Here is a 72089-nt window from a genome sequence, read left to right on the forward strand (position 1 = left end):
GGACAGTGGGGAGAGGGGTTTACAGGAACTACTATAAAGGACACATGGACAAAATCAAGGGGGAGGGTGAAGGTGGGGAAGGGAGGTGGGTTTGACTGGGGTGGGGTGGAGGGATGGGGAGAAAAGGCTTACAACTGTAATTGAATAACAATAAAAAATTTTTAAAAATTGTCATTTCAGATGGTGTTAATAATATGTTGTCATTTGGGGTTTTTTAATTTTTTTTTAATTTTAAAGTATTTTTATTGATTATGCTATTACAGTTTTTCCAATTTTTTCTCCCTTTATTCCCCCCTCCACCCAGCCCTGCAACCCACCAGCATTACCCCCCACTTAGTTCATGTCCATGGGTTGTACGTATAAGTTCTTTGAGTCCTGTCTTCTATTTCATTTTTTCTGTCTTCCCATCTATTTTATGCCTACTAATTATGCTTCTTCCCTGTACCTTTTCCTCCTTATTCCTCCCTTCCCCCTCCCCACTGAAATCCCTCCATGTGATGTTCATTTCTCTGATTCTGTTCCTGTTCTAGTTGTTTGCATAGTTTTTGTTTACATTGTTTTTCTTTTCTTTGAGGTTCATTTGTTGATAGATGTGAGTTTGATGTCATTTTACTGTTCATATTTTTGATCTTTTTGTTAGATAAGTCCCTTTAACATTTCATATAATAAGGACTTGGTGATGATGAACTCCTTTAACTTGACCTTATCTGGGAAGCACTTTATCTGCCCTTCCATTCTAAACGAAAGCTTTGCTGGATAGAGTCATCTTGGATTATCTTGGAGTCCTTGCCTTTCATGACGTCAAATACTTTTTTACAGCTCCTTCTTGCCTGTAAGGTTTCTTTTGAGAAATCAGCTGATAGTTTTATGGGCACTCCTTTGTAGGTAATTCTCTCCTTTCCTCTTGCTTCTTTTAGGGTATTTTCTTTATATTTACTGTTGGGTAACTTGATGATGTGCCTTGGTGTGTTCCTCTTTCGGTCCAACTTATTTGGGACTGTCTTGGGCTTCCTGGACTTCCTGGAAGTCTATTTCCTTCACCAGTTTGGGGAAGTTTTCCTTCATTGTTTGTTCAAATAAGTTTTTAATTTCTTGCTGTTGTTCTTCTCCTTCTGGCACCCCTATAATTTGGATATTGGAGCATTTCAGGTTGTCCCACAGGTTTGTAAGATTCTCTTCACTTTTTTAAATTCTTGTTTCTTCATTCTGTTCCCATTGGATGTTTATTTTTTCCTTTTGTTCCAAATCTTTGCTTTGAGTCCTGGTTTCCTTCCTGTCACTGTTAGTTCCCTGAATATTTTGCTTTATTACATTTTGGGTATCTTTCATTTGGTTTTTTTTCATTTTTCAACCAAGCTTCATCAGATCTGTGAGCATTTTGATTACCAGGGCTTTAAATTCTCCATCTGATAGGTTGGTTATGTCCTCATCATCTAGTTCTCTTTCTGAGGTTTTGCTCTTTCATTTGGGCATATTTCTTTGTTTTGGCACACCTGAAAGGTTGAAAGAGGGCGGGGTCTTGGGTATTTACCCAGGCAGGGCAACCCTTCTTGCTGCACTGAGGCCTAGTACACTTTCCATTTGACTCTTGTGTGAGACTAGGAGTTTCTCCCAATGTAGCAACCACTGTATCAACTCTGAGTCTGTTTCCCCTTAAGTCAGCCCCGCCTGTGCAGCCCAGCCAGCCTGCCACCTTGCCGCAGCCAGCCCCACCTCCAAGGTCTGCTGACTCAATGCAGTTTGGCAGGCCCACACAGTCCGCTGCCTTACTGGTCTGTTTGTTCTGATTGATTTTTTCTTTAATTCCTTGGTTGTCGGAGTTCCATGCAGTTTGATTTTCTGGCACTTCTGGTTGTTTATTGAATTTAAATTGGTTGTTATCCTCCTTTTGGTTGTGTGAGGAAGCAAAGGGTTTCTTACCTACACCTCCATCTTGGCTGGAACTCCCTGTCTTTTGGTGTTTTGTGTTACAGAAGAGAATTCTGAATCCTTTGTGCTTTTCATGATTTGGATATAGCATTCCCTTCTCCTCAGATGTTCACAGAATGAATTATTATTTTCAATAAAAGTTTTATTGTATCTTTTCCATTAACATTTATCCCCCTTCTACCTTCTACCTTCTTCCACCTCCACCCACCCACTCACCCCCCACAATTACCACACTGTGGTCCATGTCCATGAGTCCTTTTGTTTTGGGCTCATTTCCTTTACTCTCTAACACCCCCACTGTCAGCCTGCTCTCTAACTATGAGTCTGTCTCTGTTTTGCCTGTTAGTTCAGTTTTTTCATTAGATTCCACATATGAGTGAAATCATATGGTATTATCTTTCTCTGACTTGCTTATTTCACTTAGCATAATGTTTTCAGGTTCATGGTTGCTGTCGCAAAGGGTAAAAATTTTTTATAGCCAACCAGTATTCCACTGAGTAAACGTACCACAATTGTTTTATGCACTCATCATCTAATGGACAGTTGGGCTGCTTCCAAATCTTAGCTATTGTAAATAATGCTGCAATGAATATATGGGTGCTTATATACTTTCAAATTAGAGTTTCCAGCTTCTTCAGATAAAATCCCAGAAGTGGAGTTGCTGGGTCATAAGGTGGTTCCATTTTTAACTTTTTGAGGAAACTCCATACTGCTTTCCACAGTGGCTGCACCAGTCTGCATTCCCACCAACAGTGCAGAAGAGTTCCCCTTTCTCTACATCCTTGGCAGCACTAATTATTTTTTGACTGATTGATGATGGCCATTCTGACCAATGTGAGGTAATATCTCACTGTGGTTTTAATTTGCATCTCTCTGATGATTAGTGATGTTAAGCATCATTTCATATGTCTATTGGCCATCTGTATGTCCTCTTTGGAGAAGTGTCTATTCAGGTCCTTTGCCCATTTTTTAATTGGTTGTTTGACTTTTTGGTATTGAGTTATGAGTTGTTTATAAATTTTGGATATTAACCCCTTATCAGATGTATTGGTGAATATGTTCTCCCATTCAGTGGGCTTTGTTTGTTTGTTTTTTGTTTTTTTGTTTATTTCTTGTAGTTACTGGTGAATCTCTTCAATATGTATTTTCCAGATTGTTTTACCAATATAATTCTATTTTTTCTTTAGTGTTCCAATACCAATGCTATTATACACACACACACACACACAAACACACATACCCCTATTCTTCATCTTTCTTTCATATGTTTCATCTTTTCTTAATTTCATCACCTTTTCCTTCTGTGTCTTGTCTCAGGTTGTCTTTGTACTGTGTGAATTAATTTTTGTTCTCTCATGCAAGCTATTTATCAATCACTTTTTAAATTTTCCATCAAATTTTATACCTATGGAATCTTTTCTGATCACAGGTGATTTCTTCCTTAAAATCTATTCTTTTAAATGTATGTGTCATTTTCTTGACACTTTTAAGAAAATGAATCAAAATTAAAGTTTTATTTAATTTTCCTTTTGCTGAATTTATTTGGGTGACACTAGTTACCAAAAATTATACAGGTTTTAGTACACAATTCCACAACACTTCATCTGTACATTTACTGTGTATTCACCACCCCAGTTCAAGTCTCATTCCACCACCATTTATAACCCCTTCCCCCCTCCACCTCCCCATGTCCTGCCTGTCCCCAGCAATCATCAAAAAGGTTTTTCTTTTAATATCTATGTCTGTGTGTTTTAAAGGAACAGATTTTCCCCATGCGTGCTTATTTGGTAGGAAGTTCCTCCTCACAGGCTCTCTTATTGCTATTCCTGCCCCTTGCCTTTTCCACTCTGAGAGGAATCCCTACTATTCCAACTGTCTACTACATAAGTTATTTTTCCCCCAAAGGAAGATTTGCTTCCAGTTTCCTTCATTTACCCAATATACAATCTCAACCCCAGGGAGGTCACTTACCCTAGCTCAGGAGGCATACCATTTTTGAGAGGGGTTGATACTGGCATCACTTCTACATGACAGCTCCAACCCCACTTTGTCTCTCAGCACAAATTTCCAAGTTTCTGGCATGTGGTTGGCGCCTGTATTAGTTTGCTATTGCTGCTATAACAAGTTACAGTGGTTCTGTTTCCCTGGAGAACACAGATTAATACTCGCACTTTCTTTTGATGAATATATTGATGCTATTTCTGACAGACTAGGTTTCAAAACAAGAAAAGTTATCATAGGTGAAAAAATAAGGATATTGTTACATAATGATAAAATGGTCACTATTCCAAGCACAAAAAATTTATTTTTCTTTTTTTTAGACTATTTATTTATTTATTTTAGAGAGAGGGGAAGGGAGGGAGAAAGAGAGAGAGAGAAACATCAGTATGTGGCTGCCTCTCACGCACCCCTCACTGGGGACCTGACCTGGCCAGCAACCCAGGCATGTGCCCTGACTGGGAATCTAACCGGTGATTCTTTGGTTCACAGGCCAGTGCTCAGTTCACTGAGCCACACCAGCCAGGGCCAAAATTTCTTAATATAACATACCCTTGATAACAAAGGAATGTAACATGTAAGGAAAAAACTGGAAGAACTGCAAGAAGACATAAGTAAGTCATTATAGTTGGATATTTTAACACCCCTCTATCAGAAATGGACAGATCCAGCAGGCAGAATATCAATAAGGACAAAGTTGAACTCAAAGCACCAATCAACTGGATATAATTGACATCTATAGACCAGTTCAGGCAACAACAGCAGAATGTGTGTCCTTCTCAAGCTCATATGGGACATTCATCAAGAGAGATCACCTACTGGGCCATAAAACACACCTTAACAAATTCCAAAGAACAGAAGTCATAAATGTCTGCTCTCAGGCCAAAGTGTAATTGAATTAGAAATCAATAACTGAGAGATAGTTGGAAAATCACAAATGCTTGTGGAGTAGACAACACATTTTAAAATAATACATGGGTCAGTGAATAAATCAAGAAAAACTTTAAAATATTTTGAACTAAATGGAAATAACAAAACTTGTTGGATGCAATGAAAGTAGTACTGAAGAGGGACATTTACAGCATTAAAATGTGTATTAGAAAAGAAGTGTCTGAAATGAATCATCTAAGCTTCCCATCTTAGGAAACTAGGAAAATAAAAGTAAATTAAATCCAACATAAGCAAAAGAAAAGAAATAAAAATTAGGGGAGAAATCATGAAACTGAAAACTGGTTGTTTGAAAAGATCAGTAAAATAAATACGCCTATACCTGGGCTAGCTGTGAAAAGGAGAGTTGACAAAAATTATAATACTAAAACTCAAAACTAAAAAAGAGGACATCAGATCCCATTGATATCAAATGGATAATAAAGACAACAGTAGAGGGGGAGGGAGGATTGAATGTGGGAGGTGGGGGTAGGGTAGGTGAGAGTAATGGGGGAAAATGGGGACAACTATAATTGAACAATTAAAAAAAATTTAAAGTGAATAAATACAAGATTTTAAAAAGAAAAGTCTAATGCAATATCTATTAAATCAGTTGTATGAACCTAGACTATAACCAGTCTCACTTATTGCTAATAAAAATGTGATGTGAATCTAAATCTAAATCTAAATCTAAATAGTTCTGTGTATGTTATCTTTTGTTTGTAAGAGTTTGAAATCACCCTGTGGCAGCTTAAAGATAGACTGTCTGTTTTGTTATTTTTTATTACAACAAATGTTGTTGTTTTCAAATGTCTGAAGAGTAATGTTTAGATTTGAAAAAAAATTTAAAATAATACTATAGACTACTCAACACATTCAAATTTGATAACCTGGATGAAGTCAACCAATTTGTGGATTGCAATAATTTGTCAAAACCGATACAAGAAGAAACTATCTGAATAGGTCCATATCTATTACAGAAAATGAATCAATAATCAGTAACATTCCAAAATAGAAAGCAGCAGGCCCAGGTGGGTTTATAGGTGAATTCTACCAAACATTTAAAGAAGAAATATTACCAATTCTCTACAATATCTTTTAGAGAATAGAAGCAGAAGGATTACTTCCTAACTTATTAAAACCAGATTAAAAAATGACAAGACAATAAAACTACAGACCAATGTTAAACTACAGACCTCTGTTAAAATACTAGTAAATTGAGTCCAACGATGTGTAAAAGAATTAGTGTCACACCTCAGTATCTGTGGAGGATTGGATCAAGGACATCCCCCCCCAACAGATGTCAAAATCCACAAATGTTCAAGTTCCTTAGTTGGTTTTCTGTATCTGTGAGTTCTGCATCTGCAGATTTAAACAACTTTGGACTGAAAGTATGTATTTTCGATCTGTGGTTGGTTGAATCATGGATTCAGGGTGTTGGGAACCGCCCTGCCTGGTTTCAGAAACTGTAACCCCCCATGGCTAGGGCTAAGTAGAGAGACCTTGTGTCCATAAGTCATTAAGGAGACAAGGCTTATCTTCCTGGTAGGGATGCTGCCTCTGCCCCCTTTTACTTCACCCTGCTTGGCCCTGGGCAGATGACTGGTTAGCCAAAGACAGGTAAGATTCCTCATGGGAGGGACGGCCTAAGACAGGCACAGTCATGATGGGGCCATCAGGGAAGGACTTCGGGGGTGATGGACCCTCATCCCCTGCCTGACTTAAGCCTGAAACAATGCCAGAGGTGGGTGCGGCCCTGTGCTAGAAAGGGCAGATTCCCTGGGGCGATCAGGCCTAAGAAAGAATGCACAAAATCCTGTGAAACCTGCTTTGCTAATACCCTCAATTTAAATGATAAGGTTCTAAGCATAGAATGAGTTTGTTTACCCAAAGTTTTATGGCCCTTCAGCCATCTGACCCTGACTCAGAATAAGCTCTCAGAGTTCTTTGTATGTTATCTATTGTTTGATCCTTACTGCCTGACAATGATTGATGAGCTTTACCTGTATTCCTGTGCAAATTGAACCCAATGAAAGCCCACTGAGGAAAAGGATCTTGGCTCTTCTCCTTTGAGAGATTGGCCACCTTTCCTCTCCAAGCTGATCATGTTTGGGTAGACTTATTCTCATCAGTGGTGGCTGGTGGTCCTTGCGGGTGGAGTCCTCTCCCCCACACATGGGTACAGAGGGTTGACCTGATATACTGCAACCAAGAGATATTTATCCCAGGTATGCAAGAGTGGTTTTATGTTTTAAAAAATCAATTAGTGTAATCTCACCACATCAACAGGCTAAAGAAAAAAAAAATCACATGATCATATCAATAGATGTTGAAAAGGCATTTGACAAAATTCAATATCCATCAAAATAGAAACTCTCTGCAAATTAGGTTTAGTGGGGAACTTCCCCAACTGGATAAAAAAACACAAAAAACCTACAGTTAACATTACACTTAATGGTGAGAAACTCAAACTTTTCCTACTAACTCAGGAATAAAACAAAGATGTTCCCCCTTTCCACTGCTTTTAAACATTGTACTGAAAACCTTAGCTAATGTAATAAGACAAGAAAAGAAAAATAAAAGGTTTACAGACTGAGGTAAAGAAATAAAATAGTATTTGTTAGCAGATGGCATCATCTAGGTAACTGAAAGAATAAAAAAAAAAAAGACTCCTGAGACTATTAAAATGATTATAGCAAGGCTGTAGGATACACGGTTAATATGCAGAAGTTGATTACTTCCTATATAATGGCAATGAACAACTGGAATTTGAAGTTAAAAACATATTACCATTTACCTAGCACCCACCCCCTGCACCAAATAAAGTAGTTACACATAAATCTAAGAAAATATATATAAGATATAGATGGAAAAGCTCAAGCTTGACATTAGTTCAGAGACTGGATTTAAAGTTATGGGACAGGATGAGGCCATCTAGAGAGTGAGTGCAGTCAGAAAAATAGATGTTGTGCAAGGATTAAGCCATTGCCACTCTGATGTTTAGACCTGTGAGGAAGGGGAAGGAAAAACAAAGGAGATTGTGATAAAGTATGTCCTGGTACAGCTCCCACTGCTCATCCTCTGGGGGTTGCCTCCCTAGCCCAGACCTCCCCGGGTCTCCATGGATGATTCTGCCTAATTCTGGTGTTCATTATTCACCATGCTACTTGGCTACTAACCTTGGATGGAACTGTGTCTTTCAACCTGATCCCAAGTATAACACATTTTTTCCTAAAACTGTTCAGAACTGTGTGGGAAAGAATGGTGGGAAAGAATATTTAGGTCTTCTTTAGGGCCACCTAAAAGAAAAACTGAACAAGTGCATTTGGTTTGGAGAACCTAACAAACCTTTTTGTGTTTTTTAAAGTCATGAACTAAATTGAGCAAATATTTAGGGTACAATACTATCTTTTTCTACAAAATAATAATATAATTTAAATGTATCATAGTATTTTTGCCCAGTATTTAGTTTTACCTTCCTTTTTACTCTTTAAAAAGCAACAAATTCTTCTTAGTGTTCTTTGAAATCCTATAATTCAGCATTTGGTTAGAGTCATGTGCCTTAGGGCTTGGTTAGAAGGAGACCTTATTTGAATGTTGACATTTTCCTTTTATAGGCATATCTAAGTATCTTTGTAGCATATTTACAAAGTCAGTTTATAGCCAGAGCTGAAGTCACTTTGGATCAGTAATCAACATTGTTTGACAGAATCAAGTAGCATGTGTGGGTTTGTAATACACTTAGGTGTGAAAAGAAGATGGGAAGTGTCCATGCCAAAGCGATTACATCTAGAGGCACCCTTGACTTAACTGAATCTCAAATCTTTGCTATTCTTTCCCTAACATTTCATGTTTTCCTAGAAGAAGTGTTCTTCCTACCTTTCTGAGTCTCCTTTGTTTTTCCTTCCTCTTGCTCACAATTCTAGATATCAGAGTGGCAGTGGCTTAACCATTGGAATACATCTATTTTTCTAACTACACACACTCTCTAGATGGTTGCATCCTGTCCCATGACTTGAAATCCAGTCTATGAACTGATGTCAAACTTGGGCTTTTCCTCTGAGCCCCAGAATCATGTATCTAATCCCCTCCTCAGTATCTCCACCTGAATGCTCAACAGGCATCTTAAACTCCATGTATCTAATAACTGAACTCCTGGTCTTCACTCCCTAAGCCCACCCCAAATAGCTTCTTTCTCAATCTTTCCCACCTCAGTTAATTGCATATACATTCATTCTCCAGTTTCTCACTTAAAATTCTCTAATGTATATCTTTTCCTTCCACAGCAAATTTTGTCAGTCATACTTCAGATATACCCCAAATCCAACTCTTCACCACAACCTTCACTACTAGCACCATCATCTCTCCTTTGGATTACTGCAGTAATGTTGTTACTTCTTGTTTCAAACTCTGTCCCCCCACCCCACCCTCCACAAATAAGTCTTTCCACCAGGAGTCAAGTGATTTTGTTAAAACATGAACCAAGTTAGGTTACCTCCCTGCTCTAGCCACTCCAGCTCCTTGCTCTTCTTCAAATGCTGCAGGCATTCTCTGCCCCATGATTTCAGAAGAATCTGCTTGGAAGGCTCTTCACCCAGATATCTACATGTTTCTCTCCTCCACCTCCTTCCATATAAGTTACAGTCACCTTCTCAGGGAGGCCTTCCCTGTACTCCCTACCTAAAATTTTAGCCCCTGGTCCCCACAAGTTGATGTGTCTTCTCTCTGCTTTACTTTCCTTCCTTTAACACTTGTCTCTTTAAAAACAGTTATTATTGTTATGTTGTTTTCTGCATCTCCTATTAGACTGTACGGGGCTTTTGTCTGTTTTATCCACTGTTGCAATTCCAGTGTCTAGAAGAGTGTCTGAGATACATAACTTTGTTAAATGAATGAATAGTCAGCACATATCTAAGAGGAAGAAGGGTTGAACAAAGCCAAGTATGCATAATTATTTTTCCTAAATTTGGCATCTTATCAGAACTGCCCTTCCATAAGGCAGAGTGAGAGAAGGAGCAGAGGGGGGCCTTGGGTGTTGTAGTGTGTGGAGCTCCAAGAACACAGAAGGAAATGGTAGGAGTGGGAATCAGGGACCCTGTAACATTCTCTTTGTTTCCATATTCTGAATTTAAAACTAAGGTAACGTTACAGTTATAGTCCCAGAAAATCTAAAACAGAGGTCTTCTGTCTACAGTCTGAGGGCCGAATCTGGCCTGCAATCTGTTTTCTATATGACCCTTGACTTCAGAATTGTGTTTACATTTCTAAAGGAGGAAGAGGAGGAAAGCACCCTCCTACTCCAATCCCTAACCTTCCCCCATGAAAGAGAACTTAACTTCTGAGTTTAGTTTTGTTGAATGTCCATCTAAGAGATGTCATTTGTGCAATCCGTGCCATGTCAAGAAATAAACATTGTCTACACACAAAGTAGTGTCATCAGGAAGCATTGGAGGACTCTGAAATTGAAAGACATTCTCATCCACCCCCATCTCAGTGGGGAAAAACAGTACGTCCTCCTGACATATGTCTGGGCCCCAAGTGAGAGAAGCAGGCATGAGTCTGTCCTTCGCATTTCCTTCCAGCTGGAGACATCAGGTGCTCTCTGCAAGGGCACTTTGAAGAACAGGCTGCAGCGCATTCGGGAAATGGTATTTGAGAGACAATAAAAGAAGCCCTGGCTTAAAGTATATTAAGGGATCATAGGAGTACATCTTGACTGCATTTTCAGATCTTTTGATTCAAAGACACACATCTTCTTATCTCCCAAGGGGTGAGGCCAACCTAGCACAGGATGTAGACAGAGCCTCACAAATAAGGTTGCTGACTGTACGTCAGAGATAATTAGTGAGAACACAGTGAGAGGCTCCTTCACTTCCCTCGGTACAGAGGAAAGATGAAGCAGGGAGGAAACTCAGGGTGCGTGAGCTGAGCCACCAGCCTAGATGTGCTGGGCCACTGCACCAAAGTGGCACTGAAGTGTTTAAGTGTCCACCGGAGCTACGTTGGGAAGGGGATACGTTGTCCTTGTGCTACCTTGCAGTTTTCTGTGCCCACTGCATTAGGGTATTTTGCTTATACTCTTTCCCACAGAGGGATAGGAGGCCAGAGGGTGTGAGCGGGTGTGAGCAAAGGTGATGACAAATGGAATCATCAAAAATAACAGATGTTAGCCACGTGTTAAGATTCAAACCAACCCAGTTCCATTTTATACACATTACATTTGCAATGAGCCACTTTCCAAACAGGATTTGAGATGATTTAGTATAAAGGGCACACATACAATCAAATTAATATGAATACTCAAAGCTGTGAAAAGGCAAGAAAAATGGCAAATATGAGACTTAGGAACAATCACTGTGATCAGCTTTCACAGTTCCTTCAGTTTGCTGCTAGCCAGCTCACTTTCCTGGATAGAGCTGCATGGGTCTGACATCTAGTCAGCCCTGTAAGCAACGCGTGAACTGCCATACGACACAGCCTTTCCACTCCTGCTGTAGCCAACTGTCCAGGAGACTCATGGAATGGATTCCCTCCAGGAATGCCCTAGCTTCCTAATTACAAATGTTTCTCTGAATTTATCCATGTTTATTTAGCCAATAAATTTTTTATTAGGAAACAGTGTGAATAAAACTCCACTTTATCACAGATCGTCAACTCATAAAGAGAGAAATAGGCACAGAAGTAAATACTAACCTAACTGTGGACTATCTTCTTACTGCATTTTCCCAATAGTTTTTGAGGTTACTTGCTTAACAGAGATACTGTGAGTATTTTTTTTTATTCACTTCCATCACTCCCCTGCAATTTAATTGGACTGCTTTCTCACCCTACACATCCTGTTCACTCACTCTGTGTACTCCTGCCTTCTCTCTTGCAGAAACGAAGGAAGATCGGTAAAGACTTCTCTGAAGTTGTCTCAGCTCCCATGAGAGTGCACACGCTATCTTGTTATAAATCTTATACACACACACATACATCTATAAAAAATCACTGTAATACAATTGCAGGCACAGCCAAGCATGTGAACCACAACTCCAAGGGCTTTTGGCCTTATGTATGTTCTTTAAAATCATGCGTGATTTATTTAATATTATGACACCAGCAGGGTAGATGCCCATAATTCTGATATTTAACATTAATTACACTCTTAAATGGCTAAAGTTGTTACCTAAGATTTATTTGTATGGTCCTTTTTTCTTTACAGTTTGCAGTGGTGTGGAACTGTGCTGTCTCGCCTGGCATCAGACCTCCAGATTCCATATACCAGAACTTACACAAGTCCATCGGTATCAAACATGCCTCTCAAATCTCAACATATTTGAGAATGAGTCACAATGTCCTTACCACACTGTGTCCTCATTCAGCGGCCCTTATACCCAGCAAATCACATTTCCCTCCATTCAGCTGCACAAGCCCCAAACCCAGAAATTACGTTTGAGAACACCTTAACCCTCACTCTGAGTCAAATCCATCACAAATTTGTGTAGTATACCCCCTAAGGTAGATCTCAAATGTATTGTTTTTTTCTTTAATTCCACATCATCCTTGTTTGGGATACTGTATTTTCTAATGTTTGTTCTGGTGCACTGATAATCTGTTTGCTACAAAGTAGCCAGGATTATCACTATAAACGCAACTCTGATCAGGGTATTGAGCATCCGCACTCCCCTCACACCCCCAATACAGTCATACCCACCAAACTCTGTACTTGTCACACTTTGATGAGAAAAAAATTTTCAGCACTTTGGAGCTTACCCAGGCCTCATCGCACTTGCTAGAACTCATAGGGGTCACAATGCAGCCCCACAAGAGAAAATGCTTCAGCGTTCGGTACTCCTCGGTTTCAGCACTCATCACGAGTTCCAGAATGAATTAATGAGCACTGAGGTACTACTGTGATAGCTATTTCCAACACCTTAACTGAGAACGATTACCTTATTTCAGAGGATGTTTGGGGAGTGTTTTAGAAAATATTTCCTTTAATTCTTTCCAGGAGGAGCTTCCATAAATTATCACACCATGAAAATGGCAGAACAGTGTGATATGGAAAGAAACCGAATTTGCAGTCAGGAAGCCTAACTTTCAATCTGAATTCTTCCACTCTGTATAGGTGTGTGACACTGAAGAGTTCATTTAACATTTCTGAGCACTGGTTTTCTCGTGTGAAATTGTTCTTACTTTAAAGTATCAGTGAACAAATGAAGGACTAAATGTAGAAGTGCTGTGAGAACAAAATGACATACGGACGGAAGACATTAATATTATTAAGGAAAAAAATGCCAAGATATAAACTTCAAGAATGCAAAAGAAACTTCTGATTTCCCATAAGAAAATGGTGGTAACTTACGCTCACAACTTTCCACCGCCTATGAAAACAACATTCCGACCAACAACACGCAAAGCTGTTCAGGACTCACACTTAGAGCCTAAGTAGGGACCAGGGACTACCACAGACTTCCGACTATGTTTACATAGGGAAATCAACACCTGAAAGCAGCAAAGCCAGCTGCAGAGCTCACCCCGGAGAGGACAGGTGGCAAAAACAGTACAATAGAGCAGGGATGGGGACAGAAGAGATCGGAGGCCTAATATGACAGAAAACATAAAAATCAGACCCTAGCTAATGAGACTCACCCTAAATACCACCTTAGAACAGTTCTGAGACCCAGTGGTTCAGAGCACTGGCTGCTAAAGAATCCATAGAGAGAGCTGAGAATGTGCCAGAGCAAAGATTAAAACCTTGAAAAGCACCATTCAGGGGTATGGTGCTAGGTAAAAGGGAAGGGGCTTCATCTAAAATTGGAGGTGAAAGGAAAGAAGATAGCTAGTCTTGGAAATTAAGGGATCTACAGAAAAAAAATTACAAAGGACAAAGACTGTATGATCTCATTAATATGTGGAATCTAAAAAAAAAAAATCCACACTCTCGGATACAGAGAACAGACTGATGATTGCTGGGGTAGGGAGGGGCAGAACGGGGGAAGGGGCAAAAAGGTACAGACTTCCAGTTATAAAATAGGTAAGTCATGAAGATGTAATGAGCAGCAGGTTGACTCTAATTAGTAATGCTATATTGTACTTTGGAAGTTGCTAAAAGTAAATCTAAGAAGTCCTCATCACAAGAAAAAAATTTTGTAACAAAGGATGATGTTGTAACTTGAAATAATGTTATGTTACTTACACCTCAATTTTTTTAAAATCAAAAGACATAAAATACCCTCTCCCCACCAATGCCAAGCACTGCTGATTTTTAAAGACTGCACTGCACTATACAGAGAGAAGAGAGCTTCTGCAAAATAAGAAAGCCTGTCCGCCAAAGATACTGCTCTCCCCTGACTAGGGACTCCATTACTGATGAGACAGAAAATGATGTAATTTCAAAATTAGCATAAATTGGCATACGACATTCATACAAAGGTTTCATAAATAGAAAAACATAATCAAAGGTGGTAGCTGACAAAAATTTTCCAAGAAAAATAAAGCAGGTAAAAACTATGACTTCATACTATAACTTGAGCTAAATACTCTTAAACTAGCTTTGTTGATATGAATAAAATATGTTAAATCAGAAACTCAATGATGAAGAACAAAAATGGGCACACACACACACACAGATTTAAAACATGAGTGATTGAACTAAAAAGTAATAGAAAAAATACAAAGTCAATTTGGAAAAAAGTTAAGTTAAAAAATATCTAAGGGAGGCTAGATTCAACTGAAAATATAACACAGGGCACTGAAGAAAAGTAATACAGCTAAGAGATGGAAAATTAAATAAAGAGATAAAAAGAATCTCAAAGGATGCTAGAGGATCCAACATATAGATAACAAGAGTTCAAAGAAAAGTGGGGCCAAATATATGGTGACAGAAGACGGTTTGATCTTGGGCGGTGGGTACACAGTGCAATATACAGATCTTGTGTCATAGAATATACACCTGAAACGTGTACAACCCCACGAACCAATGCCACCCCAGTATTTAATTTAAAAAGAAAGAAATGTTATAAAGCGAATGGAATAGAACTATTATTTAAATTTAAATTTATAACAGAAGAAAACTTACTAGAAATAAAAGGATGACTTTGAAAGACTACCATATTTCTAGAAAAAATTAACTAGGCTAGTCAGTTCTAAGCGATATTCTAGTAAAACAATTACACATTAAGGATAAAAAAAATCCCCTGGCCCTCCAGAAAAAATTACTATTACTTTTTTAAAAAGTCAAATTGGCATAAGACTTCTTAACAGTAACATATAAAGCAAAACAGCTGGTGAGCAACAATTTAAAGGAGCTCCAAAGAGAAACTGTGAGCCAACAATTTTACACTGAGCCACAATGTTGTTCAAAGAGCAAAGCCACAGACAACGTTCACAGGCAAACATCCGAGAATGCCGTCCTCCTGAACAATTCCTGAGAACCAGCAGGAGGTCAAGCTTTATCTAACCAAGGGATGACAGGGCAAGCTTCAGTGGTAAGTGTAATCATGAACATTAAAGACACTTAATTGCAGAGCCAAGGTTAAACGAATGTGGAAGGACAGTGTATAATGTTGCGTGCTCTGAGCTAGTAAAAACAACTCACAAAAAGATAGAGGACAAAGAGAAAGAGGAATGAGATAAGCGCATTGGCTGTCACACAATAGGTGGGTGCGGAGGATGGAGGACATTACTTGAAGTTGTCAAAACAAACAGAGGTATCTAAGTAAAGGAAAAGAGGATAAATGGAGTTATATACATGATTAACATAAACATAACCACTAGCAAAAATAATTACAAATCTTCCTCACAAACAAAAGCATGCTAAAAAATGGACAAATAAAATAGAGCACAAAGGGAAAGAAATACAATGAACATTATATGAACACACGTAATATAAACCTGAAATAATGGTGAAGCTGAGACCAAACATGTCTGTGATATAAATACACAATGGGCTTACCTCAACTATTTAAAAATATTCAGATTGATTTACCAAGCAAAACCCTATTATATGGTAAATGCAAAAACCAATCAAAAATACATGATTCCAAAAAGCTAAAAATGCACCATGTGGCAAGTTTGCACCATGAGAATACAAAACAAGAACAGAGTGGGGGCGACAGTCCTGGGAGCAAACGAGGTACAACTCAGACCGAGAGCAGTGAATGTGGCCGAGACCTCTCTAACACTAGGAACCCGAATACACAGTGAGTATGTAACAATGACAAATATATACGAACCGAATGAAGACACATCACTAATAAAGGGGGAAGGGTTTACAGGAACAACTATAAAGGACATATGGACAAAAACAGGGGGAATGGAAACAGAGGAAGTAAGTGGGGATGGCTGGGGTGGGGGGAGAAGGCAGAAAACTGCACTTGAACAACAATAAAATTCAGAAGTATTTAATAAAAAAATAATAGGGACTTTAAATAAAACACTTCTTTCCATTCATATCAAACCAGTCACGCAGGGGTTGTCCAACTTTTTGGCATCTTTGGGCCACACTGGAAGAAGAGTTGTCTTGGGCCACACATTAAGTACACAAACACTAATGAAAACTGATGAGCAAAAAAAGTTCTAAGTAAGTTTGTGATTTTGTGTTGGGCCGCATTCATAGCCATCGTGGGCCGCTCAGCCCATGGGCTGTGGGTTGGACACCCCTGCAAGGAGCCTCCTTCCTCCCAAGTCAGTTAGTGGTTCTCAATTTCTCTTGTATGTTGAAATCACATGAGGACCTTTACAAGCACTGATGCTGTGGCCTCACACCCAGAGATGCTGATTTGTTCGGTTTGGGATATACTGGTAGCTGGGGCCTAAGAATGTTATGTTCTCCAGATGTTTCTAACGTGTTTAGAAGACTGAAAACCACTGAAATTGATGCACAAGGATTGGAAAGTAGTAAAACTATCTACAGTGAGAAAATAATACAGTGGAAAGCAAGCAGATAATATTCTTAATAAACTTAACAAATGTACAAAAATGTGTCAGAAAATTAAGTTGAACAAATAAAAACCACACTTCATCCAGAATAGGATGTACAGTCATCGTACATGTTTCAATTGTCCCTAAATACTATATAAATTTAATGTAGTCCCAGTAAACATACTAAAAAGTTTTCTTGGAGCTAGACTAGACAATTCTAACATTCATATAAAAACAGGCAAACATGTATATATGATAGGAAACTCCAAAAAAAAAAAAAGCAGTAAGGGTTAACTAGAACTAATATATAAATCATATTATCAAAACTAAAATTGTGTGGTATTGGTGAATGAATAGACAGATCAGCCAGTAGAACAGAATAGGAAGTCCAAATACAGACCCCAAAACATGTAGAAATTTAGTGAGTGATAAATAAGACATATCAAATGGCTGGGGAAAAAGATGGAATTTATAACCAATGTTCTTGGGACAAGTGAAAAATGATTAATTCTGGACTCTTACCATACCCCCAAAAGATAAGAGATCTAAATGTAAAAACTGACATATTAGTACTAGCATGAAACATGAGTGAATTTATATATAACCTGGATGTGGACAAAGCTTTTCTGACTATAAATCAAAATCCAGTTGCAACTTTTAAAGAGATGAATAAGTCCTACTACATTAAAGAAAAGGTTTGCAATTTAAAATGATGTCAAAAAATCTTAAAGTTTGGAAGAAAACAACTGCAATATATTTAACAAATGGCTATTTTTCCTATTATACAAAGAACTCAACATGAGAAAAAAAGAACAAGCTAATAGAAGGAAAATGGGCAAATTACATGGACAGTTCACAGAAAAAGTTAGAACAAATGTTTCTTAAACTATAAAAAAATGCTCAACTGCCTGCTAAAACTGGAACTAAACTGAGGTACCAGTGTATGAATAAAAATTAGTCCTCCTAGCACTGAGGTTTCTAAATACGATTGTCCATTAAGCCAGCGATCCTTATTCAAATGGTGGATTACAGGGTTAGGACAAAAAATAGGGATAAGGTCAACTCTAAACATTGTACTCTAGAAAGAAGCAGGCTCTGCCAGATGGGCATAGGAGTCAGCTTGAAGCAGCTACCATTAGTCAAATTTGGGACAATTAGAACATCAAAAAATAATGAGAATAATGGATTATATAACACTGAGGTGTTTTTGTTTTTGTTTTTTTAAAATTTTATTTATTTTTAGACAGAGGGGAAGGAAGGGAGAAAGAAAGAGAAACATCAATGTGTGGTTGCCTCTCACATGCCCCTTGCTGGGCGTGTGGCCTGCAACCCAGGCAGGTGCCCTGACTGGGAATCCAATCTGCTATCCTTAGGTTGACAGGCTGGCACTTAATCCACAGAGTCACATCAACCAGAGCTTAAACACTGAATTTTTAAAAAGTTATCTATGAATCTATAGTGATACTCAAGAGAGAAAGAAAAAGAGAAGGGGAAGCTCTTTTATTTCAGATTACCAGCTAATGAAGGAAGACTGATAGAGTTAGTATATGCTGCCATTTACAATTCTCAGGGTAAGAACTTTCAGGCAAGGATCATCAATGCACGCTAAAATGACTGCATGTAATTTTAGGGGGTGTATTAGATTTCTATTGCTGTCTCAACAAATTACCAACAACTTAGGGGCTTAAAACAACACATATTTGTTAACTTACAATTCTGTTGGTTAGAAGTCAGACAGGGGACTTGCTGAGCACAAATGAAGGTATCAGTAGATCTACATTCCTTTCCGGAAGCCCTAAGGGTAAATGTTTCCTTACCTTTCCCAGTTCCCTGAAGATGCCGACACTCTTCAGCTTCAGGCTCTCTTTCTCTATCTTCACTTGCGTTGCATTTCTCTGACCGTCCTTCCTAAGTCACATCATCCTCTGGTTCTTCTTACTTCCACTTTCTACTTTTAAAGACACTTGTGGTTGCATTGGGCCCACCTGGATAAAGCAGGGTAATTTCCCGATATTCAGGCCAGCTGGTTAGCAAACTTAATTCTATCTGCTCCCTTCACTCCCCTTATCCATCCCTAAACCTAACCTATTCACAGCTCCCAGGGATTAGGACAAGGGCTCTGTGGGTATGGGGGCGAGGGGTGTATAGAGGTCTGTCTGCCACAGCAGGAAAGGTAATTTGCATGCTCTCAAAGTCCTATACCTCTGATTACTCATTGATTATGTATAAAGAAACAAGGCACATTTACAAGAGAGAGATTCAGCTTAATGAACAGCCCAAATGTAGCCTCACCAACATCGAACAAATGGCCGTTATGGGAAATGAATGTAAAGCCATAGGAAGAACATTAACTCACTTATGTAGTGTTTTTGTCAAAAATATGTAATCTTAACTTAAACATGAGAAAATAAACAAATCCATATTGTGATACATTCTAGAAGCAATTGGCCTGTATTCTTCAAAAATTTCAGTGGCATTTAAGAAAAAAATAGCGAGTGAACTGATACAGATTACAGACCAAAAAGATGTGTCTGTGAAATGCCGTGAGGTTATCTGTGATTGGGTCCTGGAATAAAGGTACAAACAAGCAAAAGAATATTTTTTAGAGAACTGGAGAATTTTAAATGTGGTCTGTTTAATACGCAAAATAATTTATCCATATTAGATACTAAGGTGTGACTGTGTTATTGTGGTTTTGTGAGAGAATACCATTGCTCTGAGGAGATAGTATTTGGGGCTGAGACATCATGATATCTTCAGCTTGCTTTCAAATAGTTCAGCAGACAAAGGAGGTCAGTTGTTCAGGGCAGGGTACATAAGAAGAAATGGAAAAAGTGAATATAAAAAATAATATTTCGTGAAACTAAGCAAAAGATGAACTTTGGTAGCTAAAATTTCTTGCTTTTGCTCACCATGTGGATAGCTGATTTCACCACAAGGCATTGGACATCATTTAATTTGTTTTGAACATTTGACCAAATAGGCCAATTATTAAACCTTCAATCTTCTGAAAACCTAAAATTTTTGCTTCTATGTATTTTAGAATTTTATATCTATTGCCAAATTGCTTAAGTTGGCTTAAATGCTTCACAACTTAGACCTTAATTATTTGCCTACATGAACTTATCTAGTTAGAAAATGTTTTCTTTCCTTCAATTTAAGACTTTATCGAAGCTTATCTTCTCTCTTAGCGATTGTGAAGATGAATACAGTAAGTTATCTTCCTTCTTTCATACTTAATAAAGTGTCTTCCTCCTTGACACAGGTAAAGAAAGTACCTATATTTTTTTTCATGACTCCGTATGTACAGGTTTGATGACTTGTCTGTAAATTATGTACCATCAGAGATGAGACCCTTTCTTGACCTAAACAACATCATGGGCATTTTACACGTTAGATGAACGTAAAGGAAATTTTAATAAGCCACATTTTCACACATTCTTTACAAAGAAAGCCTTTCAAACCAACTGTCTCCTTTCTTCCTCTCTTTCTTTCTTTCTTTCTTCCTCTCTTTCTTTCTTTCTTTCTTTCTTTCTTTCTTTCTTTCTTTCTTTCTTTCTTTCTTTCTTTCTTTCTTTCTTTCTTTCTTCTTTCTTTCCTTCCTTCTTTCTTTCTTTCTTTCTTTCTTTCTTTCTTTCTTTCTTTCTTTCTTTCTTCCTTCCTTCCTTCCTTCCTTCCTTCCTTCCTTCCTTCCTTCCTTCCTTCCTTCCTTCCTTCCTTTCTCTTTCTCTTTTGTTCTTTCTCGTTCTTTCTTTCTTTGTTTCTCTTTCTTTCTTTTTTTTTGAGGGTGTAACTTGGTTTCTAAACAGCTAACGTGAGAATAAGAAGAAGGACCAAAATATAGGAGTTTGTACCCTTACAAAGCCAATATAAATGTTTGGAAAGCTATTCTCTATCATTCAAAGCTGTTTTTTTCTTATAGCACTTTCCTTATAATTCTAGTATTCTATCACCTGATGTGCTACACAATTGGATTTTGGAGAACTCCTTATTAAAATGCCCTTAAGTCATAAAACATACTTTGAAGTAGAACAGTAGGCAGCGGCTTCAGTAAGTTGAAGATCAAAGATGTTGCTATCCCCATGGCCAATGAGAATGAAACTTGATTTTAGTGCAGAAGTGTTTGGGGGAAGAAATGATTTCTTCTGATAAAAGAAAGCTGGAAATGGAGCAAGGAGGCTCTGGACCTATCTCCTTACACGGTTCATATGTTTCTCCAACAGCCTATTGGACCTTCTTTAAATCTTTTTAAATTTGAAAGCCTTTCTGTTCTCCACAGCTGGGCCCCTTATCTTTGCCCTTGAAAGAGAACATGCTGACCTGCCCCCGTACAGACAAGCCATCTGAGGCGAGTGTGTGCCATTTCTGAGTTTCCCTGCCCTGGATCTGATGCGGACCACCCCACTAGACTATTTTATTAGACTATTTTTTCCTCATTATTTTCCCATTCACGCTTTGTGAAAACCAGCAACAGGACTTCAGAATAAAAATGCTCACAGCAGCCTCTGAAGAAGCTGTGTGGTATCAGCTTTTGAGACTGACTGTTGACTAGCCATTTGCTTTACACATTGGAGGTTACTGGCTTGCGAGGGAAATTGAACCAGTTTGACATCTCTTGATCATACAATTCCTGGGGTTTCCTGAATTTTGAAGCAAAATGGTCAGTTCATCTCACTCAGCACATAGTATTAAGGAAGGCAGGAGAAGGGTAGGGAGGAGAGACTGAACATAACACAGTCTGGCACCAGGGGATCAGTGTCCCTGTCCCAGAAAGCCTTCCGGGCAGACCTGAGAAAGAAAATCTGCATAGAGCAAAGGCTCAGTCTGGAGGCTTCTGGTAAAGGCCCAGTCTGTGTTTAATAATGTACCCATAGCACTACTTGATATTCCATTCACATTCAAGTGTGGTTACCAAACCGTGAGAGACAGAGCTTAGATCTGAGGACAACCCGCTTTTTATTCTCTCTTAGAACTAATGGAGATTGTAGCCTCAGGAGCCTTTTCTTTTGAAATTTTTAAGAATTCCCACAACTACTCAAAGATCACATGGAGATGCCTGAACAGCTCAGAAAGCCCAAAGCCAGAATTATGTACTCCATGCCACATGCATGGGTAGACAAACATGTATGTATCAGAACAGAAAAGCCAGTGAGCCTGGCACTGAACACAGTTCTGCCCTCAAACCTCCCTATACAATTTTGCTGTCCAGAGGAGAAAGCAGTCTAAGAATTTATGATTATTTCCTAGAGTAGAAATCAATTCAACATGTAAGCACTCCTAGTAAACAGATGTCAACATGTAACATGAATCTCTACAGTAAGTAGCCTTTTCCCTTTCTATGTAATTTTCTTAAATGCTTTATTTATTTATTTATTTATTTATTTATTTAGGAATGACATAGAGACAATGAAACCATAAAGATAGCTCTGGTCATACAAATATTTCCAACCACACATTAACTATACGTACAGGTATATTGTTATATGCTCACATATATAATCTTCCATATTTAAAAGATCATTTTCTCCTGGCATTCTCTCCCACCTCCACCCCAAGAAAACAAATGTGTTTGTGGCCAAAGAGTTCTAGCTAGACTACTCCTTCATGAAATAGGCTCAAAGCAGTGCCACCACAGCCAAAGGCCATGTGGTTTTTGGCTCATTCTGAAGTGAATGGTCTGGACCACACCGGCAATCTGCTGGCAAACCCGCTAATTCACGGGTCTATCTTTACTCTCTCTGCCTCACTCCACCATGACCAGCTAGAAAATCGGGCCCTAGGGAGAGTGTTTTGAATACCTAACTTCAATAAAGGGTGATGGGAGCCTTTTGAAAAGATTGAAAACACAAATTTAGAATGCCCTTTTTGGGAAAAGGAAATAAAAACACCTTGTGTTCACAAAATGATGCTCTCTTTTTTTCGTCTGTGTGTGGGACGGATAATGATAGGCATACATCTTCCTTCCCAGAAGTTAGCCATAGGAACGAACGAGGTAACTAGGAATGGTGTCGGGATTGCTCCTTCTTCTTTTATTTAAAAGATAGACTTTATTAACGTGGTGTTAGGTTCACAGCAAAATCGAGCGGAAAGTACATCACTTACCCAGGGCCCCACATGCACAGCCACCCCTACTGTAAACATCACTCACTGCAGTGGAAATATAACATGTCAGCTGATTAACCTACATTGACAATAGATTATCATCCAAAGCCCATTGTTTGCATTAGAGTTCACTCTTGGTGGTGTGCATTCCATGGGTCTTGACAAATGTATAATGACGTATATCCACTATTATAGAATCATACACAGCAGTTGCACTGCCCTAAAAATTCCCTGTGCTCTGCCTCTTTGTCCCTTCCTCCTTCCCTCCCCCAGCTCCTGGCAACCACTGATTTTGTTTTATTTCCCTAGTTTTGTCTCTTCCAGAGTGTCATGTTGTTGAAAGCATACAGTTAGAAACTTTTTCACATTGACTTCTTTTGCTTAGCAGTGTATATTTAAGTTTTCTCCTCTTTTCATGGCTTGATAGCTCAGTTCTTTTTAGAGCTGAATAATATTCCATGGTTTAGGTGTACCAACAGTTTGTTTAACTACTGACCTATTGAAGGACTTCTTAGTTGTTTCCAAGTTTGGACAATTTGGAGTACAGTGGCTATAAATATGTGAGTACTGGTTTTGGTGTGGATGTAAGTTTCCAACTCATTTGTGATTGTTGGATTATATGGTATGTAAATTATGCAAGGAGCTACAAACTGTCTTCTAGAGTAGCTGTACTATTTTGCATTCCCACCAACGCGAATGAGAGTTTCTATTGTTCTACTTCTTCTTCAGCATCTGGTGTGGTCAGTGTTTTGGATTCTAACCATTTTAATAAATTTAAACTGGTATCCCATTGTTTTAATTTCCAAGTCCCTAATAACAAGGTGTTTGGCATCTTTTCATATGCTTATTGCCATTTGCATGTCATTGATGAGGGGTCTGTTCAGATCTATTGCCCATTTTTAAGTGGGGTTGGCCATTTTCTTACTGTTTAGCTTTAAGGGTTCTTTGTATATTTTGGGTAGCATTCCTTTATCAGGTGTCTTTTGAAAATACTTTTCACCTAGTCTTTGGCTTGTCTTTTCATTCTCTTAACTATTGATTCTTTTTAAAATTTTATTTTTCTTTATTTGACCATGGGTACTAAAAAGAATGTTTAAATACTGATAACTCCAGTTCACATGAGGTGTGAGCCATCTATGGTTTGGTTGTTGAGTAACACTAAATCATTTTGCTTGCATATGCTATTGGAATGATGTGGCCAAAAGTTCTTTTTGCAACTTATTAAAATTTATTACTCTTCCTGGGAAATATTGAGGGTATAAATAGCATCTCCCCATTTGCCAGATGGGGACTTAGCTACCCAGAAGTTAAATATCTCCTGACTTTCATTTAATAAGTGTGTAACCAGACTAATTACCAGCTACCTTCCTTCTACCAGGATGTGTGTGTGTGTGTGTGTGTGTGTATGTGTGTGGTTATAAATGAATTTCAGGATTCTTATTTTTATTTCTATGAAAAATGCCATGGAATGTTGACAGAAATTGCATTGAATCTGTAGCGATCACTTTGAGTAGCATGGGCATTTTAAAAAATACTATTTCTTTCAATCCAGGATCATGGGATATCTTTCCATTTATTAGTATCTCCTTCAATTTCTTTCATCAATGTCTTATAGTGTTAGGGGTACAGGTCTTTTACCTCATTAGTTAAATATAATACTAGGTATTTTATTTCCAGTTTCTGTGATAGATCAAGATCTGTCCATAAAGTATCCAGCCATGGACTATGAAAAATAGAGACATTTATTGAAGAAAAATTGCACATAGGACAATGACACCTCAGTCCCCTTCAAAGTAGGTACCTTGGGACCTCACACAGTTCTCCCAATCCCCATTTGCTGCCCCATCGTATTTTCCTGAATCTCATTATCAGTCTGAAATCTCTTCCTTTTCAAAGGTAATAGTAGTTTTGGGAAAAGCCAGAAATCACAGGGTGCCAAATCTGAGATGTAGGGGGGTTGAGTCACCTGGATGATTTGATATTTTGCCAAAAACTCTGCAGGAAATGTGATGGATGAGCAGGAATGTTGTTGTGATGAAGCTGCCAATCACCAGTTGTGCATGGTTGTGGCCTTTTGAATCATCCGAATAGTTCCCATTGAGGAATGTTCAAGCTTAACACAAAATTTAATGCAGATTAGCTGCTCTACTCACTGAGTCATTTTGAATGTGGTGGCCACACAGGAACATGCTCACTCAATGGCATCTATGGCCCCCACTGACTAGTACAGTGAAGTCGTCATTGTTCATGCATGTGCATCCCAGTCCACTCTCCTTGGCTGCCAGGTTACATCGATGTTGTTATATTAACAATGGCTGGACTTTTTTGGACAGACCTTGGGGTCTTGTCCTCTCATGCATCATGTTTTGTTCAGAGTTTTCTTTGTGAAACATCATATCACCCAGGTGACTCAACCCCCACTACATCACAGAGTTGGTACCCTGATAAGTCTGGCTTTTCCCAGAACTAAAATCACCTTTGAAAGGGAAGAGATTTCAGGCTGTCAATGAGATTCAGGAAAATAATGACAGGGCAGCTGATGGAGATTGGGAGAACAGTGTGAGATCCCAAGTTGCCTACTTGGAAGGGGACTGAGGAATCATTGTCCTATGTACAACGTTTGTTATATCTTATATCTTCTTCAATAAATACCTCTATTTTTCACATCACATGGCTGGATACTTTCTGGATAGATCGAGAGAGATAGAGATAGAGAGATAGAGAGAGAGAGAGAGAGAGAGAGAGAGAGAGATTTCTTCTTTTTGTTTACCATGAGGTTTACATAAAGCGTCTTCTAGTTATAATAGTCTGTTTTAAGCTGATAATAACTTCAATCACATGCAAAAACTCTACGCCCCCAAGCATTTTTTGATGTCACAATTTATTTCTTTTTATATTGTGTATCCATTAAGCAATTGTTGTAGCTACAATTACTTTTAATACTTTTGTCCTTTAACCTATGTTAGAGTTAAGTGATTAAGAAACCACTATAATCAATAAAGAGTATTCTGAATGTGACTATATACTTACCTGCCAGTGTATTTTATATTTCAATATGTTTTCATGTTACTAATTAGTGTTCTTTTATTTTAACTTGAATTACTCCTTTTAGAATTTCTTGTAAGACAGGTCTAGCTGTGATGAACTCCCTCAGCTCTTGTTTGTTTTGGGAAAATCTTTCTCTCTCCTCCATTCTTGAAGGATAGCTTTGTTGGGTAAAGTATTCTTGGTTAGCAGTTTTTTCTTTCAGCATGTAATATAAAAACACTGAGACTGTGACAGCATCCACGTGGAATCCATTCCTCTTTTGGCTACTTGTAAGCTGTGGGATTTGGGGCAAGGAGATCACAATCTCTCTGAGCTTTAGTTTTCTTGACTCTGGTGAAGATTAGATAAGATAGTGGTGACATGAGTCCCTGAGTTCTATGATAGATATCACTTTTTATTAAGCACTTGTCAAATTGAAATGTAAATACAGGGTAAGGCAAGAGTGGGCTTGCAGTTGTTTGTATAAAAATAATGTAACAATTAATAAATAATGACATAAGAATAAACTCTCTTCTGTATACTTACAACTGTAAACCTACTTTTGCCCCACCTTGTATTTGCTCATGGGCCTGTCTTCCCCACCATAGGGTAAGTTCCTTGAGGGCAGACTCATAGTTCATTCATTTTTCCTTTCTGAGCTTCTTACTGTTATTACTTACTGTACTGTATATTTTTGAATAAATTGATTTTTTCAAAAATGCTTTAACCTTGGCTAGCACAATAGAAGTTAAGAGCTTGATTTGGTCATAGTATGATGTCCCGGGGACCCTCTGTAAGTCAGACACAGGGAGGCAGTGGGGATGGCTGATGGAAAAGGCCTAGGGCCTGTCATTCCCCTTCTCTGGAGATACATAAAATAGTCACATACTTGTTCTCACTTAGCCCTCAAAAGAATCTGATGAGATAGGATTATTATTTCTGTGTTTACACAAAAGAAATTTGAGATGCAGAGAAATTAAATTAATAGCTCAGATTGAGCATATTTTACAGCAGTAGAACTGTTACTTGAACTCAGACATTATTATGGACTGAATGTTTGTGTCCTCCCAAAATTTGTACGTGGAAGCCTTAACCTTCAATATGGCTATATTTAGAGATGAGCTCTCTAAAGAAGTAATTAAGGTTAAATGAAGTTATAAGGATGAGGCTCTAATCACACATGGATTTTTATTCTTATAAGAAGAGATGCTAGGAGCTAGACTGGCTTCTCTCTCTCTCTCTTTCTTTCTCTTCACACATATACTCACACTGAGGAAAGGCACATAGCAAGAGAGGGGCCATTTGCAAGTTAGAAATAAAGCCCTCACCTGGAACAAAATTGGCCAGAAATGTAATCTTAGAATTTTAGCCTCTAACTGAGAAAATAAATTTCTGTTGTTTAAGCTTTCCAGTTTGTGCTATTTTGTTATGGCATCCTGCACTGACTAATGTAGGGGTTGTTCCAGTTAGCTCTTGCCATATAATACACCAGTCCATAATTTAGTGTCTTAAAATGACAATAATCATTTTCTTATTTATCATAGTCTCCGTGGATCAGAAATTCTGGAAGGGCTCAGATAGGCATTTCTGGCATGGTGGGTGTTTTTGTGGTTGTGGACAAACTTTGACTAGAACTGAAAGAGCTGCAGGCTGGCTGGGCACCTCCCTCTCCTCATGTAGGCTCATGGTCTCTGTGAGGGGTCTTTATGCACAGGCTATTGGGCTTTCCAACAGCATGGAAGCCTCAGCATTGTCACATAGCTTACATGGTGCAAGAAGGTGTCAAGAATTAGCATTCCAGCAAATAAAGCATCACTATTGTCTTTTATGACCTAGCCTCAGAAATCATTCATTGTTACTTCCATCCATTTTATTGGTTACAAATAAGTCACTGCCTGATGAGTTGGAGGGAGAAGTTCGCTAGAATCTCCCTCTTCATAGAAAATGGTAAGATTTAAAAGAGTTGGGGGATGGGGTCTCTTTTTGTGGCCATCTTTTGAAAGTACAATCTGCCACAGATTTATTTGGGTCTAGGGCCATGATTTTCCCATAATAATTTTGTGATGCTAAAACAGAAACCCTTCCCCCCATTGAGGGATTTAAATGTTGAGTTTAGATAAAAGAAATGAGTCATTATGAGTTATTTAAGATGAGCTGAGTAGTGCCCGGCTCCATTTGGTTAAGAGACCTAGGGTCACAAAGGGCATGTCCAAACAGATGTCTTTAAACTAACTTTCTTTGCTACATCCTCAGGAGAGGGCTTGGGGTCTATGTGGTCAGGTGAAAGGATGACTCATCTTCTTGTAAAGCCAGAGAACTAAAGAGCTCTAAGCTTGGCCACTAGTGTGAGGGGATCTGACACAGGAATGATCAATGAGCAACTTTTCTCAACCTCAGATTCCCTCCCAGAGCGGAGGCAGGACTCTGGGGAGTAAGAGACGATGAAGTAGTGATGGTGGTGTGAGAGGGAGATGGGTGGCAGGGAGTCCACAGACTTGCAGCAGTGTGCTAGATGGGGACAGCTGGAGAGAAGTGTTCTACAGAGAAAATGAGAAATCAAATCCTCCAGCAGCTCCACCCAGAAAGGTAGCAAGTAAAGAATTTTGCTTAATTGCCAAAGAACCTTAGTTGCCTACGATGGAAGAGAAATCACAAAACCACTGTCTTACAGGAGATTATCTCTTAGAATGGAGTTTCTGGGTACCCAACTTCTCTTATCCTTCTAAGAGGCTTGCTGGAAAACAGACAGACCCTGTATGTTTTGTATTCACAGCACCTTTCCCCAGCCTTGATAGCATCAAAAAGTGAAAAGAATGAAAACAATCACTTTCAATAGATCTGAACTTAGTTCACAAAGAAAGATCAAGTACTGTGGAGTCCGCTCATAACCATGTTAATCAAGAACCCAAAATGCTTACGGAGTTCTTGGTGCTCCCTCTGTCAATTGTTTCCCCAATACAGGTCACAGGGTGAGAGTACCAGGGCTGGCTAACTATTCAAGGTGTAGCAAAGTGATATTAACTCATATTTTTAAAAGGCAGAGAGGTTCTTTCACATATGAATTTTTAAAAACTGAGTCTGAAAGGACTGTGGAAAGTAAACACTATTATGATCCGATAGAATAAAATAGGATGATTGAGTTGACTTTCCGTGTCCCTTTCCTTTTTTGTGCAACTAATGGTAATACCTTTTTTTTTTCATTTTTTTAAAAATCTAATTTTCCTGAACAGTAATATACTGCTCAGGAGCAACCTTGGCTCAGAGGAGACTGATAATAATATAGTTCAGGGAAGTGCGAACCACGTTTCTAGTGTCATTTCCTTACCACGTTCCTTCCCGTTTTCAAGAAGACATTCTACTGTTGGCAGCAGATCAGCGCAAAATCTTTGAACCTGAATCTCCCCCAAGCACACACTAGTCACTGAAACTAGGGAGCCAAATTAATTCATAGGAAAAGACTATAGAGACTTAAGCCTTGAAGGAATAAATTCAGATTTTTAATCAATATTTGGAAGAGCATAAGAGGAAAATGTATTACTGATGTATTTCCTTCCCAGCTTAGCATATTTTGTGTTAACAATCTTTCATCACAGATAGTCATGTCAAACCTCTTGTTCTCACCCCCTCGCCACCTCCGGAATTCAAAGTGTTCTGAAGAAACACTGTCAACCTAAGGGTGCGTGGTCTGAGGAAGGAGCAACATTTTCCCTCTCCTTGGGAAGCTCATCCTACTCAGCTAGGGGAATGCTTCAGGGAGAAAAAGAGAGAACGCCACGAAGTCAGCGCATTCAGTCGCAGTGCTCAACGGAAGGGCAGCTGATCGAGCCTAATTAGTGTGGTTCCCATAAAAGTGGCTGCCTTTCCAATGCCTTCCTGCCAATTACCCTGCAGCACTTTTTGATAATCCAATGGCAGGAATTTCCTATGAAGTATTGTCTTCAGAACTGCTCTCCCTAGAAGACTCACAAGCCTGGAATATTTTTTTCATCCTGTTTCAACAACCCACAGATTTTAGAGTAGAATTCAGAGTCAAATTAATGGGAAGGCAAGCTGGGTATCCACCTAGGATGCGGAACTAAAAGGGGAACTAAAACATCACTGGAATAAATTGGCAAAATGTAAATTGGTTTCACTCCTCACTGGTGTCAACTTGTCTGTGTTAAGTACTTTTGTGAATCACTCATGAGCTTGCTGTCAGCTGAGTTCAAAATCAATAATGCATGTTGTTTTGCTTACCAGGAATGGGTGGCTTAGTTCAATTATCTAAATGTTAAACCTTTTAATTTGCCTCCCAATATATTGTCTCATTTAGAAAATTGCAAAAGAAAATTTAGAAAACTACAGAAAACGTGATAAATATTTTGGATCTTTTCAATCCCCTCCTTCTGTAGCTAGTGAAGTTAGTGACTGTTTTTATATACAGTTTGTGTTAATTAAAAAAAATCAGTTTCTTCTCAGTTTCCATTAAAAAAAGATGTACAAATATTTAAAGAAAATATGGTATAAGAGATGCCGGTCTAATAGTCTTCCCAGAGCAACTGCATTATCTCTAGTCAACCTGAAGTGACACAAGATCCATTTAATCAGCATTTCCGCATCTTTGTTCAGCATCTTTGTGTGGAAGGCAATCCATGAATGGAAGGTATTGAGAAGTAGTGTTGACCTTCAAAGGCTCACTTACTAGCTATGTTGTTGCTAAATACTCAACTCCTTAACTTTAGTGAACCATGCTTTTGACTGTTCTTTTTTTTCTCATGTCTTCGCTACTAACTTCTCTAAGCTTATGGAATCATTTCCCATTTATACTCAAGAACATTATTTTGCTGTTTGGCTAACCTCCAATTCATCATTAATTATGAATTCTATGTCCTTTATAATTCATTAAGAAACATCATGAAAATTCCACATCAAGTTAATTTGGTTTCCCTCAGTCTTTGAAGACCGACCACAGTTTTTAAAAGGCTTGACATGTGTCAGGAACTGGGCTAATGGCTAAACAGCTATTATATAGTTATATGATATTTATTTTATCTCCAAAATAACCTTCTAAAATAGATACTATATTCATTTAAGAAAGAAAATTAAAAGTAAAACACACTGTACTTTTTTGCCTGTTTCACTGACAGTAAGTAGAAAACTAGAATTTGACCTCTGGAATTCAACTTACCTGACACCAAAACCCATGCTCTAAAACCCGGCACTAATTGTCAGGCTTATCTACCATGTATTATGTCAGATGGACCATAGCTGGCACTGTGCCCTTTGCATTCATTGCAGAGGGATTCACCTAAACTCATAGAGGCTAAATAACTTTCTAAGTGGTCTCACAGCCTGTGAGTGGCAAAGCTAAAGGTCAAATTCAGACCTGTTCTCTCCAGGTGTACGACTGACTACAGCGTGTTTCTATCTTTAGGAAGAATGTGGGGGGTTTGTTTGGAATGCCTGAAAGACTGACAGCTCCCTCAGTGCCCACTGATTCTACATAAATAAAGGCTTTCAACACTACTGAACTTACAGTCTTTGGGAGCTAGTATTTTCTGTGTAGTTGTGAGAACACTTGTCAATATCTTGGTTACTACATCCTTAATTCTTTCCAGGAACTTCTGAATGCCATCTGGTCAAGATTTCTCACATATAAAAATTACTTTTATCTAGCCCTGGCTGGTGTGGCTCCGTGGATTGAGCACCAGCCTGCGAACCAAAGGGTCGCTGGTCAATTCCCAATCAGGGCACATGCCTGGGTAGTGGGCTAGGTCTCCAGTAGGGGGCATATGAGAGGCAACCACACATTGATGTTTCTCTCCCTCTCTTTCCCCCTCCCTTCCCCTCTATCTAAAAATAAATATACCAATAAAATCTTTAAAAAACAAAAACTTAATCTTTAAAAAAACTACCTTTATCTATTACCTCTCTGAGGCTTTAATAAGGGCTAGACTTGCCCTCCACACTTTTATCCCTAATAGTTTGTTTATTAGGTAAGTGAACAGTCTATAAAGACTTATCCTAAGTCACCTTTTTATTTTATTTTCGCAAAAGCAGAGAGATAAAAATCTACATTAACATAAATACGTAGCTTATTCACACTGTAGCATTTAACAAATAATTCCTTTGTCATATCAGTTTAGGTAGCTGCTGTGGTTGCCCACTAAATGGACTATTGGGATGGGTTGCTTAGGACATGGTTCCCAGTGACCTACCTCCCTCCACACACACACACACACACACACACACACACACACACACACCTTTTGATATCCATGCCCTCATACAGTATCCTCCCCTTGAGTATAGTCTGGATCTAGTGACTTGCCTCTGATGTGTAAAATATAGCTCAAGTGATGGGTACCATTTCCAGGATTACATTATAAAACAATATTGACTTTCATCTTGCTAAAACTCTCTTTCTTGTTGCTACTCTCTTGACCTCTCACTTTCTCACTTTGATGAAACAAGCTGCCACATTGTGAGATGCTCAATGAAGATGTTCATTTGGCAAGGAACCAAGGGAAATCTCTGGGTAACAGCTTGTGAGGGACTATGTTGTAGTCCAATAACTCACAATGAAATGAATCTTGCCAATAACCATGAGAGTGAGCTAGGAGAATATCCATTTGAGTGAAGCCTTGAAATGACCAGAGCCTTGTTAGAGAACCCGGCTAAGCATAACCGAATTCCTGATCCAGAGACACTGTGAGATAATAAAAGTGCATTGTTTTAGTCTGCTAAGTCTTGGGGCAATTTGTTACATAGCAGTAGATAACAAATACAGCTCATTCCTCCCAGCCTGCCTCGAGAGTTGTGCTGAGGCCTGCTATGCTCAGGTTGGACTATCCTAGGGACACTGGAATTTGCATCCTCAATCGACACCATTTCCTCTATATTTTGAAGTTCATACTTGTGAACTTGGTGTTCATTTGCTTTCATTGTTTACTCCTTAGAAGGAAAAGCTCCATTTTAGTCAGAAATATATTCTCCGTGTTATTGGGATGCCACGGCGCAGTTGTCTACCTGTCTTGCCCTCACAGGGCTTTATTTGGGCCGTAAATAAGGATTGACAAATGGGCTTTCTCCCTTGAATTTCAGTCCCCACATTTAATTATCAATCTTATTTCACTTTTATAATTATAACAAATAAGAAATATTTGTACCAGCTGAGAGCACAGACTGCAGAGCTCAGAGTTATGGATAGGGTCGCATGGGACCCACAGGCCATGCCAAGATGTGGCAGCCTCCTTGCCCACCAGAAAGTTTTCCAAGAATTGGCTGTGCATGGGCATTGGGCCTGCTGGCTGGACCAGGATTGTGTTCTGTATCCTTGACAGACTGAGCCACCTCCAGGCCACGCTCCTGGGGAAGACCTGGAAGACCAAGTTCTAAAAAGACAACACTGGGAAAAACCAGACCCTTTCTGTAGCCATCTTCACCATCAAGTGCTTGGACTTGTTTGTCAATGTCATCTCCATCTACAACACAGTCATGAAGGTGGTTTTTCTCCTCTCTGCCTATGTCAGCGTACATGATCTATAGGAGATTTTGGAAAACGTTGGACAGTGAGAATGATACATTCCGCCTGGAGTTTCTTCTGGTCCCATTCATTGGCTTCTCCTTCCTTGGTAATTACAGTTTAACTCCCCTGGAGATCCTCTTGACTTTCTCTGTCTACCTGGACTTGGTGGCCATCTTGCCCCAGGTCTTCATAACCAGCAAGACTGGAGAGGCTTAGACCATTACTACTCACTTCCTGTTCTTTCTTGGGCTGTACAGGACACTCTACCTGCCTCACCAGATCAGGTGCTACCAGACTGAGAATTTCTACGACCAAATTGCAGTGGTGTCCAGAGTAGCACAAACCGTCTTCTACCATGACTTCTTCTACTTATATGTAACCAAAGTCCTTAATGAAAAGAAACTGATTCTTCCAATGTCAATTTGAGGGCCTTCAGAGAACAAGGACATGAAGCCAACTATTTGAGATGTCCTACTGAGTGACTCATGACTCAGATCAAATGTTAAAATTAAAGCCATACAAAGGTTAGTGTATAGATGGATTTCAACAAAACACTGATCACTCTATCTAGAAGACCTCATCAATAATACCTCCCTTATATAGGTAACTAAAAACCTGGGTCAGTTACACACCCATAGTTCCATACAATGTCAACAGGAACATTAGGTATCCTTAGGTATCTAACTTACAAATGGGACAAATAAACTACTGCTCTCTACAAAAAAAGGAAAAACTATTTGTAAATTGATAGTAATAGCTATACATTTAATAATAACTTCAACAATAATTTTCTTTGAGTGCTTATGTGTCTCAGACACTATGCTGAGATCTTTATATTACATAGGTATATTACATAGATGTTAAAATTTTTGAAATTATTTTACCCCACTATTCTATGTTTTTTAATTTAAGGATGAGAAAAAATGTTTTTATGGAGATTATTTCTGTGTGACTGGGACTTGCTCACAGTCACACAGAAAGAAATGGAACTGGGATGTGGACCCGAATCCCAACCATCTGTCTCCAGAGGCCACATACAAAAAAGAATATAGAAAATACATTTTCTAAAGACTTAATTTTTTAGAGTAACTTTAGGTTCACAGCAAAACTTGAGGGGAAGGTACAGAGATTTCCCTATACTCCCTTCCCTAACACATGCACAGCCTTCACATTATCAACATCCTCCACCACATTTTCACATTTGTTAGAATTGCTGAACCTGCATGGACACATGACAATCACCTCAAGGTCTGTAGTTTACATTAGGGTTCACTCTTGATGCTGTACATTCCATAGGTTTGGATAATGTGTAATGACATGTAACCACCACTACAGTGTCATACGGAGTATTTTTACTGCCCTAAAAATCCTCTGTGCTCTGTCAATTCATATAACCCCCATCTCTATTCCCTGTAAAAAAGTATAAAAACAATTGATGTCATCACAAATTCTACAACCAGAAATAATTTGTTAATACCTTGATCTATTTATCTCATTTGTTTCCTAGTTTCTTTTCGCTTTTAATTTCTCTCATTTTATTTTTATTTTTTGTTTCTTTTATGTCTGTACATAGATACGTATTTTATGGAGTAAAATAGTTCTGCTTTTTCTATTTAAAATTGCATTATGAATGTTTTTGATGTTATGTTTTAGAAGACATGATTTTCTAACTGGTATAAAATATATGAGCTTATTACATATTTTAATTTTTAAGTAATTAGTATATTCTTAAACATATTTCTAAATTTTTCCTAATGAATATGAATAATTCTGCAATATTCTTGATATGAAGATTTATATTAAAGGATATAATGTTTAACTGCATATTTAATGCTTAATTATTTTCTTAGCATAAATCCTTAGAAGTGGAAATACTAGGTCCAATGTAGATTTTTAAAGCTCTTGTTATACAGTAAAAAAAAAAAATGATTTTTAGAAAAGGAAAACCAAGTCATACTCCCTTAAACTATTATTTAAGTGCTTGCATGCTTGCCAAAACTATTGCAGTCTTTTCATTATTTTGAAATTTTTAATAATTAAAAATTCATATCAAAATATTTTTAGTTTTCATTTTTTATTGAGTGTGGGAAAACTATTCAAGTGTCCATTCACTTACATCTAAATTAAGTAACTTGATGCTGTGTTTACTGGCCAAGGGAGAAGGGCAGGGAGAAGTGGGGTGTTGTGCAGAGCAGAGGGAATTGGCTGGACAGAGGCAGAGAGAGGAGATGGCAACACTGAAGGTCAGTGGGCGCCACCATGGAACTTTAAGTGTGGAACTGACAGGACAGAAATTACATTCTAATAATGTTATTGGGGAGACAAAGTATAGGATACACTCCCAAGTAGGAAATACAGTGAATGGGTAGTATCAGAAAAGTCAGTTAAAAGCTAGTGTAGTAATTGACAGAAGATAATAAGAATCAAGACAAGTCAAAAGGTAGTGGCCATAAAAATGGAAATAAAGAAAAAAATGAAGACACATTTAAGTAGAATCAACAGGGCTTGAAGACTTCTTGGATGCAGGAAAAAAATGGGAAATCTAAGGTGATAGCCAGATTCCTGGTTGGTGAAACTTGGGTTTTAGGACCTGACTAGGTTACGAATCAGAGGAACACTGGGACAACCACATGACTACACTCAGAGGCCAGTCAGCTGTTCAGATCTGTCACTTAGAAGAAACGTGGGGGTGGAGACGAAGCTTAGAGAATGCTAGGTAGTACTCGAGGTGACTTCTGTAAGCCTTAGTTTTAACACTTATAATGTGAAAAATAATGCTGAATTTATGGAATTGTGGAAAAAGAACAAATGCAATGATGTTTATAAATGTTTAGCTTAGTCCCTAGAGCATAGTAAACACTAAATAATTAGAGCTAATTTATTGTTATCCAAAAAAAGGCTAACATTCAAGAGGAAGAAAGACTCCCAAACTCATTTTACAAACATTATCCTCATTCTAAAACCAGATAAAAACATTACAAAGAAAGAAAATTATGGGCCAGTATGCCTAATGAACATATAAAATATCCTCAACCAATTATTAGCAAGCTGATTTCAGCAAAACATTTAAAATATCATACACCATGATGAAGTAGAATTTATTCCTGGGATGTAAGGTTGGTATAATATTGCAAACGATTAATATGATATATCACATAAACAAAATGAAGGATAAAACTCATATGATCATATCAATAAATGCACAAGAAAACATTTGACAAAATCCAGCACAAATTTATAATAAAAACTCTCAACAAAGTGGGTATAGAGGGAACATACCTAAACATAATAAAGGCCATTTATGACAAACCCACAGCCACCATCGTACTCAATGGGGAAAAACTAAAAGTGTTTCCCCTAAGGTCAGGAACAAGACAATGATATCCACTTTCACCACTCTTATTCAGCATAGTCCTGGAAGTCCTAGCCAAAGCAATGAGACAAGAAGAAGAAAGAAAAAGCATCAAAATTGAAAAGAAAGAAGTAAAGCTATCATTCCTTGCAGATGACATGATACTGTATACAGAGAACCCTAAAGAATCCGCCAAAAAAAAAAAAGTACTAGAACTATTCAATGAATTCAGTAAAGTAGCAGGATACAAAATAAATATTCAGAAATTGGTTGAATTTTTATATACCAATAATGAACTATAGAAAGAGAAACTAACAAAGCAATCCCTTACAACTGCATCAAAAAAAAAGTAACTAAAAATCAATTTAACCAGGAAGGTAAAATATCTGCATTTGGAAAATTATAAGACACTGAAGAAAATACAAGTAAATGGAAGCATGCACCATGCTCAGGGTAGGAAAAAGTAATATCATTAAAATTTTCATACTACCCAAAGCAATCTATGTGTTCAGTGTAATTCCTTTCAAAGAAAATAATCCAAAAATTTATATGGAAACACAGAATACCCCAGCAATTTTGAGAAAGAAGAACAAAGTTAGAGGCATTATGCTACCCGATATCAAACTATACTACAAGGGTATAGTAATCAAAACAGCATGGTACTGGCATAAAAACAGACACACATATCATTGGAACAGAATAGAGAGCCCAGAAATAAACCCACATCTATGTGATCAATTAATACATGGCAATAGAGGCAAGAATATACAATGGGATAAGACAGTCTATTCAATAAATGATGTTGAGAAAATTGGACAGATACATGCAAAAAAATGAAACCTAACCACCTTCTTACACCATATTAAAGGATAAATTCAAAATGGATTAAAGACTTAAATGTAAGACTTGAAACCATAAAAGTTGTAAAAGAAAATATAGGTATTTAACTCTCTGACATTTCTTTTAGCAGTATTTCTTCTGGCATAGCTCCTTGAGCAAGGGAAACAAAAGAAAATATAAACAAACAGGACTACACCAAACTAAAAAGTTTTTCTACAGTAAAGTAAACCATCAACAAAACAAAAAACCTACTGAATGGGGGAAGAATTTGCAATTATACATCCCATATAGGGTTAATATCCAAAATTTATAAAGAATTCATACAATTCAACACACACACACAAAAGAACAATCCAATTAAAAAATGGACAGAGAACCTGAATAGACGTTTCTCCAAAGAGGACATACAGATGGCCAACAGACATATGAAAAGAGGCTCGACATCACTAATCATCAGAGAAGTGAAAATTAAACCACAATGAGCTATCAATGCGCACCTGTCAGAATGGCTATCATTAATAAATCAACAAACAAGTGTTGATGAAGGTCTGGATTTAAGTCAACGCTTGCATACTGCTGGTGGGAATGCAGATTGGTGCAGCAATTATGGAAAACAGTATAGATGTTCTTCAAAAAATTAAAAATAAAATTGCCTTATGACCCAGCATTTCCACTCTGGGCATATACCTGGAGAAACCCAAAACACTTACTTGAAAGAATATGCTTACTGCAGTGTTGTCTGCAATAGCCAAGATATGGAGCAACCCAAGTGCCCATCAACAGACAGGTGGATAAGGAGCATGTGGTACATATACAATGGAAATATACTTGGCCATAAAAAAATGAAATCTTAACCATTTGTGACAACTTTGATAAACCTAGAGGGTATTATGCTAAGTGAAGTCAGTCAGACAAAGACAGATACCATATGATTTCACTTACATGTGGAATTTCAAGAGCAAAATGAATGACCTAATGAAATAGAAACAGAGATGAGACTGATGGTTTCTGTTTCATCAGAGGGGAGGGGAGTTGAGAGCCGGGTGGAAAAGGTGAAGGGATTAAGAAGTACATATTGGCAGTCACAAATAGTCATGGGAATGTAAAGTATAGCATAGGGAATACAGTCAATACTATTGTAACAACTATGTATGGTGATACGTGGGTGCTTGAAATATCGAGGGGACCACTTTGTAAAGTATATGGTTGTCTAATCACTATGCTATACACCTGAAACAATAAAAAATAACATTGAATGTAAACTATACATTCAATATAAAAATAATACAAAGTAATAATGAATGTAAACTGTATACCTGAAACACTAAAAAATAATATTGAATGTAAACTGTAACTGAAAAATTATTTGAAAAGGAGGGAGACTAGATTGGTCATCAGTAAATCATACTTCACAGATATTGAGACTGACAGGCCCTAAAATGCACTGGAGTGATATTGCAATGGGGAGCATCTAGATCACCTTGCTAAGAGCAGTTTCTGTGAAGAAGTAATTCTGGTTGGGAGAGTTAGGAGTTGTTTGGAAGTATGCCAAAAGCAAAAGATGGATGAGGCTGAATTTCAAACAAGAAATAAAATGAATGTTTTGTCCCTGGTGTTTTGTCCCTGTAGTAGGTAGGAAATCACCACCCCTTCCCCACGCCCCCAACCCCTGCCCCAGCAAATGTCCATATCCTAATCCTTGGACCCTGTGAGTATATTACCTTACATGGCCAAAGGGATTTTGCAGACATGCTGAAGTGAAAGGACTTACAGTGGGGAAATTACCTTGGATTGTCTGGGTGGGTGAAACGTCATCAGAAGGCTCCACACCAGCACGAGGATTGTAAGGAGGGTCAGAGTCAGAGAGGGAAGTGGGAGGACAGAAGCAGAGGTTGGAGAGAGGCAGCCACAAGCCAAGGGATGTGAGCAGCCTCCACAAGTGGGAAAGATAAGGAACAGATTCTCCCTTTGAGTCTCAAGAAGGAGATACTTTCGTTTTAGTTCCATAGAACTCATTTCAGACCTCTGACTTCCAGAACTGTAATACAAAATAGGGATTGTTTGAAGCCACTAAGTTGTGGCAATGAGTTACAGCAGCCATGGGAAAATCATACAGCCATAGGAAGTTAGAGCGTGGTGGGGGTGAGATCCAGAGCCACATTAAGGGCTGGGTCTTGGCTTGGTTGGGCACCTCAGCAGCTCATCTGAGGCAAACACTTGCCCTGATCATCTCCGAGCTGCTGATCAGCACAGCTGTGATCTGATTCTAGAACCATGTCTGACACACAGTAGGTTCTCAGTTAATATGAACTGAATGGATGAATAATTCAAAACATTTTAAGTATTTATTACACTTTGATCTCACTTCTATTTTTCCCACCTCCTCAGATGCTATATAAATTAAGCTCCAAATTTTAAAAGTTGTCTTATTGCTTCTAAATTTTTTTTTCATCTCACATGTTTGGCTGAGTGTAAAACAAAAGTTGGTGTGTGAACTAAAAGTTGAAGTGTAAACTGAAGTTGATGAATTTCCTTTCTTCTCTACAGAAGAACTAATTCAAACCAACCTTCTCTCATTTCTATGTCCCTTGAATGAAAAGTTGATCTGAACAATTCAATCTCCACTGAGGGGAGTTAGAAATTAGAGGCTGTCTGTGCAGGTTTCAGCAGCGCTGGGATTTGTCATTACACTTTTACAAATTTCTTTAGAGGGAGTGAACAATAAAGATTAAAAGCAACAGCCCTGCAAAGTACATATTGTACCTCGACTTGAAAGGACACCACAAGCTCCTGCTCAAAAAGAACAGTCCCTGCGGCTGAGCTGCTGGTCTTCCCTATATTCATTTCTTGCTCCTGCTGACATTCTTTGAAAGCCGCAAACACGTCATTTAATTCGACATTCAAAGAAACCACTGCTAACCATGTGGTCCACTGTGATGAAGTTCAAAATGTGTGTGAGATTTCCTCCAGGAGTGGAAGAAGGGCCTAGATTTATTGTCATTTTTCAGCCTAAACCTTTCCTCCCTTGAGGTGTTTAATTTGAACTTAATCACATGACTCGCTTCCTTTCCCCTACCTTCCAGGACCCCTTTCTCATCAACTTGTTTGAGCCTGCCTGCATCTCTAAAGAGTGGTGTTTTCAGATTATCTTTTCTCCCCCAAGCATTTTATCTTATGCTTTAGAAGATTACATTTTAAATACAATCCACATCTTCCTTCTGTCTCTTTTCCTACCTCTCCTAACAGTCTCCTCTTTCCTCTTTGTTTATACCTGCCTTCAGTCAATAAGAATAAGAATTAGACATTAATGTTGATGAGAAATGGAAGCAAATTATTTTGAAGAGAATGTAGAAAGGTTTCTGGGGAAGGAGGGTAAAGAGTAAATTTATTCAACTAACTAAAAAGATAGAAAATTATTTTCACTATTATAATCAGAAGATCATAAAGTGTACCTTTTCATGATTCCTAGACTTGTCCATTTTCTTCATCACTGAGGACTGCACTGCGGATTTCCATGGCAACCCTCCATGATTGTTGTTATGCCAAAGCAGTAATTATCACAGCCACAAAAGAAGACTGGTCGTTTTCTCAGCAGGGCAAGAAAATAACTGTGGTCTATGGAGGAGCCAAGGAAGATAAATCATTTAAACCCTTCCTACCTAACTACATTCTGAAGCATTCTTTCCCAGTTTTGAAAAAACTGTTACTTATGAGTTTATTGATTTTGGAAGCTGAATGAACTCTTTCAGGTCACTAAGGCACCCTGCAAAAACACAAATCTACCATGAGCCCGGGCAACTATGGCTTACAGGGTTGGCTTTCATTGTGTTGTTTGCAAATGGACAGAAGCGATACAGAGTGTCATTTTAGAGGCTTTCACACAGAAAGTGGAGACGGGTTTGAAGATGCGGGTGCACTCACACACACACATGCACACTCATTCTCCAACCTTAGAAGACTCTTCAGTTGTTCTGATTACTTGGCTCAAGTAAATAGAGAACAACTCTGTTCATAAAAGTTCTGTTTTCTAACATGTATAATATTTTAAATAAACCTTGCTTACTCTCTCTTTGTTTGAAAATGATGGTCAGCATAGCAAAAGAATCCATAAAACCATACAGACTAGAGCCTTCCAATGACATATTTTTCAAATGCTTCAGTTGATAAGGTGGGTTACAAAGAAGCAGTAATTTTCGTGTAATAATCTTTCCTTTGCTTTCATAATTAAGGCTGCAACAGAGAAATGCCTACTGGTTACCAGTGAGATTTGCAACTCATGTGCCTCCAAAGCATTGCTCTCTCTGTATGTTCTAGGGTGGGAAATTCTCTATTACTCAACAAATACAAATCTTTTGGAGCCTCTCCTGTGAGTTAGAGGGGACAAAACAACCATTTTCCTGTAGTCCCAGAACTTACATTCTAGTGGTGGAAAATTGTCAAACGTGAATAAATACTTGTATGTCATAACAGCTTATAATAAGTATAAAAAGCAGGATAAAAAGGATAGATACTAATATGAATATGGGTAATTTTATGTGGGGCGGTCAAAAGAAGGCCTCTCCCAGGAGGTGACATTTGACATTTGAGCAGAGTCTTAAAAGAAACACCTTTTCAGCTAAATGCTCTCAGATCCCCACACCACTTTCCGTAAATCTGAAGATGAAACAAACATCTGCCAGATGAAAGAAGAAAAGGTAAAGACAGGGATTGTGAGTGATAAATCCACACCGAACCAACTCAGGGACTAATTTATGTTTCCAAAGCATGTTCAGAAAAAAGTTAAAAAGAAATCCCCACCCCGGGACCCTTTGATGAATCACCGGTAGCTAATTGTTGCCGAGCATCCCACAGGCATGACATATCATTTGAAATCTGGGTGGATTTCAGAAGAGAAATGTTATTGCATTTAAACAATACCATTAGCCAATCTGATTTCACTTACTGGTGTGCACTTTGTTCCAGCTATCTAGTCTAAAGATGAATTGCCCGATGGTTCTATTGTCAAAATGACAGCGTGAAAAGAGAAGCATGTGGGTTGTAATAATAATGTGGTACATGTGTAGAAGGTCAGAGAAGCAACAGATTAACATTCCAGCGAAAGATTTCCCCTGGGACATCTCTTGAAAGTATCAAAGGCCAAAGATCAGGACACTGATAATGTGTCTGGCATTGGTGGTGAAATTGTTGTATGTATTTAGCTCTGCTGAGGACAGAGCTGTGTTCTTTCAATTAGTTGATGAAATCTCCCCTGAACAAAGAAGCCAACCATGGAAACTGGTTCAATGCAGCTGAATGAATGGGAATGAGGTTGGGAGGAAATATGAGTTGCTTACTTCTGATTAATAAAAGGTATTTGAATGTGTTCCCTTCATATAATCCCCCACACCAGAGATTTAAGCCTCCCTATAAAGCATGACATTTCTTCATTGAATTTTAAACCAAATTCTCAAGCTTGCAACCTTTCTGCAAGGTAAAACTGAGGACTACGGGAGGGGTGAGTCCTGCATCCTTTCCAACAGGCAAAGGTTCCTGGCTTTGAAACCAGATTCCAAAATTTACTGCTCTGCAAAAATAACTTCATTTTCCTTACTTTTAGAATGGAGAAAATATGCAGAGCCCAAACATTTGTAAGCAGATTTAAAAAGACGATGTTTCTGAAGCGTTTAGTGAACTCACAATGAATGGGAGCTATTGCTAAGTTTTACAGCTTCTCAGTTGTTTCTTTGACAGTCCTACTGCCTCAACTTCCCCTGCCTAGTAGATCAATGCCAGGTGATTCAATGCACATTAGGAGGAAAGGGGAACTTTTGTTTATATTTCTAAATATAAGCACCTCTTAACTTCAAGAACAAAGATTGTCTACTTTGTTTAAAACCTCCTTTGTGTTTACTATCAAAATATAAAAATCTGAAAAAGTAGAAAAATATTTACTGGGAAACTTTAGGAAATAAGTAAAACACCAGTGATTTGCAAAGTACGAAGAAAACATCACAACAGTAACGTAGGAGGCAGTGCACACAGTGGGTCGAGCACAGGTGCTGGACCCAGTGTGTGTGTGCACACTCCGGCCCTGCCACCACTGGCTGGGAAACAAGTCACCTAACCTCTCTCGGCCTTGCCTTCTTACCTGTAAAATGGGCGAATGATAGCGCCCACATCATGGGGTGGGTGGAAGATTAACTAAACCTAGAGAAAGCTCAAAACAATGCACGTCACTATAAAAAATTTTGATTACTTAACCTATCAAAAATGTAATTCCAACCATGAAAGTGTTTTAAGGAAACAATGATTTTCAGATGAAAACTTCAGTTGTGATTTGCAATTGTATTAGTAATGTGGATGGTTGTGTTATTACGTCTTTGTCATAGATTTTCTTTCTTTAGATACATATAAGTGCCATAGATAGCAATAAGTTAGGCTTACACTGAACTAGCTTAACTTTAAATTATTTGGAGAGCACAGGTGTCTTCCCAGTAAGATCCCTGGAGCCTATCAGAGCAGCACCCTGAAACAGATGGAGCCTCTGTCTCCCACTCTGGGGGCCCAAGTCCAGCTCCACTCTCAATTTCCTTCTTCGACACAATCTTGGAGGACTGGGAGATAACTTGAGGATTCCAAAGAAAAGTTTCATGAAGGTACAATGTCTCAGGGTGGGATGTACAAATATATATTTTTTTAAATCTGGCCTCTTTTATGACTTGGTAGCCAAAGTTTGGGTTAAGATGTACAAAACCAATGAAGTATAAAACCTTGGGCAAAACTCCTAATCTTTTTAAGGTTCTCAGACAATGACGTCAACTCCTCTTCTCTCTTGACAATGATCACTTGATAGTCTTTGAATCAACAGTGAAATAAAAATGGAAGACATAATCCGACCTGGACATTAAGAGGGTGCTGTAGAGGGCTTGCCACGATTGCCTGAGGAAGAGGCAGGCTGGTGGGCACTAAAGCGAGGGATTAATAGATTCAACAACTGCTTGAGGAATTTCTCTGAAAAGAGAGACTTGAAGGACATTGGCAGAAAGAGATGGGAGAAAACATAAATGGCTTGTGAGAAAGAGCCAAATGGCCTTTTTCTGTTTCCTAAGAGACTGAATATCCTGTCTTATAGAATGCTGTTTCTTATAAAAAGCTTCTGGAAATGCACTTTCTTACCAAAATTCAAAGCAGGGCCACGAATCATTTATAGGAGACAAAAAACAATAAGTAGTGTCAGCACAAAGGAATATGTTTTACTTTGCTCTGCCATGAGGAATTACGGTGGGTTGTGATGAGTGGAATATAAAGTAACATAAGTTGCCTGTTGACAACAGACTTGGAAATTATAAAATGTAAAACCAATATATTTCTTGCACACTATGAAACAGCTGGGGTATTTTTATGGCTTCTAGCGGGATACCATGCCATCTCTCAAAACCCTATAATTCTGTAAGCATGTTACGTGCATCCTGTTATTTATTTTGTTTGTTTACCCGGCTTCAAGGATTTCATGGGCAGCATTGCACAGAGTCAAACACAAAGAACATGATCAACACTGAATTGTGCCGTCTTCGAGAATGTCCAGCCCCGGCTCCGTTGTTGGGTGGCTTGGACAGTATAGTCAGTGTGCCAGTGTAACTGGGCAGAATGCCATCTTCTTTCTGCAGAAGGGGAAAAAAAATGACTCAATCCAAAATGGTACAGGAATGTTTCCCTCCGTAGTCTATCTGGAATCTAAGCATAAAAATTAAGTCTTTTATGAGATTGACAGCCAAGGCGTTCGAATAAGATCACTTTAAATGACAGATGGTGATAAGCAAGTCAACACTTCTTATGTGCTAGACAGTAGAGGTGTTGTAATATTGACCCACATTAATTCAGGGCCCTGACACAAAGTAGGAAGCAAAACTCTGTGCCGAGACGCCTACCCTAAACAATAATTAAACTCATCACTGTCATTTTGGTTGTATAATCTAAACCCATGCATGTCAGTCAATCGGTACAAAATAATTTGATTCCTTGTATTTCTGGCTGTTACATTGGGGGATGGGGGATGTTTTCATCAAATATTATGTTTCCAATGATTATTTATAGGTTGAGCTCCTGTGATGTAGAATCAAGTGGAAATGTGTTGGGGCTTTGGCGGTGCAAGTGGTTAGTGATTTGAAGCGCAAATGCAGCTGCCGATGAGCAGATCGGGAGGGGTCTGGGGCGAGTATCAGCTAATGCTCTGCTTCCCGAGGGAGAGAGCCGCCTCCCCCTAACATATATTCCTGCTGCATGGAAGGTTCACAGAATCTAGGCAAATATCCTCGCCCTGTTTTAGACCGAGGCCTTTTCTTTCCCTTGCAGGCAGAGTAATGTTGAGAGGGAAAGCACCGTCCTTCACACAGCAGTTTGTCAGCTCCTGACATGACAAAATCCCAAAGAAGGGATACCGAGGGTACATAATACACAAGTGCCCAGTTGTTTGAGTTGAAAAGAGAGGAAACACTAGATGTTGCTTGTCAAACAAAAGCCCAGTTTTATGCTTATCACCATAAAGATAACTTGGTTTTCTGTTCTTAAGATTAAAACAACAACAACAACAACAACAACAACCTTTGTTCCTTTGAAGTAAGAGCAAGCTATGTGAAGTGAATTTTAACCAGGATCTGCCAATATCTATCAGCACACAGCATGTCATACTGCAGATAACAAGAGTCTGGAGAAAATGACAGGCAGGACAGAGGATGACCTGGAGGCGAAGGCCAGGGTTGGCAGGATCCAGGTCAGACCAGGGCTGAGGAGGCCTTTTGGGATGACCGCGTGATTGGAGCTGAGGAGGGTGAGTGCCTATTTTCAGGGATGTGAATTTTTTTTTAAGAAAAAATACATTAAACCAAGAATTTGGGGGATTCCTTTTCCTTTTCTAGATGCCCACCTATAGGGAACATAAATGCTGTTGATGCAGAGAAGCCTGGATCATAAGTGAATGGAGCATGTAGATCTTTGTTGAAGGCAATAACTAAATATCATTCATTAACGAAGTTCATGAAGACTTCCTCTAGGGAAGACAAAGAAGTTACGATTGCTCATCATTTAGGTAAAGGGCAAGTCAAGACGGAACCAATAAAAAAGAAGAATGTCTTCCAAAACACAGGATGCTATAAGACAGGTGTGTGTGACATCTGCAGATGGAAGGACTGACAATGTTTGAAAAGTAAAGAGCAGTAGAACCATGAGGACTGATAAGAGGTTTAGGTTTAGGTGTCCTTCTTAAGATACTGTTTTTTCATTGCTTTCTAACACTAGTGAATTTGAATGTGAAAGGAGCAATGCCTTACTCACAGCTGGTGGGAATAAAGAAAAGCATGAGATCCAGTTATTAATACTGGTATCTGTTTCTGGGATCCTGAAAAGAGAAGTCAAAAAGCCAGGAACAAGTTCAAAACACATCTCTAAAATCAGACATTTTCTGGTAAATTCTTCATTAAGGGAAACAAGAGCTAGAAATCATTGCAGAGATTTATAGCCAGGACAGCAACCATTTATGTATTTCCCGGTTTATCATTTTTTTTTATTCTGTATCTTTTTTCCCCCTTTACAGTTTTTTTTCCCTTTAACTTAGTTCTGCAGATTTAAAAACAAATAAATTTAGTGAAAGGTAAGAAAGATGACATGGTGACAAGGGCACGAGGGGTAAAATCGGATCGAAGGACAAACCTACACATTACCTTACCACCTGACCTGAGCCATGGGATTAACTTCTCTGGGGCTCTCTTCCTCCTCTACAGGGGAAGGTTTTTTGTTGTTGTTGTTAAGTGCTTTTAGAGAGGAAAGTGGGAGAGAGAGTGAGAGAGAAACATCAGTGTAAGAGAGATACATCACTTTGTTGCCTACCATATGTGCCTGCACCAGACATCGAACCTGTAGCCTAGGTATGTGCTCTGAGAAGGCATTGAACCTGAGACCTTTTGGTGCCTGGGATGACTCTCCAACCAACTGAGCCACACCAGCCAGGGCTAGGGGAAGGCTGTCGTGTCAGGCTTTTCTGAGACCCTTTCTAGGCCTGACCTCCTACAATTTAAATGTTCTCCACAGTATTCCAAGGGCAAAATTATCAATGGTGCATATATAATGTAGGGTGGGTTTTTTAAATAGCGTATGCAGGATAGGATAATCATTTTAATTGTATTTTGTTGTAGTTCCTATTAATCTTGGAACAGAACTTCTATGTGTTAAGGCAACTGTGGAAGATACAGCATCTTAGAAAATAATTATTGTGCAAGAAAAATTCAATTTATTCTAAAATTTTGCATTAATTTCCAGCTAGGTAAAAGGATACTAACTGAAGTTTAGTATTTCTGGGTACAGATTTTGCTCTCAGACTCTGGGCAAAGCTTCCATTTTCCATTACTTCAAAATGAAGGGACAATTTGAGTGAAATGATTTCTTAGATGACTACACAACCCCCTTTTCATTATGTCCTGAGAAAAAGTGGTGCAATAGAAAGTTCTGGTCTTTTCAGTCAGCGAGACCTGGACTTGAATCACTCACAGCTCTACCGCCCATTGCTCTGTGATGTTAGACACGTTGGCTCTCTGAACCTCTCTTAGATCTCAGGGTTGTTCACAGCGTCAGGATGCATATGAAATGGGTGGAGAATGCATGTTACTGGAATTTAGGGAATGTTAGTGATTATTATAGAGACTTCTCTGATTTCCTCTGAATCGGGACTTATGAACCCAAAGTAATTTTCATGGTTTATATAGAATATCAATCTGGAAAGAATCATCTTGATGTTCATCATCAGGCAAAAGCCCTCTGATTTGTATGTGAGCATCGGAGTTTAAGTTGAAACCCCTATCAAATCCTTCCAGGTCTGCAGAGCCCTTGGAGACAGCCCCTGCAATCTCCTGCACAGCAAAGAGCAAAGCCTGAAATACTGTCACTCTTACAGAGTAAACCCAGGGGACATAGCTCCACCTTAGCAGAGACTCCATGTAAGTCAGGACTGATTCCTGAATAAGCCAAGAAAATGAAATAGCTCCAAGGAAAGGTTCCCAAGCTGCTTTCCTGGGGGCAAGTCTGATGGGCACACATTCACGCATCTGTCTGTAACATGCATTTTATCCGAATTATGCAACAGATACACCTTAAAGCCAGAGCCTCTCCCACATCAATTCTGCAGTATTAGCCGGAAAAGAAAATGAGTGTCTAGAGGAAAAAAGTAATATGGCAAATAATTACATTTCTTAATAGGTAAGTGTGTTTGCATGCACGGCATTTGCAGTTTTATTTCTAGGGAGGAAATATAAAACAATACCAATTTACACTTTGCATAAATAAAAAGTATATAAAGTGGTTTGATTTTAATTCCATGTTTTCAAAAAGTATGCTAGCCCATGCACTGATGATTTAGAAATTCAGACATGGAAGACAACGGTGAGATCCTCTTGGCCTATCCTCATCTTTAGAAGAGAAAACTGCTTTAAAAATAGTTGTCTTCACTTCACCTCCCTGGAGTTTCCCATCTCCCTGATTTACTTCAGACTTAATATTTTATATATAACTTGGTCATTGAAGTAACTGTTCCGCAAGTATTAAGTGACATGCATTCATGCCAACATTCATCTAATGCCAAGTCGCTGCATGTTGACGACACATTTTATGTGGCTCGAAACCTTGTATAAATCAAATGATGAAATTCAAAGGATTCTGGATGTAAATTATGCTTCTCCAGACAGAATATGCTTGACTATCAAGTGCTTAATTATCTGCCATTTTGAAAGAGTAACTCTGTATCTCAGATAATGAAATGTGTACCTAACGTTAAGTTCTATCTTGTCAATGGCAAGGAAAATTATGGATTTGGTTACGGTCCACAAAGACTTGATCTTGTCTTTTTGTGTTCTTGTTTAAATTGATAGCTTCCTTCCTTTTCTATAATGACCACATCCATGCTTGATGTTCATATTCTTACATCAGGAATTTCAGTCTGTCTGTATCATTCATAAATCATGGTGGGATTCTAACATGAAATCATTTGGGCCAGGCTAAAACTGTCAAATGAAAAAAAGCTGTTAAGAGCTAATATGCAATCATAACTTTGTCACATAATTTTTTAATATAAAATAAGCACATCAAAATCCTGTATTGTGTTTTTAATAAAGAATGGAAAATTTAAAATGCCAAATACCCTAGATGTAGATGATTATATTAACTGGCTAACATGTATTTCACTTTTTAACTATTACAAGTCAATATTTAAGGTTATGTTGTTGATTTTTTCTTCCTTCATGGGACCATTTCTTTACATGTAAAAATTGTGCTTTGACTAAAACAGAAAAAAATCAGTTCTTACTTTCAAATTACTCAAGGTTCACTGTCAGGGAAAGACTGTCCTGACAAAACGCCCACCCGCATTTGTTGAGCTTGTCTCTCTCGTTTCTTTAACCTGATAGAACATAAAAGACGCACCTCTGTTTTAATGGTGTAATGAGTTTAAACATGTGAGCACATGGGCTCTTCGTGAATGGACGCACTGCTAGCAGTTTCATTCCCTTACAGCCTGCACTCCATTGGTTCATTCTCGTCAATGTCTAGGTCTACAGACAGGGGCGTATCATAGACACTAAACGTAAGCGGCTTACCTTCATTTGAATGGTAGGTGTGGCATGCGTTTTCTACAGAACATAGGAGTTCCTAATGATATTGGACTGATCTATGCTAGTGAAGATGCTTTTATTACTTGGAACAAATGATTAATCTTTCTTTACCCAAGTTGCTTTTGTGTTTTCTCAACTAGGCATTTTAATTTTCATGTTGACAGCCAGTCAGGAAGAATCCGTTACAAATGATCAAAGCATATGCTCGATAGGCTAGTCTCCCAAAATGACAAGTGGGACAGTTCTGTGATGGAGGGAAGTTTGCGAGTGCTTTAATCTCCCTATTTTGATGCGCTGCACACCACACTGCCTTTGTTGAAATGCCTTTTGTTTCTAACGCTTTCACTAAGTGTTTCCTCTCTAAACACTTTGTCAGGCAGAGAGACGCTCTGCATGGGGCTTGTTACTAATGGTGTAGCGACGGTTTACTACTCAACATGTGCAGAACATCGATTTGTTTTTCAAATATCGGACCATAAACTTTAGTTTAGGAATTGAGAGAGAAAGGAAAACAGGAAAAAGGAAAGAAAAACTAACATTTCCTTTGGACTATTTTAATATTCAGGGATTAATGATAACAAATGAAGTTTTAAACAATTAGTTAATATTAGTATTCAGAGTCATCCAGAAATGAAAAGGCCTGGTCTGCGGCATCAGAGCAGAAGACACCAGATAATTAGACAACCAGGTGAACCATCCACCTTAGGAGTCTGAAGCAAGTAGGAGTTTTCCTGTACCATTTTAGGTACACACACTGACACATTTCTTCATACCCATTTCCAAGCTCAAATGGCCAATGACCATGAAAAGGTTAATATTTTATGACTTCCTTGTCCTTCCTAGGGGAACACCAGGACTGCCCGGGCTTATGGGGTTCAGAAAAATTGGGGCGAAGCTTCTGACGGAAGTTCATGTTATTTGCTGTTGAGTTGCTCATGTTCTAAGCTTCTGTGATTCTCATAAAGGCAAGTGACTCTGCTGATAGGTTGGCAGGCTCTGCCACAAGGACTTCGTGCCATGTTCCAAGGACATGACATGTGTTAGTCTGAGAGACCTGAACGGGGGCATGAATTCCCACCAGTCACACAGCAGCAGATCCACAGGGCTCCTGGGATCAGTCGCTTGTCCCTCCCATTCAGGCCACAGGAGCACAGTTCACTCTGTCCTTGTAGCCAGGTCACTCTTTCTTCTGACAACCATGGGACAAACATTTTTACCCTCAGAAAATCCACCTTGACTTTCTCAGTCTTGTTCAAAAAAAGCCTGCCTGCAGTGATTTCCAAATACCTAGCAACATGACTTTTTCTAGTGTTAAAACATAAAAGCTTTAATTCATTCCAGGCACAAGGTAGCAGAGAACCCGCAAGCCACAGCCCTGTCTTCATCTCCTCATAAGAACATCATCTTGTAATTCTTTGAAATCATGAAGCAAAAGAGAAAAGGCAGTGGACTCTTCCTTATTAACTCCATTCTATATTCATCTCAAGGCATTTAACAGCATAAAAATTCTAGGGAGAGGAAAACCTAGTGCAAAGCAAAGGATACCAGAAGAGAGCGAAAATATTAAGAATTAAAATGTGAGTTCAGATGGTACATCAGAGAGCCCACTACAAGCGGGAAGAGAGATACCAAAAGATCAGAGCTGGCTCGAACACTACTCCTCTTCCTAAATCCTCTCCCAGAATCAAAGTGTTTCTTTGCTGGATTTCTTTGCTGGGACAACAACAGAAACAGCAATAGCTACATTTAATTGAGAACTTGCTATGAACCTAGGCTCTATATAAAACTAAGTACATTCCATGCATTACTTCCTTTAATCCTTACAAAAGCTCCATGAGGTAGGTCTACTCTCTTTTTCCTTTATTACTGAGCTTTTGGTTGCAAGTAAAAAAAAATATATGTTATATATATGTTATATATATGTTATATATATATTTTATAAACGTTTAGCTTGGATGACAACAAAGAGATGAATCATGGAAAGTGGAATGACGTTTGTGACCCAGACACAACCCCTGCGTGCCCATTTGACACAGGAGGGAACTGCAGAGCAAGGCCGTTATTCGCTCAAGGTCACAGAGTTGTAAGAGGGAGACGCAGAGTGTCTAGCAATGAAGGACACGTTGTCCACCTTTGCTCCATAGCACTTGGACACATTCTGAAAGTGGGAGAGGGGTTCTCAGAACCCAAATTTAGGCGGTTGTTTCTAAGAAAAATAGGAGAGATCTATTAAAAATGACCCTGTTATATCAAATATGAGAAACTAAATGCATACAATTACTTACATAAGGGGACACTGTGAAACTATTTTTGTGGCATTGGGACATTTTTGAATTTTTGTGTTTCTTTATTGCAATGAAAACTGTAAGGGAGGCATGGAAAGAACAGTGAAAGGTATGACCAAGGGCAAGTATAATAGTTGGTCTCTCAGCTTTCTTTGGAGCAGAGAAGATTGCTTGTTAAAGACTCACTTGATTTTTTGTTTGTTTGTTTGTTGGTGTCTGTTTTAACTACTAGGCAACTCATTCTTGTCATGTAAATTATACCCAGGTTTAAAAATAAATGAACAATATATTTATTTTAGCAAAATGTTTTCCTTCTTTTTCCTCCCTACTTTAAAAAAAAAAACTCAGTGGCCAAATAAAATTCATCATTCAAATTCAAATCATTTTTAACAGGTCATATAAATGACTGATGCTATTAACTACTGAATCAATAAAGTAGAATCTCCTTCGGTGCCCTGGGAGTTACATGATGGATCTTTCGTTTTCATCGATAACTCTGAATAGCTCTGTGTTAATAAATCCTTCATATTTCTCATCACAGTAAGTAGGAAGGCTGGAGCTACCCCCCAGGTCCCTGATGTGATTCACTGTCTGTGTGAATTTAGGGATGAAGACTCTAAGGAATCCTTCCCACGAAGGATGAGAATGGGGCTCATTAGAAGAAACATAATTACTCTGAATAAACAAAAATCAGTCTTCCATTTTTTCCTTATCTTATTTCATTTCTTTTTTATGTGATTCATAAAACACCATGTTCTTAATGATTTTCAATTTTTCCTAATTTTCTTCTTTAAAAACATAAGGAAATTGCATACTATTTTTTCTTCTCTGTTGCCATTTTATTCATCCATTTATCTTCCTTTATGCTGTGGACAGTTTCTGAGTTAAAGTGCATAGATATTTTTTTGTGTAGATAAATGTCATGTAAACAAAATAATTTTAAATAACTTCTGGTAAAATTATCATTCTCTGGTGTTTTAAAACTTAATTCTCCTATTTGACAAAGTTTATGTATTTGAACCTTCAGATAAAATGATAGGATTTTAATGTTGAAATAGTTTCTTCTAAATGTACGTGCATAATCTGAACCACTGAAACTAATGACAAAATTAGTATCTCCCAGTGGTTTAAACTTGGCTTGTTTATCAGTGACAAGAAAAAATCAGTTGAGCACATGGATATGCAATTTATTTTCCAATGAAACTAAAAACAGAAACAAAAAGATTATTTGAATGACTAACATTTAGAGATGTCTGCCAATCTCTTGTGGCCATTCTCACAACTATGGACGGTGTCTTGCTGCAGTTCAACTCGCACTGCCCTGGTGACTGATGATGTTAAGCAACTTTTTCATGCCCTTTGTGATCATTCACATATTCTTTTGTGAAGTCAGTAAGTTCTCGCTTCTGTTTTTAGATTATTTGTCCTTTATAATTGATTAGTAGGAGGTTGGGAGATATTCTAACTTTTCTTTAATATTCAGATTATTTCTTCCCAGTTTGTGACTTGCATGTTTATTTTTAATGGTGTCTTTTGATGAACAGATATTTTTCATTGTAATGAGATATAATTTATCAATTTTGTCTTTATGATTAATATTTTTTTTGCATTCTGACTAAAACAGTTTTTTCTATCCCATGGTAATAAAGACATCTCCTAATGTTTTCTTTAAGTAGCTTACTGGTTCTGAGTTTCACGCTTACACTGTGACCATCTTACATTCATGTCTATGTGAGGGATGAGGAATGGGTTGCAGTTTATTTCCAATTGTCCCAGTAACATCTGTTAAAAAAGACTTTGCTATACTTTTTGGGTTGACTTGGAACCTTGATCAAAATTCAATTTGCCACACATGTGTCTATTTCTGGAATTCCAGGTCTCTTCCTAACCTGTTGTTTAATTTAACATTGTGACAAAGTGTACAATCTTGACTGTCATAGTTTTACAAGTCTTGAAAAGGTAGCATATGTTTTTCAAATTAGTTTTTACATTGTTTTGGCTATTCTAGGTCTTTTGCATTTTGTATAAATTTTAAAACCAACTTGTTTATTTCTTTACAAAACATCTGCTGAAATTCTGATGAGTATTACTTTAAATTTATCTATTAGTTTATGGAAAATGAACAGTATCAATTCCACCCATCCAATAGCACTTTATGCCTTTCCAATTTAAGTGACTACTGTTTACTTTCATTTGCTAATGTCTTATAATTTCAACAGTTGTTTTCCATATTTCATAAGATTTACTTCTACATTTTTGATGTTTTTGATGTTATAGATGCAATGTTATTCTTCACTGGATCACTGCTTAAATATAGAGATATGATTGATTATTGTATACTGATTTTTATCCTGAAATTTGTCTTGATAAATTGATCTGTTTACCAATATAGAATATCCTTTTTCTCTGGTAATTCCTTTTGTCTTGATGTTAATATAACCATTATCTTTTTATATTTAGTACTTATATTTACAAAGTATTCTTATACTTTTTTACTTCTAACCTATCTGTGTCTCCTGCAGACAGCTCACAACTGGATCTTGCTTTGAAATCTGGTCTACAAATCTCTGACATTTAACAGAGCATTTATTCAATTTATATTTAATATAATTATTAATATTATTGTTTTAATTTCAGAAATTTGTATTTACTTCACATTTATTCCATTGTTCTTTGTGTCTTTTGCAACTCTTTTTATGCCTTCTGGGGGAGAAATAGAAGTTATTGAGATTTTTTTTCTTTTTTTAATTTTTATTGTTATTCAATTACAGTTGTATGCCTTTTCTCCCCATCGCTCCACCCCACCCCAGCTGAACCCACCTCCCTCCCCCACCTCAACCCTCCCCCCCGATTTTGTCCATGTGTCCTTTATAATGGTTCCTGCAATCCCCTCTTCCCACTGTCCCCACCCCACTCCCCCCTGGCCACTGCTAGACTGTTCCCAACCTCAATGTCTCTGGTTGTATTTTGTTTGCTTTTTTCTTCTATTGATTATGTTCCAGTTAAGGGTGAGATCATATGGTATTTGTCCCTCACCGCCTGGCTTATTTCACTTAGCATAATGCTCTCCAGTTTCATCCATGCTGTTGCAAAGGGTATAAGCTCCTTCCTTTTCTCTGCTGCGTAGAATTCCATTGTGTAAATATACCATAGTTTTGGGATCCACTCGTTTGCTGATGGGCACTTAGGTTGCTTCCAGTACTTGGCTATTGTAAATTGTGCTGCTATGAACATTGGGGTGCACAGGCTCTTTTGGATTGGTGTTTCAGGGTTCTTAGGGTATAATCCCAGCAGTGGAATTGCTGGGTCAAAGGGCAATTCCATTTTTAGTTTTCTGAGGAAATTCCATACTGTTTTCCACAGTGGCCTCACCAGTCTGCATTCCCACCAACAGTGCACTAGGGTTCCCTTTTCTCCACATCCTCTCCAACATTTGTTTGTGGATTTGTTTATGTTGGCCACTCTGACTGGTGTGAGATGGTACCTCATTGTGGTTTTAATTTGCATCTCTCTGATGGCTAGTGATGCTGAGCATCTTTTCATATGTCTCTGGGCCCTCTGTATGTCTTCCTTGGAGAAGTGTCTATTCAAGTCCTTTGCCCATTTTTTAATTGGGTTGTTTGTCTTCCTGGAGTGGAGTCGTGTGAGTTCTTTATATATTTTGGAGATCAGGCCCTTGTCTGAGGTATCATTGGCAAATATGTTTTCCCATACTGTTGGTTCTCTTTGTAATTTGGTGCTGTTTTCTTTAGCCATGCAGAAGCTTTTTATTTTGATGAGGTCCCATTTGTTTATTCTTTCCTTTATGTCCCTTGCTTTAGGAGACATGTCTGTGAGGATGTTGCTGCGTGGAATGTCTGAGATTTTCCTGCCAATGTTTTCCTCAAGGACTTTTATGGTGTTACAACTTATATTTAAGTCTTTTATCCATCTTGAGTTTATTTTTGTGTATGGCGTAAGTTGGTGATCGAGCTTCATTTTTTTGCACGTAGCTGTCCAGATCTCCCAACACCATCTGTTGAAGAGGCTGTTTTTGCTCTATTTTATGCTCCTGCCTCCTTTGTTAAATATTAATTGACCGTAAAGACTCGGGTTTATTTCTGGGCTCTCTGTTCTGTTCCATTGGTCTATGTGCCTGTTTTTATGCCAGTACCAGGCTGTTTTGATTACCGTGGCCTTGTAATACAGTTTGATATCAGGTATTGTGATCCCTCCTGCTTTGTTCTTCTTTCTCAAAATTGCTGCAGCTATTCGGGGTCGTTTATGGTTCCATATAAATTTCTGAAATGTTCGTTCTATATCTGTGAAATATGTCATGGGTACTCTAATAGGGATTGCATTGAATCTATAAATTGCTTTGGATAGTATGGCCATTTTGATGATGTTAATTCTTCCAATCTATGAGCATGGTACATGCTTCCATTTGTTTGTATGTTCCTTAATTTCTTTCTTCAGTGTTGTGTAGTTTTCTGAGTACAGGTCTTTTACCTCCTTGGTTAGGTTTATTTCTAGGTACTTTATTTTTCTTGTTGCTATATCGAATGGGATTTTTTTCCTGATTTCTGTTTCTGCAGTTTCGTTGTTGGTGTACAGGAATGCCTTTGATTTCTGAGTATTGACTTTGTATCCAGCTGTTTTGCCAAATTCATTTATTAGGTCGAGTAGTTTTTTGGTGGAGTCTATAGGATTTTCCATGTACACTATCATGTCATCTGCAAACAGTGACAGTTTCATTTCCTCCTTTCCAATTTGGATGCCTTTTATTGCTTTTTCTTGTCTGATTGCTGTGGCTAGGACTTCCAATACTATGTTGAATAGGAATGGTGAGAGAGGGCATCCTTGTCTTGTTCCTGATCTTAGTGGGAAAGCTCTAAGTTTTTGTCCATTGAGTATGATGTTGGCTGTCGGTCTCTCATATAGGGCCTTTATGATGTTGAGGAATGCTCCCTCTATTCCCACTTTGCTGAGTGTTTTTATCATAAATGGGTGCTGTATCTTATCAAATGCTTTTTCCGCATCTATTGATATGATCATGTGATTTTTGTCTTTGCTGTTGTTGATGTGATGTATTATGTTTATTGATTTGCGAATATTGTACCATCCTTGCATCCCTGGGATGAATCCCACTTGATAATGGTGTATGATCTTTCTAATGTATTGCTGGATGCGGTTTGCCAATATTTTGTTGAGGATTTTAGCGTCTATGTTCATCAGCGATATTGGCCTGAAGTTTTCTTTCTTCGTTGTGTCTTTATCTGGTTTTGGGATTAGGATGATGCTGGCTTCATAAAAAGAGTTTGGGAGTCTTCCATCAGTTTGGATTTTTTCGAATAGTCTGTGAAGGATAGGGGTTAGCTCTTCCTTAAATGCTTTGTAGAAATCTCCTGTGAAACCATCTGGTCCAGGGCTTTTGTGTGATGGGAGTTTTTTGATGACTGCTTCAATTTCCTTTGCTGTTATTGGTCTGTTCAGGTTTTCTGCTTCTTCTTCAGTCAGTTTTGGAAGATTATATTTTTCTAGAAATGTGTCCATTTCATCTAGGTTTTCAAATTTCTTAGCATACAGTTCTTCATAGTAATTTCTTACGATCCTTTGTATTTCTGTGGTATCAGTTGTAATCTCTCCTCTTTCATTTCTAATTCTGTTTATTTGGATCCTCTCTCTTTTCTTCTTGATGAGCCTACTTAAAGGCTTGTCAATTTTGTTTATCTTTTCAAAGAACCAGCTTCTGGATTCATTGATCCTTACAATTGTGCTTTTAGTCTCTATGTCATTTAGTTCTGCTCTGATCTTGGTTATTTCCTTCCTTCTGCTTGCTCTGGGCTGTCTTTGTTGTTGTTCCTCGAGTTCTTGTAGGCATAGGGTTAGGTTGTTTGAACTGTTTCTATCTTTTTAAGGTAGGCCTGTATTGCTATGAACTTCCCTCTCAGGACTGCCTTTGCTGTGTCCCATAGGTTTTGGGTTGTTGTGAGTTCATTTTCATTTGTTTCCAGGAAGTTTTTGATTTCTTCCCTAATCTCGTTCTTGACCCATTCATTGTTTAATAGCATGCTATTCAGTCTCCATGATTTTGAGTGTTTTGGGTTTTTTCCTTTGGGGTTGGTTTCTAGTTTCAGACCCTTGTGGTCAGAGAAAATGCTTGATATGATTTCAATTTTCTTGAATTTGTTGAGGCTTGCTTTGTGTCCTATCATGTGGTCTATCTTTGAAAAAGTTCCATGGACACTTGAAAAGAATGTGTATTTTGCTTCTTTGGGATGAAAAGCTCTGTATATATCAGTTAAGTCCATTTCCTCTAGGGTATTGTTAAGTGACACAATATCTTTGTTGATCTTTTGTTTGGAAGACCTGTCCATTTTTGATAGTGGGGTGTTAAAATCCCCTACTATAATTGTGTTGCTGTCAATATCTTTCTTGAAATCCTCCAAGATTTTCTTTATGTATTTGGGTGCTCCTATGTTGGGTGCATATATATTTACAATGTTTATGTCTTCTTGGTGGATTCTTCCTTTGAGTACTATGAAGTGACCTTCTGGGTCTCTCTTTATGGCCCTTCTTTGGAAGTCTGTTTTGTCTGATATGAGTATTGCTACCCCTGCTTTTTTTTCCTGTCCATTTGCTTGGAAAATTTGTTTCCAGCCCTTCACTTTCAGTCTGTGTAAGTCTTTTGTCCTGAGATGGGTCTCTTGTAGGCAGCATATGTGTGTGTCATGTTTTCTTATCCATTCAGCTATTCTATGTCTTTTGATTGGAGCATTTAATCCATTTACGTTTAAGGTTATTATCGATAGGTAGTTATTCATTGCCATTTTTTCCTACCTGTGTTCCTCTCTCTTTCTCTTTGCCTTCCTTTCCTTAAAGCAGTCCCTTTAGTATCTCTTGCAGAGCTGGTTTGGTGGAAGTGTATTCTTTTAGACTTCTTTTGTCTGGGAAACTCTTTATTTGGCCTTCTATCTTGATTGAGAGCCTTGCTGGGTAAAATAGTCTTGGTTGCAGGCCTCTGGTTCTCAGTACTTGGAATATTTTTTGCCATTCTCTTCTGGCTTGGAGCGTTTCCATTGAGAAGTCAGTTGCTAACCTTATTGGGGCTCCTTGTACGTTACTTCCTGTTTCTCCCTTACTGCCTTTAAGATCCTCTCTTTGTCTTGGAATTTTGCCATTTTAATTATGATGTGTCTTGTAGTGGGCCTCTTTGGGTTACTCTTGCTTGGAACTCTCTGTGTTTCCTGGATTTGGGTGACTTTTTCTCTCATCAGATTAGGGAAATTTTCCATCATTACTTTTTCAAACATGTTTTCTATTCCTTGCTCTTCTTCTTCTCCTTCTGGTATTCCTATTATACGGATATTGGTACCTTTCATGTTGTCCTGCATTTCCCTTAATTCCTCTTCATTCTTTCTGAGCCTCTTTTTTTTTTCTTGCTCTTTCTGGGTGTTTTTTTCTACTTTGTCCTCCAGCTCGCTGATCAGATCCTCTGCTTCATCAAGTCTGCTTTTCATTCCTTCTACTGTGTTCTTCAATTCAGAAATTGTATTCTTCATTTCCTCTTGGCCCTTGTTGATAGTTTCTATTTCCTTTTTCATGTTGATATAGTTTGCAGTGCGTTCATTGTAGTTTCCCTGTAGTTTCTGGTTGTTCTCTTTGAGCTCAGAGAGCTCAGTGAGCTTCCTGATGACCATTGCTTTGAACTCAGTATCTGATAGTTGACTTGCCTCTTTTTCAGTTAGCATTCTTTCTGAGGCTTCCTCCTTTCCTTTCATTTGGGAATTGTTTCTTTGTCTTCCCATTGTTTGTGAGACTCTTCTTCTTAGCCTCTGCTTCTTAAATTGATCTATTCTGACTCCCTGGGTTTATGGTATGAACTTCTATGGTAGAATGCCAATGGGATTCAGTGGTGCTGTCTCCTTAATCTCCTGTGCTCGCTGGTCTTGAGCTGACGTTTATGGGTGTAACACGGTCTAACTCTGGTCTTTTCAGCACTCCAGGTTTTGTTGTCTCACCGTCAGATCTTTCAATGTCCTCTATCTTTGGTCTCTGATCTTCATATATGCTGGGATACTGTTGGCTGTTCGCTCTGCTCCTCAGATCAGCTAGGTATTTCACTGGCATTGAGGGGAAGTGGACTCCGCTCCCACCTATGTTGCCGCCATCTTTGAGATTTTTTCATGTATTGATTTTTAAGCTATACATCTTATGTGTAACTTTAATAGTAGATCTGGATATAATATGCATCTATAAGCTATTACACTTTTCTTCCAAGTAATAGTATACTAATTCATAAACACTATAGAGCCGTAAGTAGTATTCCATGTGCACACACCCTTTGTGTTCTTTTTGTCTTATATTGTACTTGTATACAGTTTTTTAAGGAGTAAATACATACAACTAAAACATAAAATAATTAAAAGGAAAGCTTTTGAGTCCCATTTGGTATTAATCTCTTCAGCCCAAAGAAGTTCTATCTGCATATCACACTGTGAAGGTCACTGGAGATACATTATGTCAGCTCTTTCTGGCTGAGAGTATCACTGTGTTGCCTTCCTTTTGGAAGTACTTTTTTGCTGGATATACAATTCTAGTTTGAGAATATATTTTAATCATCTGGGTTCCATTATTTCTACTGAGAACTAATCTATCCTCTCTATTGCTGTTCACTTTTACACATGTCTTTTTTCTCTGGATACTTTTAAACTTTATCTTTCGTTTTCAGCAATTGACTATATTTGTGGTTTTCTTTGTATTTATCCTGCTAGGATTTGCTAAGTGACTTGGATTTTCCATCAGTTTTAGAGTGTTCTTAACTATTATTTTGCCCCATTCTCCTTTTCCTCTCCTTGGACTATTTTATATTTTCGCAAAGGTCTTATATGTTCTTTTTTTTTTAATCCCCTTTTTCTAATGTTTTATATCAACTATTTCAAGTTTACATAAAGCTTCCTTTGCTATATGAAATCTGCTTTTAAATCCACATCATGAAATCTTTCTGATGTTATATATTCATTTCTAACATATCTTAGTTTGATTTTTAAAAAGTTTTTGTATTCCTGCTAACATTTTCCATTTCTTTGCAAATGTTGTATACCATTTCCACTATATCTTTTTTTATCATTTTTATCACATATATTTTAAAACCACTGTCAGATGATTCCATCCTATAGTCCATCTGTGGATCTGCTTCTGTTGACTATTTCCTCTTTCAACCACGGATGCCATTTTCTTGTCTTGTAATCTGTAACTATAAGCCGGACATTTTATATAAGAGAAAAGTAAACTCTAGAGCAAATAATATTTACCACCAAAAGGTGCAAGTTCCTTTTCTGTCAGTCTACTAGAAGTGAGGGATAGGACTGTGTTAGCTGGATCTGGACTTGGCTGCTGCTTTGGGTTGATTCATTTCACCACCAGCTTGAAAAATTTTGAGGGTTGGGATTACAAGTTTCTTTTCAGCAGAAACTGACACCTGAGCACTGACAGCTTTCCAAAGATCTGATCCACCAGCTCCCAGGATTGCTGAGAATATCACCATATGTTATGGCCCAGGTATAAGATCTCTTCACTCTCTAGTCTTAACATCAAATACTTTCTGTATCTCAAAAGATATTTACAACCTTTCTCCGCTTCCTCTAATCTCTGAAAAGTTGAGGGCCATGTACCCATGAAGAGCGCCGGTGCTTGAAGTGGTGCCTCTTGGCTCTCCTGCCTGGAGTTCCTGGGCAGAAGAGTGTTCTCTGAGATCTCCTGCTGGGTCCACGACCTGTCGTGTATCAAAGCCTAGGTGCCCCAAGAGGCTTATATCATCTTAGTAGGATGCATCTCAGAATCTTTCTTTAGAGATAGCACAACATTAGTACTCCAAAAGAAATCTGTTTTCAAAAATCATGCAAGCTACAAAAAGACAATTTGATAGTACATAGTCCAGTTGATACTAGTTTTATTAGGTGGAGTAGAATGTATCAAGGTATTTTACTGTTATTATTTTTTTATTGTTGTTCAAATGCAGTTTTCTCCATTTTTCCTCCACTATTCCCCCCTACCCTCGCCACCCCCCCACCTCGATCCTACCCTCCTTTGGCTTTGTCTGTGTGACCTTTATACATGTTCCTTGACAACCTTTCAATGTTCTAACTCTGTACTCAGATAGTGTCTTGTCACAAGGTGATTCTTGATTATATTCTTTGCTTCCTCATTGCTGACTGATGAACCTTGGGAGCAGGATGTGACTCTGTTTCTTCAGTTTTCTCAGTCTGTTCATTGTCCACACCAGGGAGAGATGTGAGGATGCAAAGTCTCTAAAGCACTTTGAGAACTTTTCAACGGGCACTATATAAATCTAAGCAGTCATTCTCACAGACACTTTCCATTTCTAAAATTATTTTTATAAGTTAAAAAATCATAATAGTCTTTTCAATTGTATAGTATTCATCACCATAGCAATCGGGGCTAGCTAATGATTTGTGGATCTAGCTTCTTAATTGCTAAGCAAAACACTAATATAATGCAAAACTGGCTCATTTGAATTTTAGAATGTAATGATAACTACACATGGGAGCCCGCAAATACTGCTTTTAAAATCTTAGAAGGAAAATACAGCTTATAAAATTCTTGCTGGCTACAACAGTCCCCTTGAATTAATAGTAGCCCATGGAATTGCATTTGAAATTGCGCCCTGTGCTAACTCATGGGAAAGAAGAAATTGCTCTGTCATGGCGAAAAATGAAGTGTGACTGGTGGTCATAATGCATGATAAGGGCTCTGTGCCCTTTGAGGACAAAATTATTAGAGTGTTTGTCTCCCAACACAATAGGACCACCAAGGAGGTTCCTTTCCATAAGCCCCTGTATGTATTCCAAGGAGAAGAATTAAGCTCCAAATGAGCATATCCATTAGTAAAACACCTTAAAAAGCTACTTTAGAATTAGGACATTTAAAATTGCAGTAGCAGTGAAAGTAAGTTTCCAAAGAGTGCCCATGGTTCTTCCCACCAAGGTCAACAGCCTGTGGTGTGCACTTGAACCCAGTATGATATGTAGAAAGAAGAGTAACAACCCAAACCTCAGTGACTGTGCCCTGCAGCCACCCACCACAGAGCCCATCTTCACCCCTGGGGCATGCTACCCCTCTTTGTCAGGAGAGAGGCTTCTTTTGAATTCTTCTGGGTAGTGGCTTAGGGATAAATAAGTATATATTTTTAAAGCCATGTAAATCTTCTATTCTCGAAGCTACATTTTATAGTTGCAGGAACATTAATGTTTTGTTAAATCACAAAATAACTATTTTTCTCCAATAAAAATGCACTAGATCAGAGGTCTCCAAACTGTTATGATTCACTCCTATTAGTAAAGTGATATTGAGCAAATTCCCCAGTACATGCATATTTATTTATAAATTATATGCCTGTACTATCATTATTAACTAGTAACTAAGGGCAGAATATATGCTTGGGATTATAGCCATCTTTAAGGATGCTATGCATAAAACTGTATTTGAAACGGTCCTCATTATAATTTCAATTTTGTTGTCCAACTACTTGTCAGATCTTCCCTGTCTTACTTTTTGTTTTTGTTTTTTCATCAATACTGGCTGTCGTTGAGCTCATCTGACAAGGAATGGTGACAGCTCTGCCCATGTCTGGCTGTTTGCTTGTGCTTGCCTTCCCAGTGAAACCTTTAATCTGTGGCTTTTCTGCCAGGGTCTTTTAAAGCCACTTGTACTTTTTAGTGAAGAAGGGGCTGGAGTCGAAGTGGGTGGCATCACACATGGGCTCCCTAAGCCAGGTACACGTAACCTGCAATAGGCTGTGACAGACTGAAGATTTGAGTGGCATATGTAACATATGACAGTGTGACATACCAACGAGCTCATTTTACATGCTAAATCTTAGAAAAATGTTTCTTATTTTCAGATACAAAGAAGGATATCCTAATACTTTCTGTATTCCATCCTGCTTGCCCACTGGGTTGTGTGCACACCTGCTTTGGAGCCCACTGGCTTAAATGACTCGTATTTGAAAATAGAAAAACAGAACATGATTAACAGAAAGGGAAGTGCTATTATTAATCCACAAATACATCATGTTCTGAGTAGAAATGAAATTGAAAATCAAGAAAGGATGACAACACAGGCGAGAATCAAACTACGTTAATTTGTGATGATTTTTATCTAAAGAGACAAGACAATTTCGTTTCCACAAAAGGAGGAACCAGAGCACTACGATAGGATGACATGATCCCAAGGGGGGAGGGGAGACACCGCCAACATAGGGGAGAGTGATGTGGGCTGGCAGGGCAAGTGCACAAAAATGCAGAAAAAATAAGACTGCTGAAGAGAAGAAATTTTGGTAAAAATCCGAGTTAGAAATTCACTGGACATTAAGCTGGGGAAGCAGAAATGTATTCTGTTACTAGGTGGGCCCAAGAATGTGCTTTTGTTGTCATGATAGAGTTGCAGTGAGAGGGAAGGAAGTTGTTACCTTCCTCAGATACCGACTGAGCATTTATATTACTGGTAAGATCAAGTCATCATCTGTGGCACATGTAGTCACAGTGACTCAGTGGCACTATTTTCTCACTTCTTCTCCATGCCTCTGTCTCAGGGAATACTAAGTCTTTCTCCCCCTCCAAAACTGTGTTCATTCTCTGCCATACCCTGGAATCAAGCTTCTTTTCTTCTTCCTTTTCGAGAAAGAATTTCCCATCACTCTCATCCAGTTGTGACTGTGCCCTATTTCTGTTTCATAGATGTCTCCTATCACTTCTCTCTCCCTCTCTTTCCCTAGCCTGGCCTTTTTTATTTCCTGCCTCTAATCCAGATTCCCTCCTTCCTGCCCAGTATCTTCGCTGAATCATCAGGACACTTCTCTGTTCATAGTAGTAACATTCTCTACTTTAATGCACAGAACATTTAATTCCCCATCCTTACTTTTAAGTTGCTCATATTTTTCCCATCCCCACTTATCAAATCATTATTTATTACAACAGAAAGGGCTGAATAAATATTTGTTGAGTGAGCAAATAAATGAATGGACATGTATTCTATGCAGTCTTGATCAAGAAGTACCTCATTGTTTTATCAAGCCCATAGTCACCTTCTCTCCTTTTATGTTGATAAACTACAGCCAGTTGGTTTTGGTGGGTCACTGTATATAATTAAATGTGTCAAGCTACTTAAATTCATGTTAACTAGCCAGGACACCTTAAACTGCAGTACATGATTACTAGCAATACACAGTATAGCTGAGTTGAGCAGCTTTTCATGGTTGAATTCTCATGAAGACTAATATATGGGCAACTACTCTTTTAGCATGTTTCATTGCTTCAAATCATTCTATTTTTATAGCACAGTAAACAAGAAAAATGTTCATAAACACACACACTAGAGGAGAGTTTCAAGAAACAGGCTGTAATACTTCAAGTTGAAAGTTACAATGCCTCGGCACTTGGTGATGATCTTGACTTTCTTCTATTTCCATCTATGATAAGTTTCAACTTGCTTTGTTCTTGGATCGCCTGAAGCCTGGTATGTGTTGAAGCCTTTCAATTAACTAGCTAATATATTTAAGCTTTTCTCTAAGAGTGTCATTCACTACCTTCTCTTTCCAAGTGCTTGCCAATCGATACCAGCAGAGATGAACTCACAGTCATGAATAAGGTGATTATGTGGCTTTTGTGCTCGCCTGCTACACGGCTTCCCTCCAGGGAAAACTTGACATGCCTGAGGTTCCTACTTTCTTTGCCACATCATATCCCTGAGGTTTGATTTGGCTGATTTACTACAGAATGAAATCATATAGACCCCTCTACCTCCTCTTAATGGCTTATTCTTGAAGTAAGTCTAGCAGAAAGTGCGATCTGTTGACAAGCCTTCCTTTCTGGCTAGAGGCCCCTGTCAGCCAGTTTGGGGGCTACTAGTAATGATCCCTTGATGAGAAACCAAAATGCCATATAACTAACAATAAAGTAAATGAGTAAAATACACAGCATAACCTTATACAAATAATTACATAATGTTCTATATTATTTATATGATTCTCCAATTTTAAAATCCTTTTATAATTATCACAACTTTACTGATGTCTTGCACCTCTGAACTTTTACAGAAATTAAGATTTTGCACTGAATTATACAGTGCATGTGCTACTGTTTGCTGTTTGTTGTTGTCAACCACCTGCCCCTCTTTGTGAGTGAGGACCAAATCTTTTAGTTTAGATATCTACCATGCTGCGCATTGTAATATATGTGGTAGTGACTTAGTGCTCATGTGTCTACGGAACAGTTAAAGCTGGGTAGGGGGTGGGGAGGAGTGTGGAAGGTAATGACTAAAGTACTGATCGAATGTATTAGTCGGGAGTTTACAAAATGCAAGTAACACAGACCCAGTGGAAACTTGTTTCACACCTTCTTTCATTTGACAAATATTTATTGAGCATCCACTACGTGCAGAAACTGCCCCAGATGTTTGGAATAATATCAGTGCACAAAACAGAGCAAGATTCCTCTGAGGAGCTTGCATTGAAGTAGAGTGAGATAAGTATCACACAATAAACATAATAAATAATTAGAAAATATAATGAAAGATTATGGGGGAGAAAAGACAAAGGAACAGGGTAAATGGTATTGGCAAGTTGGCGGGAAAAGCTTCTAAGTCTGAGAGATTTCATGGCGAAGGGAAATCTCACTTGATAAAGACCTGACATAGATGAAACAGATGCTGATATGGGTGTGTTCCAGGCAGAGATGGCGGTCAGTGCAAAGGCCCTGGAGTGTAATCACGCCTTATATGCCAAGTTCAAGGCCAGTATGGCTACAGCAGAGTGAGCAATGGGGAGAATAGTACAGGAAGAGATCAGAGAGCTAAGGTGTGTGCGGGGAGAGGGTAGCAAGGTTATCATGTCGGGTTTTTTAGGTAACATGAAAAAATGACATTTTAGTCAAGTGAAATGGAAAGCCAATCTTAATAAGGGTGTTAAGCAGAGAAATGACGAGACCTGACCTTCATTTTAAAAGATTTACTGCAGTTTATCTGAGACCAGTATCAAAGCAGGCAGACCAATTAAATGGCTATTGTAATAATACAGATGAGAGATGAGTATGGCTTGAAGCACAGTAGTAGCAGTGTGAAGTCTTTAGACTGTAGATATGCAATTTCAATAACAGATATATATGCAAAGTAGAATCAACAAAATTTTCTAATAGACTAGAGTTGGAGCGTGAGAAAAGGGAGGAAACAAGGACAACTTCAAGGGTCTGGGCTTGGCCACTGGAAGGCTGCTGGTGCCATTTAACTAAGATGGGAAAGACTGTAGGCAGAACAGTAGTAGATACCCAACGCGATCCCGAGTAAGCACCTGGATATGTAATTCTGAAATTTGGATGTGAGATCTGAGCTGGAGCATAATCATGGTTTTAAACCACAGTGGTCAACAGCAACCCGACTCTCCAACTGCCAAGCAGTTAAATGGTGTTATGGCCGCTCGGTGTCCACGACGACTTCTGTAACATCATCAAGATTAATTTGATAAGGAGAGATAGCTGGCAAAACTGCTTTCAACGCCTTCTGCTCACAGTCTAAATATCTGTTAAATAGAAAAATCCACTTCTTGCACTGACTCCCATTCCCAAACTTGGGTATTTTCCCCACAGCAGTGGGTATCAAAAAATGAAACATGATAGGAAGACACTCCCCCCACAATGAAAGAGTTCGGTCCCCTGAGACTAATTTGGGTGAAAAACTGCAATCCATTTCTCTTTTCCACGTGTTCTTGAGTGGTGGTCAGAAGTTTGCTGTGAAACTTCTCTGCCAGTCTCTTACACCTACTGATGCCAGATTTTCTTGTAAGCCCATATATGTGTATAACAAATATGTTCTTGGAAACACTGCCTTAAATGCTAGTTTATTGCAACTGAATCAGCTTACCAAAGGTAAAACGTCATTGTCTTTCACAATTATGGAAATAAAAGTTAGAGATGTATTTTTCCAATAGTGGTGTTCTAAGATGTACATGTTCAGTTTACCAGCTCAAAGATGTTGCTGTTATTAAATTTAAGCCAATGTACGGCTCTAATAATTTTTAATTACCTTTCATATCCCAGAATTGCACAAACCCACAGACACCTGTATAAAATTCTCATTGCCAAAAAATCCAGTTATTTCTCTACAGCACCAGAGATTTGCAATCAAAGGAGTTTTTAAATAATTAAGAGTTACAGAAAATGTTCCTAAATAACACCCAAAAGACCAACAAAACTTTACTGTCATAGATGGCAAAATAAAACCCAGGAAACTGCTGTTGCTTATTCATAAACTAACACAAAGCATCAAATGCTGGATTTGGGAATATACAAAGGCTAATTGCCCCTGAAACTAACCTAATATTTTAAGAGGAATGCCCTGAAAAATCTTCTTAGATGCATGCTCCACCCAAGAGCTATGAAATTTCTTTACATTTTAGTTTCCCCCTCTGGAAATAAGAATAACATTTTTCCTGAAAGGTGGGAGTAAAAACCAAAATTATGTTAAAGCATTTGGTAAAAAGTATTTATCTAAAATGCTGCATAACTCCAATGTAAGAGTTATTTTATTAATTATAATAAAAATCTTATTTCCAAATATTAATTCTAATATTCTGAAGAAATAATATTGAACTGAATTCCTTTATCAAGAAATCCTGATAAATGTCCCATCAATAATTCCATTAATGTATATAACACGGTGGAACTTGATACATATATATACACATCTAAGTTGTTCCTTTCAGTGATGTAAGAACTATTTCATGACCAACTCATTGGCCTTCAACCACATGATTTTCCAAAGCATATATTTATAGAGGACAAGGTACAAGAATTTCAAAATATATAACCTTACTGAGCTAACTTAGGTGCTGACAGGAAAACCTAAGCCTATAATTATTCCAACAATAGCATCAGGTTACAAACTCCCTCACCACGTGGGGTCACAAGCTTCCCCTAGAAAGGCAAAGGTTTGTCAGTGAACACTAGGCAACACAGCTCATAAAAAATTCATTAGATTGCCCTTCTCTTCCTGTAGTAAGGCGGATGTAAAATCAGGACTTTTCCCAGCAAATCCTTCTCGCTGAATTTAGAAAACGAACTTGGAAACACACACATACATGCTGTGTTGTTTGTTGAGTTTGACGCATTGTAGGTAGAGCATGTCCCCACCTCTGATCAAAGGTGCGGTGCATTCGACGGCAGCCTCCTTTAATGCTCAGGACCCACACTCGCAAGTGCTAGGAACTGCCAGTGCTGACAGAGTTATGGGAAACGCGGGTGGAATGCCGAGTATGTAAGATAGAGAACAGGCCTATAATTATTCACAAAACTTCAGGAAATAAACATGCACTTTCAAAAAATTGTTTTCAGCTGCGCTAAAGCCCAGTGACAGGCAAATTACAGTTCAGGGAAGAAAAAGTTTCCATTTTCTAATTTGACGCATTTTGTTGCATCGTACTACATTATCCAGAGTCAGGGCTGCCACATCCTGCCCTGCCTCAAACCACAGGCCGAAAGCTCCTCGCAGCTCAAAGGGCTGTTTGTCCAGTCACACAGTGCGCTAAGTGTGCTGCGAGAAAAGTGTTTGGGGACCTGGGGCAATTCTTTTGGTTAGCATTCCTAGGATTTGCACAAGTGCTTTTGGCTGTACATGCTGTGGCTGCTCCTTCAGCATCTCTGTGCCAAGCTGTGCTATGTTTATGGAAACTCTGCTGGCCTTGCCTAGGAACAGCCTCAAACTCACATTCTCTCCCAAGGCTTTGTTGGGAAAGGAGTTTGGGGAGATAGAAAGAAGAAATGGTTGGAATAAAACCAGCGAGTCTTGGGTGCTCACAAGCTGACCGCTAGCTGTCAAGAAAATAAATAAGGGGCTGATATCTGACAGTATAAGGGAGAAGAAAGGAAATTAAGTTTTTATTAAAAGAGATAACAGCAATGCTATCAGCCAGGCAGTTTCCTATTGCCTGCTGAGTCTAGTGATGAGGACTCCCAGTTCTGTAAATGATAGGCTGTCAGAAATGGCCTATATAGACGCACAGTAAGAGGTCCAAGAAGCTTCGTTCTACTGTGGCTCATACTCTCATAAAACATTTAAGATGCTCTAACCAATTAGATATGAGAAAATTAAAAATCCTATACGCGTTGCTTAATTTGGGGCCTTGAGCTAGATTTTTTTACATTAAAACATAGACTGTGATCAATTAGAAGTGTAAATTCAGGAGAAAAATATTTAGTAACAGCTATTGCACACACAAAAGAATGAAGCCAAAAGTTCTGGCTGAAATTAATGTTTATTACAAGAAATTCAAAGTAATATTCCCTGACTCCTGTTCGTTAAAATATTATGTTACTATTTATTATGACTTTGAGCAACTTAAAAAACAAATCAAAAATTAAACATTAACTTGAAGTATTAAAAAAGAACTGACAGTCCTTCCTTTTAGATTAATTCACTTGCCTGTCGAAGTTCTCAAGTGTTAAATTTTTCATCCCAAATGATACCCATGCCTTGAAAACCTTTTATCTTTCTAAAAAATTGTGAAGGCTCAAATAATTTAGGATAGAACAAAACAGGGTCTAAAGGAGAGGATCTGACCCAAATGAGGTAGACATCTTTAGTACCATAAATGAAAGTTGGCATAGGGAACTGTTACCTTCAATACACTGAATTGGGAAAAACCAAGAACTCTCAAATAATGTTTCTTCATACTTCCCAACTTTAGTACGACTAGTTCTGGATTGCACTGAAACCGGATATTTTTCCAAATAGGTTTTCAAGTTCAGATACTATGAGCAGTGTTTGGCTGATTGCAGGATTTGCGGTGGCGAATCCTTCAGTACTGAAGTGGCGAGACTGGCAGACCTCACTGCGGCCAGGTTGCAAGTGTAGACGCTCCAATTTTCATTGCAATGGGTTATTTTGGCATGGAAAGGGCTGCAGCCTGAGCAAGGAATAAGAAAATAATTGTCTGAGGCATGAGGGCCGGGTAGAATTTCTTGGGATTTTAAATAAAGTCGTTTTTGAGGGACCAAAAAACTATACGATATGTTCTGTCAAAAATCACTTCTGATTTCTGAATTTATTTTAAATTTCTAAGGAAAAAATGCAAGTGAAATCACATTTAAATTGCATTTAAAATCTGGGGGGGGGGCAAAGCATGATAAAAACAAACAAATTTAGTTACAGCAGATATATTCTGTTTTGAATTAACGTGCTTAAAATCAGGACTGTTCTGAATGTATATAGCTCATTTAATATACTCAACAGGAAACCTATGGCCATGAATTATTAAAATCTCTGGGTAAAGAGATGAATTATGGAAACATAAGACATTTAAATAAGTCTCAATAAGGATTCTGTTAAAATGACTCTGTAAGTTCAACTTAAACACATGACCTCTTTTCTAAAAACAGAGCAAGGGCAAACAAAAATCAATGAGAAATAACTCAGCTCAAAAATCAAGGGAAACATCTTCACATACTGGAAGTGGAAGAGAAATGCAAAGCCATAGTAGAGTTAAAACTCAGTGCTGTCTGGGATCTGGGATAGGTTGACACAAATCCTTTGGTAAAGGT

At 38.3% G+C, this 72089-nt stretch overlaps 1 pseudogene; it reads left to right on the forward strand.

Annotated features, from left to right (window-relative positions):
* The first annotated feature begins 15894 nt into the window (after positions 1-15894).
* LOC112314727 (ER lumen protein-retaining receptor 3 pseudogene) lies at positions 15895-33823 on the forward strand (annotated as a pseudogene).
* The last annotated feature ends 38266 nt before the right edge of the window (positions 33824-72089 follow it).

The sequence above is a fragment of the Desmodus rotundus genome, chromosome 1, assembly GCF_022682495.2.
Source record: "Desmodus rotundus isolate HL8 chromosome 1, HLdesRot8A.1, whole genome shotgun sequence".
Lineage (NCBI taxonomy): Eukaryota > Metazoa > Chordata > Mammalia > Chiroptera > Phyllostomidae > Desmodus > Desmodus rotundus.